Raw genomic sequence first — 72,089 nt, forward strand, 5'->3', positions numbered from 1 at the left:
CACGGTGAAATATATTCGAGTGTTGTTATAAAAAACACAAAACACTAATGGAGAGATCTCGCTCTTTCATATGTAAATGTCATAAAGCATATTCACAAAATAGTTGAACTTACCATATCTTTCTCATTTGTGCCACTTGGGTTAATTTTTGTCAACATTGGCCAACACCGCCGACCACTTTGCACAATCGGTATCGATATTGTACCAACAGGAACAAAGAGATCTATCGGTGCGCTCCGTGATTCTTATCCAATATGTATCTTTAGTTTGGTCTGTGCCGGTGGCCGAATCCATGCCCACATTGCACCATGTTCTACAAAGCAAAACATCATCTTCGGCGGTGTAGTTGCTCGACCTTCCTCTCGGCACATCGAACAAACCCTCACCATCCTCATCCACTTCATATTCACCATCAACTTGTTGAGATGTATACTCTTGCGAGTAGTTGGACCCAACATTCATTTATGACAAGTATGTGTCATCATCAACACTACATCGCAGTAAAATGATCTATCAATTGCTACTCATCTATGTCAAATGCATCTAAAAAAGATTGATTTTTGATTTATACCTTGTGGTCGTATCATTGGGCAGGTTGGACGCAGACGACTCCGCGCCATATTCCCGTGCCGAGGGCCCCTATGGCGGTGGCAGTGGTGGTGGAGGAGGCTGGAATTGGGCAGCCGTAGCCACCGCGCGGTCAACTCCGACTTTTTGGGCGTGGCCTCCTTTCCCTTCTTTTGCGTTGTCGTGGGCCGCCGGTGCAACCACGGACGACGAGCGCTTGGGGGTTACATAGAGTGCTGGTGGCTCTGCAGCGGTTCAGGTCGCCGCGTTTGGCCGAGGCACGACGAAGAGGTTCTGCACGAGACCGGCGCTAGGGTTTGCCATCGGCGCGGCAAGGAAGGATGTGGGCGGCGGAACGGCTCCATCGGCCTCGGGCGTGGCGAAATTGGGTGGGGAAGGGGTGGAGTGGTCTTCCATCGTCGGTATTCTCTCTTCATTGAATGCAAATGCAGCGCTGCCAGCTTTTCGTAAATAGGCTTTTAGGATATCTGCAAATAGAAAAATTTCTGGTCCTGACACATTGTAAGGACTCTCCTTTCAATGAGCTAGATCAGTCCTAGCTAGCATTCTTTTGAAATCCCTTCAGAATGATACGGTTCTATAGGATGAGACGAGAAACTGGTTGTATTGTCACGTGACATCAACAGAAAAACCAATTTCTACTGAAATATGAAAATAAAAACTAACCATTTCCGACTTAACAAAGAAGAGAACTGTAAGCTTGCCTACGTACTGAGGTCATTTTCTGCAATATAACTTTAGTATACCATACAGCGCATATATATAGGAGAATTTTCATTCAGCGGTGCTTCAAAGAAATATACAAGCTACCATACAGCGCATATATATAGGAGAATTTTCATTCAGCGGTGCCTCAAAGAAATAGACAAGCTGAACAGGCCCAGAAGAACAACATAACAACTGGGGTAGAACTTTGGCCATGTCTTTTATAGAAATCCAGATAGCTTTCAAACCATGATAGGCTAGGGAAAAACAACATACGACAGTGTTCACATGTGTTTACTAGATATCCAAAGATAACTGATACCCTGATAGAGAAGCTAGACATATTTTTCTGCAACTAATAAGCACGGAGGCATCCCAACGTAACAGCCTTGGAATTACCGAACATTTCCATATCTCCCTTCCTTCGTCATGCCTAACACAATCTGGCTTTCTTGTGAGAACCAGATTCCATGATGGTTGGCTTTTCATGTGGTATCTTGAACCTATCACGTGCTTCGACCAGGAGATTCGGATAGGTTTGCATCAAATGGAGGTACTCACCAGATGTCGCAACCACCTTGAAATTATCGCCACCCGCGAGGAAATCGAAGCACCTAGCTTTGAGTTTGGAGCAGGAATGGTCCTCCGCCAGCTCCAACAATGAAACTACACTGCCTAGCTTGATACCATTGGCACATAGTTTGTCCTCACAAATCTTTTTAAGCATCACCAACCCGTACCTATCAGCAGCTACAAGCAGATGCTGGTCCAGAGTAAAAGAATCAGTCTTGCCATCATTATTAGGCAATGAACCATGGTACATGTAATGGAGCATAGATCTGAAGGTTGATGCCTCCATATCTTGAATGGTTATAGATGCCATCTTGCTTTCAGCCATCGGGCCATAGAGCTCTGCTTTAAAAACCGGCGATCGGGCCGCAAGCACCAGGCGATGCGCATAAAAGCACTCCCCGTCGACGTTGAAGGAAACATCAGTGTGTTCTTGATTATCCCACATAATGGCCAGATCATGACCTAAATCCGGGAGCTCCTCCTCCGACGATGCAGTTGTCCAGTCAATGTCCACGAAGCACATCACCACGAAGTAGTTGTCCACCACACAGTTCGCAATAACAGCGTCTCTGTTTGCTATCAGCAAGCTATCTCCTTCCGTTAACCCAGGGAGAGGGAGTATGGTTGTCCTTCTCCCCATGTAATAAAAGGGTGAGTCTAACCCAGGGGCAGAAAACACGGTCATCCTCATCGAACGAGCAGGTGAGCCGGTCTTGTCTAGAAAAACCATATGCGTAGAGATCTTGGCAGCGCCATCCAGAACGGGAGGCCGGACTGTGAGACTGAGAACGACCTGAATTTTTGAACTCGGGCGTAGATGCGCGTAAGCTGCTATGCAATTGCATCCAGCAACGACAGTGCTCGCGTGTACATGCGTGGTAGCAAGCGGAGCCTCGGGCGACGAGAGCCTTAGCCGGAAACGGAAGACGCGAGAGTCGCTTGTAGGAACGATCTCGCAATCGCATGGCTTGCCTTCGGCCATGATGAAGACCCGAGATTGACAAACAGCGAGTCGGGAGGGGATGCTAATATGTCGTCTCCCCTCCTTTGTGATGAACAATATAGGGATTGGAAGACAGGAAGAGTTTCACATAGAGATTCACGGGCTGCGACTCCTACGGAATAGAGGAGGAAAAGGCGGCCGCCGGGAAGGGGAAAGAAATCCTATACGACCCAAGACATGCGACCAACGGTGGTAGACCACATCAGACACCGCACATCTTCCTCAACTTGTTCTTTCCGGTACCAGATCACGATACAGGCCGCTACGTGTAGTCTCCGTGATTGGGTCGCTCGTCGGGTCGTACCACTTTGGGTCGTATAAGATTTTTTTCCCCGGGAAGGAGGAGGAAGAGCCGGCGGACGGGACGGAGGCGGAACAGGAGTGCGATAACGAACGAGGAGAGGCGGCTAGGGCTGAGCGCCTATCCTCCGCCTTAAGCGGAAGCCAAGCGTCGCGGCTAGGGCTTAAGGCTCTTCCTTCCGGGCCGCTCCAAATGCGGCCCAATAAACGTGATGTTCCCTTTTCTTTCCGTCTTTCATTTCAGTTCAGATTGTTTTTTAAATTGAATAATGTTCAAATCTAAAAAATAAAACTTGAAAAACGTTTGTATATCAAAAAATGTTTAAATCCAAAAATGTTCAAATTTCAAAAGTTTGGATTAGAAAATCTTGCTAAAAATGTTCAGATTTAAAATATATTTGAATCTAGAAAAAATTTGTATTTGAAAAATTCAAATGTGAAAAGGTTAAAAAATTTAAATTTTTCTATTTTAAAAGAATCGGATCAGAAAATATTCATATTAAAATATGTTCGAATCTAAAAAGGTTCGAATCTGGAAAATGTTTTAATTTGAGAAAGTTCAAATATGAAAAAGTTTAGAAATTGAAAAAGTTCATATTTTTTTAAAATTTTATAAAAAACTGACCGAATATAAGAAGGAAAATCCAAAAAAAACTGAGAAAAACAAAAGAGAAATATATCAGAATAGAAGAAAACCGGACCCTAAAAAGGAAGAAAACCAACTGCCATGTTAATGGGCCTGGCCCAACCTACTCCGTCCTGAGCGCCAGATAGCGCCCGCATTGGGTTGAGAATAGGGTTTGCCGACACGAGGGAGCTGGGAGTGTCGTGAGCTTGGTTTCGGGCTGAGTGTTGGGCCAAACTTAGAAACGGGCCTAATTTGTAGGCGCAAACTTAGAAACGGGCCTTGCAAATTAGAATTGCGCCTACAAACTACTTCGGCTCTAGCATTCACCCCTCTTGAAAAATATGGTAGCTATCCCTTAAAAAAATCGAGTGACTAATAATGGTGACTTTTGGATTTAAAAAAAGAAGTACTAAGGACACATATTCAAATAAGATATAGAATCGATTCGTAATCAAGATGAGAAGAGAAAAATCCACAATTAAACACATCACACAGGGATCAGAGTATCAGAGTGTTAGACAGGGGTACCTTAGATGATTATATGATGCCTCTTGCGTCAGAAATTCGTGTCACCGACTACATTTTTTTTAATTTTGTCACCGACTAGATTTTATTGGTAATGTGTAATTTTAGAAAAAAACAAAGTTTAATTCTCATAGTGCATGCAAGTGTTCTTTCATAGGGCTGCACAAAAATCATATGTTGAGAATGTAATCTCGTCTCCGTGTACAGCGTAATTATTTCAAGCAAGTTTGGTAGTGTCGGAAGATACTCTTTCACTTTTTTTACCAAGTTACAGTTTTGCCAAGACCGTGATCATTATGCAAAAGGCACGTTTGACGGCACCCATCATGGGTGGAGGGGAGGCCCCGGCACGGAACTACGCAGTAGCAGCCGGGACAGATAACTCGCATGAAAACTACAGTTTTACGGATGGTCAAAACCAAACACATTTGCATGGAGCCTATGGTGCGAGCCGGCAGTACATGGAACTGCTATGGCCGGCCGGGACTCGCTATCAACTGATGTACTAGTCTGGTGAGCAACGCTAGTGCTGAGTCTCATGGTTAATGGAATCTTGTGTTCCATCTCAAACATAAAAAAGGTTGATGAAATTGAGAGTGTATACTTGAGCTATCTTTTGTACTGCAATCATAGCAAACTAGTATTCAAGTGGCTGCTGTGGCTCGTACATTAATGAAACATGTCTATATATAGCATCTTCTAGTCCATGCAACAGCATTTTCACTCTATTTGCTGCCATTGCTCAGAATTAATGGACAAGATTACCGGAAAGATAGAGTGATCAAATAAAATGCTAAGACACAAACAGGAACCTAATGAAAAATTAAGAGAGCACACATCCGGATACCACACGGCAGCATAAGTAATATTTCAGCAACTCCTAAGAACAGGATGATCACGATAGACATGCCTTCTAAGTGGATTTGAATTCATCGATCCCACCATATTGCCTAACACAACCGGGTCTTTTTGTGAGAATCAGGTTCCATGATGGCAGGTTTTTCATGTGCTTTCTTGATCCGACTCCGCAATTCAGCAAAGAGATTTGGAAAGCTCTGCACCAAATGGATGTACTCATCAGATAGTGCAACCATCTTAAAATTGTCAGCATCATCGAGGAACTCAAGGCACCTAGCTTTGAGTTTCGAGCAGACGTGGTCCTCCGCGAGCTCCAGCATCGAGATCACATTGTCCATGGTGATACCTTGAGCACACAGCTTGTTCTCGCAGATCTTCATTAGCCTCTCTACCCCGTACCTATCGGCAGCTATAAGCAGGTGTTGGTATTCTGCAGTGGTAAAACAAACACCCATCTTGCCAGCACTGGGGAGCGAGCCATGGTACAAGTAATGCAGCATCGACCTGAATGTAGAGACCTGCATGTCTTGGATGGTGATAGAGGTCAGCTTGCCTTCAGCCATCGGGCCATAGAGCTCTGCTTTGAAGACGGGCGATCGGGCCGCGAGCACCAGGCGATGCGCGCTGAAGGTCTCCCCTGCAACGTCAAAGGAAACGTCAATGTATTCCGACATGATGGCGAGATCATGACCTAAATCCGGGATAAGCTCCTCCTCCTCCAACGGTGAAGGACTCCAGTGTATGTTGACGGAACACAATAACTCGAAGTAGTTGTCCTTGTCCACCACGCAGTTGGCCTTGATATCGTCTCTCTTAGCTTCCAGAAAATAGCTTACCATGAGCCCACGGACAGAGACGTCCATTGTTGTTGCCCCTGTCCCGACCGAAGGCGCCGGCGAGCCAGTCTTGTCGAGGAAAACCATGGACAGCTTGTTGGCTCCCATGATGCAGTTGAGACCGAACCTGACATAGGTGCTCATCCGTACAGTATCGTAAAATGCAGTGCATTTGCGTCTGGCGACGGCGGTAGTTGAGCTCTTTCGTACCCAACCATCTGGCAATGGGAACCTTACCCGGAAACGAAAGATATGATTTTCTCTTGTCGGGACGATGTTGCAATCGAATGTCTCGCCTCCGGCCATGGTTAGCAGCTCGATCGATGGTTTCAGCTCTCTCGATTTGACCTGGGACCCCGCAGGCAGCTAGCGATTGGCGATTTGTGATAGATATGAGGCAGCGAGCGGATCTGTGGAAGGCTGCAGCGCGCCGTTATGAAGGCGGAAGATCCGGCTTGCGACGAGTAGGATTGCAGTGCGGACTTGGGTAGGTTCTTTCTGCTTTCCTTGTGAAGGCACGCGAACGTCTCTGGAATTAGAAAGGCGGGGGTTGCTGCGTACTTGATGAGTTCTATTCGGAAACGGGACGCACAAGAACAGAGTTATGTTCGTATACTACTCCCAAGCAGATCCTGATTTTGATTCCTCTTTTATACCTAAAAAAAATCATGGTGAATTAGGATCTGAACTCTAGACCTCCAGTCAGGCTACGTTTTTTTTTTTGCGAATTCATAGAAAACGGCAAAGTTACCCTCCAGTCTGACCTTTCTCTCTCCACGCCGCAAGTTACCCTCTATAGCTCGTCACAACGACCATGACACACCCTGACAGCCACTGCCCACGATCACCGCTTCCAGGTAATATGAAAATCAAGAACACGATTTTAAATTGACACTTGCTTCATACAAAGGTTGTCCCACACGAAGATTTTGGAAGATTTCAGATTCTGGGAAGATCATCAAGTCTGATGTAGTGGTTAAGCTCAAGGCCTTCGAGTTTCGGTTCCGTAGAGAGCCCGAGGACTATGTACCAGAGCCTGATTTTGTTCCTTTGATATGGATTAAGAAGGATGACGCAGATGATGATGGTGATGGAAATGACGCTGGGGATGATGATGCTATGGATACATCGGACGCCCGCGCTGGACCGTCTACTTTGGTGGAGCCTTTTGGGGAGGTGGGCGGAGGAGGGAATCAGACCTCCGTTGGTACTCGCTCTGTGCCGGCTGTGATGGCCCTCACTCCTTTCAATCCGAACCCTCAAACTCCCAAGGCTAAGGAGATAGTCGACAGGCTGCGGCGGACTAGTCCTACTCTTGAGGCTCGGGGATCGAGGATGCTGTCCATGGGAGCGACCGCTTCGCTGCTGGGGGATTCGCTTTCTCCGAGGTCCGATAGACCTGCTCGTGGACGTGTTTGTACTCTCCGTCGCACGACGCCGGCTGCCGCTAGGAGGGCGGCTTCGAGGTCGCCTTCTGTGGAGCCCGTTGGAGCTGTTTCGGGCTCAGCTACCGGAGGCGTTGCCGCCAGGTCTCCGTGCGGTGTTCGGTTGGACGCCCCTGCTCCCCTTCACCCGCAGACCGACGCCATGCCCGTTGCGGTGGCTTCACCAGCGAGTCCGGCTGGGCTGCAGCTGACTCGGACGCCGGCGGTGCAGCGCGACGCGATGTCGCATGGCGACGTGGCAGCGGCGTCCGCTGCCAAGCTGCACCCTGGTCGGCGGACTAGGGATGCTGCTGGGTCGCCCGTGGATGCTGCAGTCCAAGGCCGGGCGTCGTCGCCCACCAGCGCACGCTCGCCCAATGGGCAGGCCGACGCGCCGGGCGTGGCACGGGGGCAGTCGGGGCCGACCGCTGCTCCCGCTGCCGCGGTGCCTTCCTCGTTGGCTGCACATGCTGGGCTGGGGGGACGGCCTACTTCGACTTCCGTTCCCTCGGCATCGGCTTTGGAGGTGGGTGTTGTTTTAGAGGAGGGGCCTGCGTCGCCTTTACCCTCCTCTAAAAACGCCACTGTCTCCAACGCCGGCGTGCAGACTCCGACTCGGAGGAGTGCACGCCATGGTGTTTCTGCGGATGGCGCGGCAGCCACGGATGAGGACTCCATGACCAAGGCAATGCGGCGTAAAGCTGCGGCTAACCTCGATGCTAAGGGTATGGATACTTGTTCTACTTCTTTCTTGTCTTTTTCAACACCTCAGGTTTCCGCCAAACTCAATAGTGTTGGCGTTTCCCTGGGGTCTTCTTTACATGCTATTTCAGTTTCGACTAAAGTTCTAAAACATTTGGAGTTTGATAGATTAAAAGTCACTCCTATGTCTGGAACTAAGTCTTCTCCCTCTCCGACTACTGTTGATGATGACGAAGCGTACGCCATTACGGATGGCCAGCTTCTCACACAACTTGTTGGAGAGGTTTTAGAGGTTGGTACGGATGACGCGATGCTTGGTTCTTGTTTTGAACTACAAGCAACAAATCGCAAATCTAGAGCCTCCCAAATCAAAAGGAACGCTTGGCCTAATAAAAAGGCTAGGATGACAAAATCTACAACAGTTTCTAAATGAATGGCATGTTTAAGAATAGCAGAGGTCTTCAAGACTTGGCTAAACACTTACACATCGCGGAATCCATCAGAGACTATGTTTTAGATTTTGTGGCCATTTCCGAGACAGGTAAACGGAATTACTCAACGAATTTTCTAAATCGCCTTTCAGGCGGGGAAGATTTTGATTGGGTATCCCGTCCACCTAGGGGGCGTTCTGGCGGCTTATTGATAGGAGTCCGATCTTCAACCATGGAAATTCTCGATAATTCGGGGGGTGATTTTCACATTAAACTTCACATTCGGAATAAGTCGGATAATTTCATTTGGAGCTTGGTTTCTGTTTACGGGGCCGCACAGGATAACTTTAAGCCTGCTTTTCTTCGTGAGTTGGTTAATCTAGCGAAAGATAATCCGTATCCTATTGTTATAGGAGGGGATTTTAATTTGCTGCGATACCCTCATGAAAAGAGCAAAGGAAGATTCGACAACCATTGGCCTTTTCTGTTCAACGCTGTTATAGACAGTTTGGACTTAAGAGAAGTGGCAACGGTTGGTAGACACTTCACTTGGGCTAACAGTCTCCCTGAACCTACTTACGAGAAGTTAGATCGCGTTCTCATGGATTCGGACTGGGAACAGAAATTCCCTTTCGTCTCGGTTCGGGTTCTACCTAGAATTGCGTCTTTATCGGATCATGCTCCTATTCTTCTTTCCACTGGAATACCATCGCCTCAGCGACGTCGACCGTTCAAATTTGAACTTGGATGGTTGCTTAGGGATGGATTCTCAGACATGGTTAAGAAGGTATGGGAGCAGCCGGTCGCAGGGTCTACCCCCATCCAAAGGTGGAATAACAAACTCCGATCGGTTCGGAGGTACCTTGGTGGATGGGCGAGACACTTGGCTGGGCAGCTTAAGCAGGAGAAACTCTTTCTCTCTTCATCAATTGATGATTTAGAGGCAATAGCCGAAGTACGCCCACTCACTACGCAAGAAATTGAACTTAAAAGTCAATATAATGCGAAGTTAGCTGGACTACTGAGAGAAGAGGAACTCAAATGGTACCAAAGGTCAAAAGCCCAATTCATTCTTCAAGGAGATTCGAATACGAGATACTTCCATAGTGTGGCCAATGGTCGACACAGGAAGAAACGCATTCATTCTCTGTCGCAAGATGAGGGTCTGATTGAGGGCCATGAGCAGCTTAAGTCCTATATTACTTCATATTATAAAAGCTTATTTGGTGCACCGGAGGAATCATCTATATCCTTAGATGAATCTAGGATTGATGATATCCCTCAGGTGTCTCCGCAAGAAAACGCTCTTCTTACAAATCCTTACACCGAAGAGGAAGTGAGAAAAGCGGTCTTCCAAATGGAGCTTAATAAAGCGCCAGGTCCTGATGGATTTCCAGCCGAGTTCTACCAGAACTTCTGGGATTTCATTAAGAAAGACCTGATGGATTTATTTGTTGAGCTCCATGCGGGACAATTGGACCTTTTCCGAATCAACTTTGGGGAAATAATTTTGCTCCCTAAAGTAAATGATGCGGAAAGGATCCAACAGTACAGACCAATATGTCTTTTAAATGTATGCTTCAAAATTTTTACCAAGGTTGCTACTATTAGACTTAATTCGGTGGCTGATCATGTGGTGCGACCTACTCAGACTGCTTTTATGCAAGGACGATATATCCTCGATGGAGTCGTTACACTGCATGAAACAATCCATGAGTTACACCGCAAAAAGTTAAATGGAGTGATCCTTAAAATTGACTTTGAAAAAGCCTATGATAAAGTCAAATGGTCGTTTCTTCAACAAACACTCCGTATGAAAGGTTTTTCAGAGGAGTGGCGCGCGTTAATTAATAACTTTGTTTTTGGTGGAAGTGTCGCCATCAAAGTAAATGATGATATTGGTCGATACTTTCAAACAAAAAAAGGTTTACGACAAGGTGATCCGCTATCTCCAATGTTATTCAACATTGTGGCGGACATGTTGGCAATTTTAATTGAGCGTGCTAAAGTTGATGGTCAGATTGAAGGAGTGGTACCTCACTTAGTTGAGGGAGGTTTATCAATTCTTCAGTACGCCGATGACACAATTCTGTTTATGGATCATGACCTACAGAAGGCTACAAACCTGAAATTAATTTTGTCAGCGTTCGAGCAACTGTCAGGTCTTAAAATAAATTTCCATAAAAGCGAATTGTTTTGCTTTGGCGAAGCCCAAGACGAGGCAAACCTGTATGCCGAACTATTCGGATGTGGGTTAGGCAGCTTTCCGATTAGCTATTTGGGCATTCCGGTTCACCATCGGAGACTCACACTTGCTGAATGGAAACTCGTTGAGGAAAGACTTCAGAAACGACTTAGTAGTTGGAAAGGTAAATTACTATCTCTCGGTGGAAGATTGGTTCTCATTAACTCAGTACTCACAAATCTGGTACTGTATATGATTTCCTTCTTCCAATTGCCTAAGGGAGTCCTTCATAGATTGGACTATTTCCGATCTAGGTTCTTTTGGCAAGGAGATAGTGAGAAGAAAAAATACCGGCTGACAAAATGGAGTGTTGTTTGCCGTCCTAAGGATCAAGGTGGACTCGGCATCCATGATCTAGAGGTTAAGAACAGAGCTTTGCTAGGTAAATGGCTAGCTAGGTTGTTAACCGAGGATGGTGTATGGCAGAATTTGCTGCGGAGGAAGTATGTTGGCTCAAAGGCTATATCTCAGGTTAGTTGGAAACCAGGAGATTCGCATTTTTGGGCAGGCATAATGGCTACTAAGAAATACTTCTTCCCACATGGCTCTTTCTCCATTAGAGATGGGTCTGAGATAAGGTTCTGGGAGGATATATGGTTGGGAACAACCACCCTCCGTGAACAATATCCAGCCTTGTTCAATATTGTGAGACATAAGCATGATACTATACAGAAGGTGATGGCAACATCACCACCGTCAGTAACATTCAGACGTGATCTCGTTGGCCCTCGGTTGAACTCTTGGAATGAGCTAATACTGAGATTAGCTTCTGTCCAACTGCAACAAGGATCAGATGAGTTTCGTTGGAATCTTACAAAAAACGGGGTTTTCTCTGTTAGTTCTATGTACTCAGCTTTAATTGAACCTATTCAACCGGTTTTTAATAATAAATCCATTTGGAAGATGAAGATACCACTAAAAACTAAGGTCTTTTCTTGGTACCTTCGTCGAGGTGTAATTCTTACTAAAGATAATCTTGCAAAGCGTAACTGGCATGGGTGTACTAAGTGCGTTTTCTGTCACGAGGAGGAAACAATAAAACACTTGTTCTTCCAATGCCAGTTCGCTAGATCTATATGGTCAATCATTCAGATAGGTTCCACCTTATATCCTCCAAAAAGCGTTGCAAATATATTTGGCAATTGGCTAAACGGAGTAGATGCTAGGTTCAAAGTTCTTATCAGAGTGGGAGCGATAGCAGTTTTATGGTCGCTATGGCTATGTAGAAATGGCAAGGTTTTTGATAATAAAAATTCTTCTCTTATGCAGGTCATTTACCGATGTACGGCGTTGCTCCGTTCATGGTCGTCTCTTCAGCGTTTGGAGGACCGCGACCTATTTACGGTGGTGTCTTCACGCTTGGAGGAAACGGCGAAAGATTTTATTACCCAACATGGGTGGCTGCATAGTAGAAGGATTTTACCTCCTACGGTCTAGTTTTTTGTTTTTATCAGACATAGTACTCGTGTGTTCTCTTTCTCTGCTTCGTTTCTTCAACTGGAATTTTTAGCGGCTGTGTGCATCCTGTTATGCAGAGACCGGGTGTATTGCTTAAACATGAGTAATAATAAAGCGCCCTTTATCGAAAAAAAAAAACACGAAGATTTTGGACATATACCGAAACTCCCAATTTGAGGTCGCTGATCCAACTCTTCTAATAACTAGGCCTAGTTTTAGTTTATCCATGTCACCGTTACCTATACTAACATAAATAATTATTAAATTTGAGTTGAATCAATGCTTTTGATGGAAAGCTATGGGTATACGTCAGAAGGTCCGGTCAACGTAACAGGTTTTCGAATGAAAACCCAAGAGGAAGGGTAAAAACACATCCCTTTTAGTATATGATCCTCATAATTGTATATAATTTTGGATTATAGTGTAAATTCCAATAGATAATTTTCAAGTGGCACCTTTTCACAAACAAAAATCGGTCGCCTTTCATTTTCAGCTACCTCTAATGTCACACATCCAAGTCAATGATGCATCACGGCCATACATCCCCTCCCAGGCACCCCTCATCTCCTTCCCGTGAGCGACTGCTACACATCCATCCTTTGAAAATCGAAAAAATAGTGGGAGGGATTAGGGGCGCCAATTTTTCGAGATTTCAACGAAAACATCTATAAATATGAAGTGGGTGCAGCCAACGCGTGCGTCGCGTGTGACTTAGACTTTGCCTCTTGCCCGGAGAGGAGAGGAGAGAGTTTACTCCATCATCGATCAATCTCCGCTTCATCCTGCGTTTGGATCATGCATGGTGGCCCGGTAATTCACGATGCTTTATGTGTGCTTTGTTTGTTGAATCTATCTATCCATAAATCCACCTACATCTTCGTCCCTGTCTTTGTCTACTTAGATAAGTTTCTTTTCTGGCGCCAACAAGCGATCGAGTCCATTATACGGCGAGCTAGCTGCGCCGATCGGAGTTACTGCGCGGCGGCCGGAACGTGAGTGGAGGTTTGGATGGGCCGAAAAACCGCGGTGAGTGGTTTCTCTTTCTTGTTTTTTTTTTGACAGAAACTTGGCGCTTTATTGATTAATCAACATCATTACAAAGTTCTACCCGAATATACTCCTGAACAACATCAAAGGAAAGATTACAAACACACTCCCCACTACTCCGAGCTAGTTTATGCGCCACACCATTGATCTTGCATCTCACATGTTGGAACACACAGCTGTCGAACTCTGTAGCAAGACGTTTGATGTCGCCGACGAGACGACAGAGTCAACCTGAGAACGATCCCTCGTTTTAGACGAAACTTTCTGTATCACCGAAAGGCAGTCAGAGGCAAGAACAATGCAAAGGAAACCATTGTCTCGAGTGATCCAGCGCACTGCGTATAGCCAGTGCTTCAGCCAATTCAGGTGAAACCATACTGCTTGTCCCTTCATTGCACGTGAGCTTGACATAACCTATGAGACCACGAACCACCGCACCCCATCCATAGCGGTTCTCATCCTTGAAAATTGCAGCATCCACATTCACACAAACCTTCCCGGCCGGTGGCGGACTCCAACGAGCTGATGAAGAGGAATCAGACCTTGTAGCCTTCGGGGTTTTGAAGTAGTGTTGCTGAATATTTTCTACATAAGTTGCTATTCTGCCAGCAATTCTTTTCGGAGATAAAATCTCAACACCATGTCGCGCGCGTCATTACGTGCCTCCCAAATATGTCAACACGTGACCGTCATGGTTGTGGCTTGAAGCTTCGAAGCTCTCTCAATAAACTGGAAGAGCTAAGATTTCATGCAGGAGAAGGAACCTTTGTCCAAACAGATCGGTGTAAATTCTTTCCCCGCTGACCACACAGCAGAAGCAAAAGGACAAAAGAGGAACAAATGCTCCACCGTTTCCGATCGTCCATAGAACACACAGTTGTCCTCCACTGGAATATGATGCCTCTGAAGCTGAACGCTAGTGGGTAGACAATCGTGCGCCAATCGCCATAGGACAATCTTCATCTTGTCTAGGCAAGTGATGGCCCAATTAGATTTCCACTCCTCCTGACGCGCCATATCGGAGCTATCACCACGCCCAGCTCCTCGTTTAGACAGAAAACGTTCAGTCCGGGGCAGCCGATACGCAGACCTGACCGTATACTGTTCAAGCTTTGTGTGCTCCCAAACGGCATAATCGTCTCCTCCATGCTTGCTCACAGGTATATGTTGGATTACCTGTGCCATTGGCTCGTAGAAGCAGGTATATGTTTTCTCTTTCTTGTTGGAACCCGTATCTTGCCATGGGTATGTATTGATCCTTGTATTATCTACATAGTGGAGGCTGAATTTGGTGGGCATCAGAGTGGTGCTCCGGCGAGCGGCGCGACTCAGGTCAGGAAAAGGGTTGATCTCGCTCAAGGGCAGCGGTAGCGGCGCTGCAGGCGGGGTTCCGAGATTCGACGTGGAGATCTCTTGGTACCGATTGAACAAGGATGATACGATGTAGAGAAGAAAGTCAACATTTTGTAGGGGTAGTAAAAAAAGTTTCTGCATGTGGGGTGGGGGGGCTGCCCCCTGCCTCCGCCAGTGTGTTGCACTGTTGTGGAATATTACTACTCACTCCGATCAATAATATGTGTCAGAGGTTTAATTCAAATTGAGCTAATTTGAACTAAAATCCTAACATTTATCATGGATCTGAGGGAGTATTGTCTTTTTCAAAGACAGATATTGAACTGTGGGGTGGTCGGGCGGTTCTTGAGGTTTTAGGGTTGAGACGACGATGGTTGTAACCCCCGAAACCTGTAATGCCTGCGTGTTTTCCCTCTTTCACTTAATGCAATGATTTCTCAAAAAAAAATACATATATTATATTTTTTTTAACATGAGAAAAGGTGGAATATTGGAGGAAGAGTTGGTGCTAGATAAATTCGTCCTAGTTGCATTTGAATTTTAACTGACTTGTATCCGATAATAGGAGCTGACCAAGAAAATGTATTCCTGGTGTAGCTTCTAGTTGGTGTGCTAGAAAATACTTGACAAACACTTATGTTGCAATTAATTGTATTTTTATTTGGTGTTAATATCTAGTTGGTGTGCTAGTCACTTTTTATGGTAATCTTTTCTATTTGTTTCGAGCAGTGACAGCAGCTTAGTAAAAATCGTTTTGCATGTCTTGTATATTTCTATAACCATCAACTACACTAAATTACTGTATTAACCAGAGCATGTTGGAACAATTTGCTATGCTTGCAGTGCGAAGGATAGCTCAAGTACATACCCTCATCACCTCATGTTAATCGACCCGTAGTGACTCTCAGTGGTTATATATGCTTTCATTGCCTGCCTGAGTATCCAACAGCGTACTAGCTGGAAGTTGCAATATTTTGCTTGCTTTCAGAACAAACATACCTCAGCTGCATCATATGCATGCCCTTGTAATAGATTTCGAATTGACCGACTATACATTTCTGCTATCACTACTCTGTCAATCCATTGTTTGACTAACACAATCGGGCTTTCTTGTGAGCAGAAGTTTCCAACATACTCGGCTTTTCACGCACTATCTTGATTGCATTCCGCAGTTCATCCAAAAGATTCGGAAAGCTCTGCATCAAACTGATGTACTCACCAGATGTCGCAACCTTCATGAAATTCTCACCATCAGCAAGGAAATCAAAGCACCTAGCTTTGAGTTTGGTGCAGACATGGTCCTCCGCCAGCTCCAACATCGAGACCACATTGTCTATGGTGATACCATTACCAGACAGCTTGTGCTCACAGATCTTCTTTAGCCTCTCAATCCCGTACCTATCAGCAGCTATAAGCAGGTGCTGGTATTCTAGCATGCGGAAACAAACATTTGTCTTGCCAGCATCAGGGAGCGAGCCATGGTACAAGTAATGTAGCATAGATCTGAAGGTAGTGGGTTCCATCTCTTCAATGGTGATAGAGGCCATCTTGCTTTCAGCCATTGGGCCATAGAGCTCCGCTTTAAAGACGGGCGATCGGGCGGCGAGCACCACGCGATGCGCGCTGAAGGTCTCCCCAGCGACATCGAAGGAAACGTCGGTGTGTTCTTGGTTGTCCGACATAATGGCCAGATCATGACCTAAATCTAGGAGCTTCCCCTCCAACGGTGAAGCCGGAGGTGTCCACTCTATGTCGACGGAACACAACACGTCGAAGTTGTTGTCCTTGTCCACCATGCAGTTTGCCTTGATGTCGCCTCTCTCTGCTTTCAGAGAGTAACCTCTTACCATGAACCCACGGATAGACATGCCAAAGGTTTTCCCTATCCCCATCGAAGGTGCCGGTGAGCCAGTCTTGTCGAGCAAAACCATGTGTGTGGAGAGCTTGGCAGCGGCTTCCGGAACGGGGTATTGCGAAACATTAGTGAGGCTGAACTTGATGTGGGTGTTCATGGGTGCGGTGTGGTAGCCTGCTACGTATTTGCGTCCAGCAACCACGGTGGTTGAGCTAGATCGTAGACAATCATCTGGCGACGGGAGCCTCACCCGGAAACGGAAGATGTGACTGTCTCTTGTAGGAACGATGTGGCAATCTGATGACTCGCCTCCGGCCATGATTAACAGCTCGATGGTTTGACCTCGTTCGGTTTAACCCGGCAGCGATCGGCGATTTGTGATATGCGGCAGCCTTGCGATTTGTGATCTGTTGCAAGCTGCGGCGCGCCGTTATGAAGGCGGAAGAGCCGGCTTGCGTCGACCGTCGAGTACGATTGCAGTCCGTCTAGTCGGCTAGCTAAGGTGTGAACTCGGTAGGTTCTTTCTCGTTTCCTTCTTAAGGCACGCGCACGTCTCGGTATTTAGATAGGCAGGGGCGTTGCTGCGTGCTGAATTCTATTCGGAAACGGGACGCAAAATAACAGAGTTGTGTTCCTCTTTTACTGAAAAAAACATGGTGACTTTGAATCTGAACCCTAGTCCTGAAGTTATGAATTACATCCAGCAACAACGCAATACACTAATGACACTACAAATGGACAGAACCTGAAAAAAGGCTAAAAAAAAGTCGCTTGAGTGATCTATGCCATGTATTAGTAGGACAAACAGTACCAAAACAATACTTGAACTCTAAATTCTTCAAAACGATGCCTCCAAGAAGAAAATAGTTGCCCGATCATAGATCATATGTTTTCTCCCTGAAGAAAGTTCACACTCTCAAAATAATGCCTTCAATCATTATCAGACACAACCAATTAAGGCTAGACTTTAAATTTTCACCCTGAAAGCCATGACTTTGAATTTCTTCTATATTGTTGCCCCCACTTGCATACAACTACTACGAGTCCTAAATCGTCAAGCAAATTCCTCATCGATGCAAAGACTCGAACCATCATTATTAGTCCTCAGATCTCGGCTTCCATGACATTCTCCGCCTCCGCCTTCAGCATGAAACGTACAAGACATGTCCCAAGATGGCAACGCCGCTCCCTCCTGAAAGCAAACGGTCGGTAAAAACACGGGTGCGCACCATCGAATCACATCCGTTCCACAATCTCAAAATAATGCTTTCAATAAGGCCATTGTCAGGCACAATTAATTAAGGACAAAACTTGGATTTTCACCCTGAAGGGTCAGACTTTGAGCTTCTCCTGTGTTTTTCCCCCACTTACGTACCGCTGCTACGAGATCTAAATCACCAAGAAAACTTGAGCCATCCTTTGTTCTCGAAGCATAGCAAACTTGTTCAGGTTGCTTCTGTAGCCAAAACACTAACAAAACATATATTGTTGTACACCGTAGTTTCATATAGGAGAGAGAACTTTCAGAGCAGGTGCTCAGGTGTGCAACCGTATCTGGGTCGTCTAAACTGCATCAAGATCCGTGCTAGCTCTTTTTTTCATCCCAAACAAACTTCTCATTTTTGTATCTCTCACACCAAAAAATATTTGAAGTTAAAAATTTGCAAATCACTTAAACATAACAACTAGAACGTGGGAAACATATTTAGGATTTTTTTATATCATTAAATATATTTTTTCAAGAATTTATTTTAAATTTCAAAATAAATTGAAATTTAAATTGTAAAAAATCTGATTATTTTTATCCCGTTCTATTAGTTATTATTGACTTGCAAAAAATCAAATCGAAATATTGTACTGTATAATTTAAGAGATATAAAAAAATCAAAAAAAGAGGGTGCGCTCTCTCTTGAACTTTTCCTTTGCCGTGCGGGGCCGCCAGCTTCAGTTTCCATGGCGGAATTTGCGGTGGCGGTTCGTTCCCGTCGGTGATGTAGCCGAGGACCCACGCGAGGGTCCTCCCGGGCGCGCTCCACCACATCCGCCGTCCACTGGCGTTGTTGTTCGTCGGCGGATCAATCGCCGCTGCCGTTGTAGGAAGCGATGCGGTCTTCGCGCTCGCGCTGGAAGAACGTCGTCCATGCGTGGTCGTTGTCCGATGAGCACCGCAGGTTGTTCCGCTCCTCCGGCGTTAGGCGCTCCCAGTAGTGGTCGTATATCGCCACGGCGCTCCGTCCCCGTCGGAACCGACGGGACCGGCGGGCCACCGCGACTGAGCGCCCACCCCCCCAGAAAGCGCATGTTAGGTGGGACGGGGTACCGCGTGTTCTAGAGGGCGTACGCCTCGGTGACTTGAAGCCATCGATGGCCGAAGCCGTTGGCGGCGGTGCCTTCTCTCTCTTGGCGGTCCACGGCTAGGGCGTTGGAGAAGGTTTGGAGGAGGAGTGGTGAGGGCGCTGGCTGGAATGTACGGCGATGGAACTCGCGCGGGGGTATATATGGCGCCGAGGGAGTGTTGGCAAGCATTAACACCGCCGAAGATGAGCAGGCGCTAAAGACGAGCCGTCGACACGGAAGGCGAGCAGGCGCTGAAGGCGAGCAGACGTTGAAGCCGAGCAGCCTTTGACAGGCGCGGAAGGCGGGGAGGAAGACGACTCTGCCGACACTAGGGGGACAGGTCCACAGCCAGCAGGCGTTTCCCGTGCCTTCTTCACACATCGTTCCCGCCAATACGCGGCGCTCCGGTGCCCCTACTAGCCTCCCTTTCTGCTGGGTTTGACTTGGGAGTGCCGGATGGATAGTTGGACTGCACCGGCTGAAAATCTATTTTAGAGGCCACATCTAGGATGATTTTGGGCGCTAGCACTCCACAAAAGTCTATAGGGGGGCTTTGGGGGGCCTTATGGGTGAGGGAGGCGAGTGGAAATGGTCTAACATAGTGCACCATGTTGATTTTATACCGTTGCGCCTCCACCCACCCCATTTGTCCCTACATAAAAATGCCACTGCTTTATATAGCATTTGATGTCTGATATTGATATTCAGGTGACTCGTATCTACACGATCCGGTTGAAGGATTTTATGAAATCCAGCAGTCAGATTGCAATTCAAATTCAAAGTCACCGTCCTTTAAAAAAAAGGGAAATTCAGTGTGAAGTTCTGAATGGAAAAAACTATGCTAATATGCAACTCTATTGTTCAAAAAAAAAATGCAACTCTAAACTTTTACGGCCCGTTTCCAAAATTCTTTCCCAAAACTCTGAAGGCAGATACGCGGACCTGCTCGCGACACTCCAAAAGCCCAGCCCGACGTCGACTAAAGAAACAGGAAGTCAAAGACATCTCCTAAATGCAGTTCTCCCAAACATCTCCTAGATCCCCTTCCTATCCCTAATTTTCCACAAGCAAGGGCAGACGACAGATTCGCTCGCCGCTGCCGCCGCTGCTGCCGCCGCCGCCAATCCGAATCGGTCGAGGTCGAGGTCGAAGCATTGAGGATTCATCATGGCCGAAGGTAGGCGATCCGGTTGCGAAATCGTCCCTGGGAAAGACACTAGCCTCTTCCATTTACGAGTATGGCTCTCGTCGCCTGAGGATATTCATCCCGCCGATGACTTATTTGGAGATATGAAGATCAACGTTGGTGGACGCAACTGCACTGCGTATTACATATTTGCTGGGAGCTCGGACCCAACAATCACGCTCGCATTGACAGGGCCGCTTGACTATGCTCTGGGGGGCACCGCCGCCAAGGTGTCTATACGCATGGTTTTACTCGACAAGACCGGCTCACCGGTGACTTCGGTGGGCAGAGAAACTGCGAGCTGGGAAGGCTATTACGCAATGATTGCAGCCTGGGACGATGTCAAGGCCAACTGTTTGGTGGACAACTATTTTGTGGTGCTGTGCTCTGTGCACATCGACCGGAAACCTCAAGCTTCATCGGTAAAGGAGGAGCTCCCGGATCTAGGTCATGACCTGGCCATTATGTCAGACAAAGAAGACCTTACTGATGTTTCCTTCCATGTCGGTGGGGAGAGCTTCAGCGCACATCGCCTGGTGCTCGCGACCCGGTCACCGGTCTTTAGAGCACAGCTCTATGGCCCGATGGCTGAAAGCAAGATGACTTCTATAACCGTCCAAGACATGGAGGCCTCTACCTTCAGATGTATGCTCCATTACATTTATCATGGTTCACTGTCTGATGTTGCTGTGAAGGATGTCTGTTCCACCATGCCACAATACCAGCACCTGCTTGTAGCCGCTGACAGATACGGGGTAGAGGGGCTGAAAAAGATTTGTGAGGACAAGCTATCGGGCAATGGTATCACCGTAGACAGTGTTATCTCAATGTTGGAGCTGGCTGAGGACCACGTCTGCCCCAAACTCAAAGCTGCATGCCTTGATTTCCTCGCTGATGGTGACAATTATAAGATGGTTACGATATCTGATGAGTACATCCGTTTGATACAGAGCTTTCCGAATCTCTTGGTTGAAGTGCGGAGTAGGATCAAGAAAGCACTTGAAAAATCTACTACCATAAATCCTGGTGCTCACAAGAAAACCCGATTGCGCTAGGGACACAATAATGGGATTGATGAGCTCGAATCCTCTTGCAATGCCATGTCTATCTTTGATCATCCTGTTCTTATTAGTTGAATATATTGTGGTAGCAGGAATATGTATATTCCTCGTGTAGCTATGATGATTCTCAGTTCTGGCTAGTGTGTACTAGAAAAGACATGCTAACACTTATGCTGCAATTTTATCTGGTTGGATGCGCTCGTTATTTGTCACTGGGGGTGCATGTTTATATCTTAGCCTTATAGTTGGTCACTCTTTCTGGTTATCTTTTCTGTTGTATACTTATTTTGAGCAATGGCAGTAAATAGAGTAAAAATGGTCTTTTATGTACTATATGATGTACAACTGTATATGTTCCATTAGTGTATTGGCTACAGTAGCAACCTGAATAAGTTTACTATGCTTCCAGCACAAAGGATAGCTCAAGTATATAGTCTCGGTTTCATCAACCACTAATGACTAGTGATGGGGATTCATGCGGTCATTGTCTCACAGACCTATCATTCTTCCTTAAGATTTAAGATCAGGACAAAATATCCATTACCTTATTAGTTAGGGCAAGTTGGAACAGTTTGCGGTCAGAACCAACGATAGCCCAGTTACATAATATTGTCTACTCTATCTAGTTAGCGAGTGTTTGCTTAGCTGATTTCCTGTCTTTTTAGAAGTCAGTCTGGAAGTTGATGCAATTAGCATCAAGCTATGGAGTGCGTCGGATGAATATCACTTACATTATACCAGTGTCTCCATTCTTCTGATATTTCACTTTTATTGTGTTCTGTAAAAATACACCTGTGTTAAAAGAAAATGACAGTAATATTCCTCAGTGGCACCAGGGTGAACTGACTTGAGTGCACGCACAATGATTTTCTAAAGGGTGGCTACATAGCATTATTTATGAAGAACTTTCCTTTGTTATTCATGCGTAACTAAAATGAAATCTTGTTACATGTTGCATGCTGGCAGAGCACCAGGAGTGAATCATGTAAAGGGTCTGAAGAAATGCTTGTTTTACCCTGCAGTAGTGAAATTCCTGTTGAATCATGCTATGACGAAAGAATTTCAAAAGGAAACCAGGACTGTACTTTGCAAAATGTAATTTTGTTTTTCTATGCTCTAGACATCAAAGCAGTTTACCATGGATGGTCGGTGTTCACTATACAACTACAACGTCATAACTAATTGCTTCGTTGGAGAGGTAAATGGTATGAATCAATGGATATGACAACCTTGGTGGGCGAAAATACCAGCCGGCATAAGGTGAACATCACTCTACTAGATTCTCAGAACTATGAAATGGAGCGAGTACCAAAATCTAGCACACAACACAGCACCTCCGACAAATACAATCGTGCTCATTTATCCCAAGGACCCTGGACATGATGGAAAGTTTTCTTTGGAAGTGGATGCAAATGGTTTAGAGAAAAATAACCTCATTTGGGTTCTTGATAAACAATTTGTCTCTCTTCAAACGTCAAAAGTTCCCTCAGCGTCAGATAACATCTCAGGTTGGTCTTTGATGTTCAGTGTTACTCGTGTCTTTGTCATTTGTCTTCAAGAATTTTACATAACGCAACAGCAAAGACTACAGTTCAATTCTTTTTTCTCAGACACCAGAGTTGAAGATTTATAAGTCACCAAGTCTTTTCAGTTAAATATGAACTAGGAGGCATTGGCGCGGCGCACGCCGCGCCCGTGTCCTCTTGTTGTAGAAAATCTTATTAAGTCTGAATTAACGACACATGGTGAATAGAATATTAGTCGCGTATGCACTGTTAGCGGTGCTTGTTACAGAGGGACCGGGTCTCGCATGACAAACTACTTTCATTGTATGACATTAATATTTACAGGGCATATGTGGGGATGACTGAACAGAAAAAGTTCATAGTTTTACCTTTTATGGTGAAAATTCAAAGTCTCATCTTAATTGGTATGTCTGGCAATGTTTTTGTTCAAGGCATTGTTTTTGAGAGCGAGAATTTTTTTTCAGGGTGAGAACCTAAGATCTATGATCGGGTGAGGACAACGGTTGTGCACTATTTCCTTCTTGGCATCGCTTATGAAGAAGGTGGACTTTTAGTATTGTTTTAGTGGTGTTAGTGGTGCTGTTTCAAGAAATAGATCATTGTAGCGAGACTTTTTTTTAATTCTTCTTTCTTTTTTTGGATTTGTGCATCAGTGGCGAAGCACCACCAAAATAAAGACTGGGCCGGTAAGCAGAAAGTGGGTCGAAAATAAACTATTTGTTGTTGATGGCCCAAATTTAAGCCAAAATTTAAGGGAAAGTAGCCAGAAAAGGGTGGGCCACGGCCCAGTATAGCCCACCCGTAGCGCCGCCACTGTTCGTAATGTTATTAGGCAATATATTGTTGCATAGGCTGGATTTAATTGATAACTCCGCGATATAAATATATACTCTTTCAATCTAATTCGGCTTTCGAGTGCATATGCCCCCCTCTACCAAAAAATATATTTTGAAATGTTGAAAAATTTCGATAAAAAGTTCTACATGTACATCTCTAAATATATTTGCATTCGTCAAGTTTTGCGACGAACAAATATTTTTATTTAGTCTATGTAAACAAGAGAAAAATTATCTTCTAAAAAGCCTAATTTTTAGCATTGAACTTTATCTTTTTTACATACGATCATATGACACGTCGATTTTTCATGAAAGGATTTTGTGAGCACGTAACACGTGAAGGTGTAAATGCAAATTTTTCGTTTCAATTTTTATAATTTTAAAATATGTGTAACATGTATTATAAAATAAAGTAAGCATATATTCCCATGTGCCAAAACACCACCATTCAGACATCTTACTTGTAGACAAAAGGGGATTACACCTGGCTGCTGGCAATTTGTTCTGCAGGTCGGTGCGCACAGCTGCAGATCGAGAGCGGTGGCACCTCTATTTACCAAAATTAAGCATGCTCTGTGTGAGGCTGCGGAAGTGGAGATCTTCAGTAGGGTGTGTCGCCCTCCTCTTTGTCCGATGAGATGTCGATGATAGCGTCCGTTGCTGCTAGCTTGGTGATGCGGCCAGTGTCCGCAGCGATGATGTGTGTGGCGCTGCGGACGCGGGTGGCCTGGCTGTCTGGTTCTGCCGCTGGAAGGGGAAGGATAGTGTGAGCGTGCGGACGGTCTTGAATTTCATCTTTCTTGGAGGCTGTCTGTGGAGGATAGTACCTAAGTTTGTTGGTCCGCGGGTGTCGTTGGAGCTGGCCGGGGAAAGGTTCTTGGTACAGCTGGTTCGGTGGATCTTCTTCGGTGGCTTTTCTGGCGGGTGGCCGTGTCCTCGATCAAGTGCGGGCTGAGCTGCAACTAACGGGTATGTTATTCTCCCATGCATGCCTACTGTGAAGAAATATGTGGTAGAACTTGGAATCGAAATTATGGAGTGCGTAACACCAATTTTATATATGTTCACTGTTTGTTAGCAATTGGCCGTTTTGTACCATTTTTCTCAGATTGTTGTCTTTATCATGCCAACCCTGACCCAGTACTTCATTTGATCCTATGAATCGAGCTATAAAGGGGAGGGAAACAGCGGTGGGATGAGATTTGGAGGGTGGCAATGGCAGACGCGAGCATGGTTCTGGTGCACATAGTAGAAATCTGGGCGGAGGAGAAGGCTGGCTAAGATTCGGGCCTGGACGCACAGTCGCTAAAGATGATGGGGCTCCGCTAGATTCAGGAAGAGGAGTCTCGTGAGCGAGCTGGTGATGAGCGGGCCGGTGGTCAGAACAGGAATGCCGCACATGAGCTTGTGTTGGACCGTTACTACTCGCTATTGCATCTGCAAGGTAAGTTTACTTTGCAATGCTTTGTTTATATCAGATGAAATAGTTAGCAGTGAACCGTGTAGGAGAGCGTTGTATTATGGTAAGATAAATTCAGAAGGGACCCAATTTCTTGTCAGGCTGCAGAGTCTCTAAATGGGCATGGCGAAGTTTGCGCCACTTGTATGTGTCCACTTTAAGGAACACTACATAAGATACATCAGGGTCTTGACCAAAATTTGACAAACTGGTTGTCTGATAAGAAGGTAGGTCTGTAGCCTAGCTGCCTACTTTCCTTGTTCTGGTCATGTGTTGCGTGTGCAGCTGCAGACATGGCAACGGCTGTAATAAGAATAGTCTGTCAAAACTGTGGTTTCCTACAATGGTATATGAAGTGTGCAACGGATAAGCATGTCAGACGATCAACCTAGTAAAGCTAGCCTTATTGTTTATCTGCAAGAAATTTCTTGGCAGGTCTTCTTTCTCATGTTGTTTGCACTCCAAGTGATGGCCAGATTTGTTGATGAGTGCAACAATGTAATTTGGGTTGCAATATACTATCGATGAGGAGGTATACCTTTTTTTTGGTTCCTGATTTGTCTTTCATGGGATAAGATCAGTTAATCTCGTCACCACTCCAACAATATCTGAAACAGACAGTAAAAGAGAGAACTGAAAGAACATGACAGCAGACAATACAGTACGCAATTAGTACACAGGCCTTGCTGGAAATCTGACAGGAGAAAATTGTTTCCTCTGCATGGCAGGGCATCATCACATACAGAGGAAAGTTTTCAAGTTCCGGTAGACCCTGGGTGATTTTTGTGTTCTGGGTAATTCTGATCTATTACGGGTGATATGCTATCTTGCATTTGGGCCGGGCAGATCATGTATAAACGACCATCATATCTTCGGATAATTAGTGGCGCTATAGGCTGAAACTTACTGCTAGTTGTGCTGCCTAAATTTTTCTTTTGAGAGCATACATTCCAAGCTAAATGCATGCATTTTGCGTGCAGGAGATGGTGGCGAATTCAAGGATGTAAATATTCAGTTAGCAAGCAATGATGCCGAAATCAAGGATGTAAATATTAAGTTAGCTGTAATATATTGAAAAGTAAAGCCAGTTGAGAGTAGATCAAACACTAACAGATAATTAAATGAGCTCAGATGATATATACTATTATAGCTTTCCCTATCTAAAGGATGAGTAAGTATTGATAACTAATTAGATGATAAGGCCAGGCTAACTGCTTAGACCTCTTGTGTAGGTAATGATGGAGGGATCGGGTATCTCAATGTTCAGAAGGTAGTAGTTGGTGAACGACAATGAACTCCAGTTCATAGAGATTTTGTTGTTGATCAATGGTCTCCCAGATCTGGGAAACACGCACAACAACATTCCTCTGAGACCCTTCAGGTACGAAATCTTTCACCAACAATGCTTGCATTACTACTCTTCTAGGTTTCGTGCACCATCATATCTTCAGTCAGCCGTGAACACTGGTCGAATTTGAAGGCTGGAGAGTGCAGGTAGACACATTAGATTGACCAACCTAAACCTATGCATAAGCCACCAGACAGATTCAAATTAACAATTGAGTGCATGTAAAAGAAAACTGAAGAAATAAGTGCATGAGCTGAACACAAAGCAGCCAATAAATCCATCTCTTACCTTGCAACGGGAATGTGAAGAAACGCCCCTCCCAGGGCTGAAGATTGGATAAGAGAACAGAAGACCAAACACGGGAAAGATTAACCACCATGCTCCACCCTTTCTCTCTGCATCTAAGACATACAAACCATAATCAGGAAGATCATACTTCAGATTTTTGGTTAATGTCTCATACACAGGAAAAGCAAGTGGAAATGACCAAACCGTAACTGATAATAGTACACATAATATCAGGAAAAGCAAGAAAAAAAAAGAGTAAACTGCAACTGATCATGGTGAAGTATATGCATGCTCCGCACAATCTTAGCATAATAACAAAAAAGTTTATTTCAAGGAAAATAGCTTATAAGGTTTGAACTCTTTCGTCTATCTGTAAAATTGTAATAGTTAATTTCATCGCTCGGTCAAATTGTAACAGTTGAACATATCCAGTAAAACTATTACTTGAGTGACAGAAATGATAGTAGTAAAAGGCAAACCCAACTCACCAAATAATTATTGTACGCATGCACCCATTGGTCGGCTGTCGATGGACTAACCAAGATGGCCTCACTTTTAATCCCAATTACAGTGTAGGCCTCCAAACCAAATATATGATCATGCTACCAATCATTTACTATAAAGACACCTCCTAGGAAACAAATTAATCTAGACTTTTCTCGATATGAACATGGTAGAGGCTAGGGTTCTACCGGGTCTAGGGCGGAGGTTGTAAGGGTGGAAGTGAGGGCGGAGAGGTTGGAGAGCTCGGCACCGGCGGCTGGGCGCCGTCGCAGAGGAAGGAGGCGGCGGCTAGGGTTGGTGCGGCGGGCGCAGGGATCTCCTGTCTCCCTTCAGGAGACGAGACAGTAATGATACTGAATTATTGTCTGATTAATCTCGAAGGGATACAAGTGTTTATATAGGAGGACGGTCTCCTCGAAACCCTAATTTACTTGGGCTAAGCCCCTAATTTACTTGGGCTAAGCCCACAACTAGCCACTAGTGGGCTTCCTGCGCGTATAGGTCAAACCGACCATAACATCTCTCCCCGCCTTCTCAAACAGCTCGTCCTCGAGCTGAACTTCTGGAAACTGCTGGCGGAGATCTTCAAGCTTCTCCCAAGTCACCTCATCCTCGGGCAGGCCGGTCCAATGCACCAAGACGTGCCAAACACCACGGCGCGGCTGGGCCTTCAACACGCGAGCCACAATCACCGGGGCAGGCTCGAGACGCCCATCCGAAGTAGGTGGAAGAGCTGGTGGTGCGGAAGGAGGGTCGCCCCGGTAGGCCTTCAGGAGGTCGACGTTGAAGACGTCGTGGAGGCGCGAGCCCGCAGGCAACTCAAGGCGGTAGGCGAGCTTGCCGATGCGCTCTAGCACACGGAAAGGACCGGCGTAACGAGGTCCCAACTTGCGCCTGGAGCGCGGGTCCAAGGACTGGGTCGTCCGGTGAAGAAGACGTAGCCAGACCCAATCGCCCACCGCAAACTCCGCCTCGCGATGGTGTGCATCATAGTACTTCCTGGCCAGCTGCTGAGCCTGAAGAAGTCGCTGGCGCGCCTCAGCCAGTATCTCGTCGCGGGTACGCAGCAGGTCATCCGCCGTTTCAGTACGGGCCGTGCCAGACGCATAGGGAAGCATCGCCGGTGGTGGCCTCCCGTAGACCACCTCAAAGGGGGTAGCGTGCAGCGCGGAGTGGTAGGACGTGTTGTAGCAGTACTCCGGCCCACGCCAGCCAGTCCACCCAAGCTCGTGGACGATCCCCGGTGAGGCAGCGCAGGTACATGGCGATGATCTTGTTGACGACCTCGGACTGGCCGTCCGTCTGAGGATGTAACGCCGTGCTCATGCGGAGCTTTACGCCCGTCAACCCAAAGAGGTCCCTCCAGACGTGACCCGTGAACACAGGATCACGATCACTGACGATGGAGGACGGAAACCCGTGGAGGCGAACGATGCTGTCGAAGAAAGCGCGTGCCACGGACGCCGCCGTATAGGGATGACCGAGGGCGATGAAGTGCGCGTACTTGGAGAAGCGGTCAACCACCGTGAGGATGACGGACTTGCCGCCAACCTTCGGCAGCCCCTCGATGAAGTCCATGGAGATGTCCGCCCACACCTGGGACGGCACGTCCAGCGGGTGCAGCAAGCCCGCCGGACGGAGCGTCTCCGTCTTGTTCCGCTGGCATGTGACACACGCCCGCACCCAGTCTCGCACCAGGGCGTCATCCCCTGGGATGTAAAAATCAGCGCGGAGACGGTGCAGGGTCTTCTGGACGCCCTCGTGACCTACAGAATGCGCCAAGGACAAGGCCTGGTGGCGCAGGTCTCCATGATCCGACACGAATATGCGGCGTCCATGGAGGAGTAGTCCCTCGTCCAGGCGCCATGGCGTGGCCAGCTCGCCGTCGGCCAGGCGCTGGCGCAGCTGCTGCGCATCCGCAGCCGTGGCAGTAGCGCGGCGAACCTCGTCGATGAAGGCGAAAGATGGCCCGGAGTGGATGCAGAGGGCTGCACCGACTGTGGGCGCGTCCGCAGTGTCGTCAACGTCTCGGCGGGACAGGGCGTCGGCGACTGTGTTGAGGCGGCCGGGGTGGTACTCGACGGTGAAGTCGAAGCCGAAGATCTTGCTGATCCACTGGTGTTGCGGCACGGTGGAGAGGCGCTGATCCAGCAAGAACTTCAGGCTGTAGTGGTCCGTGCGCACACGGAATGTCCGGCCCCAAAGGTACGCCCGCCAGTGGCGCACCGCCTGGACTAGCCCGATCAGCTCGCGTTCATATGCGGCGAGCTTGTGGTGGCGCGCGGCGAAGGGGCGACTGAAGAAAGCGAGTGGACCCTCGCCCTGGTGAAGGACGGCGCCGAAGCCAATGCCGGAGGCGTCGCAGTCCACCACGAACGGCTCGTCGAAGTCCGGCATCTGAAGAACGGGACCCGTCGTTAGTGCCCGCTGCAGGGCGGCGAAGGCCGTGGCCGCCTCCTCGTCCCAGGAGAAGGCGTCGCGGCGAAGCAGGCGCGTGAGGGGCGCGGCGATGAGGCCGAAGTCCTGGATGTATCGCCGGTAGTATCCTGCGAGGCCCAAAAATCCGCGAAGAGCTCGTGGCGACTGGGGCGTTGGCCAGGCGGCGACGGCAGCGACCTTGTCCGCGTCCATAGCGACACCGTCGGCGGAGATGACGTGGCCCAAGTACGCGACGGAAGTCGTGCCAAACGAGCACTTCGAGCGCTTGAGGTGAAGACGATGCGCTCGAAGCTCGTTGAAGATGATGGCCACGTGCTGCAGGTGCTCCGCCCAAGATGCGCTGTAGATCAAAATATCATCAAAGAAAACAAGCACAAAGCGGCGTAAGTAGGGGCTGAGCACATCGTTCATCAGAGCCTGGAAGGTCGCCGGTGCGTTGGAGAGGCCGAACGGCATCACCAAAAACTCATAGTGGCCATGGTGAGTGCGGAACGCTGTCTTGGCGATGTCGTCTGGGTGCATGCGCACCTGATGATAGCCCGAGCGCAAGTCGAGCTTGGTGAAGAAGCGCGCGCCATGTAGCTCGTCCAGGAGCTCATCCACGACGGGGATGGGGAACTTGTCCTTGGACGTGACGGTGTTGAGGGCGCGGAAGTCGCTGCAGAAACGCCACGTGCCGTCGGTCTTGCGCACAAGAAGCACGGGGGCGCAGAACGGTGACGTCGAGATCCGGATGATGCCCTGTGCTAGCATGACCGCCACCTGGCGCTCGAGCTCGTCCTTCTGCAGCTGGGGGTACCGGTACGGCCGCACAGCTACGGGTGCCGTGTTTGGCAGCAGGTGGATGCGGTGGTCACAGGGTCGCGAGGGAGGGAGGCCCTGCGGCTCATCGAAGAGGTCGCCGTGCTGCTGCAGTAAGTCGGCCAGGAGCGGATGCGCCTCGTCTAGCGCGGCGGCCATCAGGTGGAGCTGCGGGGATGTGCCAGTGCTGCCCACGCCCATCCAGTGAACACGGCGGCCGCCCTCGCGCCAGAAGATGAGGGACAGCGCGTCGAGGTCCCACAGGATGGGGCCTAAAGTGCTCAGGAAGTCGAGGCCGAGGATGAAGTCGTAGCAGCCCAAGTCGATGCCGACGCAGTTGATGGCGAACGGCTCGTCGCCCACGAGCATGGGAACCTGTCGCGCCACGCCCTGGCACGTAAGACGATCCCCATTGGCGACGGTGACGCTGTACTTCTCCGATCCCACCGGCTGGAGAGCGAGGCGGCGCATGGCGGTGTTGGACAGGAAGTTGTGCGTGGAACCCGTGTCCACCAGCGCAGTGAGACGCTCCCCATTGATCGTCACCGGGAGCAGCATCGTCTTTGCCGTCTTGATGCCCGCCATAGCATGGAGAGAGACGACGAAGGCGGACGCGTCGACTGGCGCGTAGGTCGTGACACCGGCCTCAGTGACGGTGGCGGCCGCGAGCTCGGCGGCGAGGGTCTCAACGTCGGTGTCGTCGATGGTCTCCAGGTAGAAAAGGCGCGCGCACGTGTGGCCCGGTGCGTACTTCTCGTCGCAGTTGAAGCACAGCCCCTGGCGGCGGCCGCTCAAGCTGCTCCGCAGCCGTCAGCCGCTTGAAGGGGCGAGTTGGCGCAGGAGGGCCTACGGGCGCAGCGGCCGGTGCGGGGCGCGACGGGGCGGTGGGTGTCGGGGCGGGTCGGGGCGCGGGATGAGCGCTGCTACGTTGCGCGTAGACCTGCTGCATGGCGAGGGCGCGCTGCTCGTAGGCTCGTGCGTAGTACATGGCCGTCTGCAGGTCCACCGGCTCGCGCATCTCGACGTCGATGCGGATGTAGTCGGGGAGGCCTACGACGAAGAGATCGGCGCGCTGCCGTTCCGAGACGCCCGGGGCATGGCACGCGAGCGCCTGAAAGCGGTCGGCGAAGTCCTGGACCGTGGTGGTGAAGGCGAGGCGTCCCAGCTCAGCGAGGCGGCTGCCACGGAGGGTCGGCCCAAACCGCTGGAGGCACATGTCGCGGAAACGCTCCCAGGGTGGCATCCCGCCCTCGTCCTGCTCGAGGGCATAGTACCAAGTCTGCGCGGTGCCCCGTAGGTGATGGGAGGCGATCCATGTGCGGTCGGTGCTGAGCGTCCGCTGCCCCCAAAAAAACTGCTCACACTGGTTCAGCCAGTTCAGGGGGTCGGTGGCGTCGTCGTAGGTGGCGAACTCCAGCTTAGTGAAGCGGGGCGGCTGCTGTGCCAAAGGCGGAACCTCGGGGGCGCCCTCCTGGCGGCCCGGGTTGAAGGACGTGCTCGTGGCGAAGGGGCCCACAAACCCGCCAGGACTGCCAGGGCGGTGGGCGGGCGGATGAACCGTCGTCCGCGCCGCAGTATGAGTGTAGACGGGCGACGCGTCGGTCCATGTCGGAATCGGCGAGGGTGACGGCGGCCACCACGCGGGCCGGCCATTGCTGGCGGCGGAGGCGGCCGGTGGGGGCGGCGACGGAGCGGCGGCCGGTGGCGGCGACGGCGGAGCAGCGGCTGGTGGGGCGGCGGCGGAACGGCGGCTGGTGGGGCGGCGGGTGCTAGCCGGCCTTGATCTCCGCGAGCTCGAAGCGGACGGCGCGGAGGCTGACGGCGAGGTCCGCCAAGGTAGCGGGCAGGAGGTCGAGGCCCGTGAGGACGGCGGCGGCCTGGTCTCCAGTTGCGGCGGTGGCGGCCCCCTGCAGCGCGTGGGCGCCGGTCATGGCGGCGGGGGTGGTGTTGGTGGCGGCGGTGGACGTGGCGGCGATGGTGTCGACGGGGGGGGGGGGGGGGGCTGTTGGAGCCCATGAGACCTAGGCAATCTGATACCAAAGTGGTAGAGGCTAGGGTTCTACCGGATCTAGGGCGGAGGTTGTAAGGGTGTAAGTGAGGGCGGAGAGGTTGGAGAGCTCGGCGCCGGCGGCTGGGCGCCGGCGCGGAGGAAGGAGGCGGCGGCTAGGGTTGGTGCGGCGGGCGCAGGGATCTCCCGTCTCCCTTCAGGAGACGAGACAGTAATGATACTGAATTATTGTCTGATTAATCTCGAAGGGATACAAGTGTTTATATAGGAGGACGGTCTCCTCGAAACCCTAATTTACTTGGGCTAAGCCCCTAATTTACTTGGGCTAAGCCCACAACTAGCCACTAGTGGGCTTCCTGCGGGTATAGGTCAAACCGACCATAACAGAACAACTGAATATACATCATTTAACTGCTACCCTAACAGTATGTTGACAATTTCATGTTACTTTTAGTTTTTAGAAGCAAGTCTTTATAATTTAACCGGTACTTTTGCATGTCAATTATTAGTTAGTACTGCTAAATTGAAGAAAACATAGAAATCGGTAACACACTTGGGTTTACCAAATGTGATTCAAAAATTGATAAGTAGCAGACCGTGAGTAGTCCTACTGAAACAGAAATATGATAAATCACCAGAGCAAGAGAGGCCCTAGCAGAACTTTTATAAGATATCCAAGACCAACTGTCAGAAGTTCATGTTAAAAAGAATCAAGAGGTTCACTGTAATTTGAACAAAGAGTCAGGGTCTATATTAGGTGAAACCCTTTCCTGCTTCTTACTTAAATCACTGTTCCTAAAGAATAATTTAAACTCTGATATGAATTGCAGTATCATGCACATGAACATTTTAGGATAAAGATCTTATGCAAGCTATAAATTAGCCAATTCAAGCATGAGAAATCGAGCATGATGTCGAGAAGTTGTGAGAGCATGTCTAACAGGCCCCGTATTTTGTTGCCCCGTATAACGCTCGCATTTCGCCCTGTATCAAAAAATTGCTAACGGAAGAGCCATTCCGTCTAGCAGACCCCGTATTTCGCCCCGTATTTTCAAAAATAAAAACCCCGAAAAGTTCATCTTCATTGATCATACTACGGATCATACATACATTGCGATCATACTACGGATCATACTACATCTATCCTACATCTACTCGTCAAGGATGACGAAGGGGATGAACACGATGGAGGCCGCCTCCTCCCACGCCTCGAACTCCCGGACGGCGGCGATGGCCGCCGCCTCCTCCTCTGCCTCCGCCCGAGCTTTGTCGGCGGCATCCTTCTCGGATTCGGCCACCGCACGCCGGAAGGCCGCCTCCTCCTCTGCCTCCTCCTCTGCCGCCTCCTCTTCCTCCTCGCCGCCTCCGCTGGTGCTGCCGATGATCGCCGCCCATGCCGCCTTGGACGCGCGGTCGCGCGGCCACTCGGCGAGCCACTTCTTGAAGGCTCCGCCGCTCATCGGCTTGAGCGGCGGGTCTTGTCGGTACCACCGCCCACCCGCGGCGTACTCCCGGAGCGAATCCGGCACGTACAGCGCGCCGTCGTACCGGCACGCCGCACGGCGGCTCCTGGCGGCGGATCTCTTGCACTTGAGCCGCCACGCCTCCTCAACGGTGTCCGGCGAGCGGGATCGCTTCGATCCGCTCGCCGGCGAGGCAGTACTGCGGCGGCGGGAGTCCATGCCGGAGATGGGGTGGAATGCGGCGCGGGGGAGTGAGGAATTTCTCGCCGGAGCAAGATGGAGGAGGCGGCGGCGCACGACGGAGCTAGGGTTGCGAGTGAGGGGTTAACCCCTCACTCGCACCTGCGCCCAGTATAAGTAGGGGGCGACGGGGCCGATTTCCTGGACCCCGTATTCCGCCGAAACGGGCCGGCCCTAATACGGGGCCTGCTAGACGGCCCATATCGCGCCTGCCCCGTATCTCGCTGGAATTTTACGGGGTGGGCGGGTTATACGGGGCCTGTTAGACATGCTCTGAGAGAAGGCAAGGTAGTATTGAAGGAGTAACATGGCTACTTGTACTGCTATGGGGATATATTTTAAGCAGTACCATTTGTGTCAAGGGGAGTTCCTAGCTAAACCAACGGTTATGTTGAGGTGTTACCTCTGTTCTGAAATTTTCATAAGACAAAAGTAGCGGGCAGCAGTACTTTACGACCATATCTATTATTTATCTTTAAAGAGCGAATCTCGGAATCTGCGAGAACTAAGTAATTATTGGTTATTACCTTGCAGTAGACATTGGATGTGTCTTGCAGTGCATGACCAGAAGGTAGGCTCCGACACTTCAAATTTACAGTCGTGGATGTTGTAGCAAAAAAATTGATCTCTCACCAATCCAGGGTGGACACATGCACTACTCTCCATTTACCCTAGCTGACTGCTTGCAAAATCCTGAACAATGTAACCTCCCGCGCCTAGATTCAACATTTATATGTAGAGTGAAACACATGCAAAATTGACAACTCACAGATAACACGTTATAATGTATGGACACAATAAAACTATACTGGAAGTTTAGCCCAGTTCTACCAGTGGAACAACTTCAGTAAATAGTCACTATATGAGCAAAGGGTATAATATGGGCTACCTGGATTATTCACCCAAGATATAGAGTGGCCATCAGGTTGTCCTTCATCAGCCTGCTCCATGTCACAGCAAGGCTCGACCTCCACCGGAGGGGACCGCGACGGATGCACCTAGTGATGCCATCCTTGATGCAGGAAACAGGATGTTGGCATTCCACGAACCCTCACACACTATCTGCAGCTACCTCCTTGTTGGCAGGCACAGTGAAAATAAGCTCTTCGTCGTCCATTCCTAGATGATGCCACAGGTGTAGCATAAATTCTAGTCTTTTGTTTCCGCTGCCACTGCTCGCTATGCATGCCCCGTTGGTGCTTCTTTATTTCCGATCTGAATTGGGGAGAGGGATACACGGGGGAGAAGCACCTAAATTCTGCTTCTTTATTTCCGATCTGAATTAAGGGAAGATGGATACACAGGGGATAAGCAGCTTACTGCATCTGCTCTGAGATGCGAAGTCTCCATACTGTCATCTGCGACTGTGAGGCAGGTGCACATAACGCGCACACGAAAGACCAGAGCCGCCGTGAAGCACGCATTTGTGTTGATAAGCCCGAGCGCCTGAACGACGACCGCCGAGGAAGGAACGACCGCCGCCATGAACCCGACCAGGTCGGACCTCCTCCCCATGCCCCAACACCACGACGGTCTCCTCCACTGATTCCCCTATGATGCCGCCACCATCAGAACGCCTCCGGAAAGCTCTGAATTTCTCCCACGCCGCTGGCACATCACCATGTCGGTCTCCTCCGCCGATTTGGCACCGCCGCGACGTCGTTCCGCTCTAGTTCGTGACTGCCGGAGAGATCACGCGCGCCTGTGATCCTCCGCATCCCTACTTACCCTTCGTGTCCGATCTCCTTGAGCGGCTCCCAGGTGTGGTTACGGTGGGTGACAATCAGAGGTGTGTTGTTGAGGTGGCTATGGTGAAGGGTGCCGGCAAGGGAGAAGCTCCAGGGGTGGCCGGTGGAGATGGAGGTCTAGAGGAGGTCGTGGGGGAAGAATCCAGAGAGAGATGACGTGTGTGGTAGGGGTGGGGTCTTCACACCACTTTGACCAATGTGAACCAAACTGTGAAGGAGGAAAATGTCACCGGGAGCTAATCTTAACAATATGTAGAGGCAAAGCCTATTAACCGGTATCTGGTTGCCCTCTATGCCAAATTTTTTTTACTGAAAACAGCGATGGGGTGAGTCAATGTACCAAACAGAAAAGCAACGATGTGTCACACAACCATTGAATGAATGAAAGGATAAATAGACCATGAACAGTGGCTGTGGCATTAGGATTCCTCTAAATCAGCCACCCTTTATATAATGTATAATGTATAATTCATACCAGGATCTGCATGGGAGAAGTATGCAAACACAACTCTGCTATATTGCGGCCCGTTTCCAAATACTAGTAGAACTCAGCCCTAGCCTTCTATAATTCTCGAGTCGTTTGTGTACCTCAAAACAAAAAGACAAAAAGACTATGGAGTCCCAACTCCCAACGTTAGCCGCACTGCAATCGTCCTTCAATACTAGTAGAGGCAGCCTGCAACGACAGATCCGCTCGCTGGAGGTCCTGCATGTGATGGTTTCAAGTTCTCGATGGAGTACGCTAGCGGCAAAAACATGCCGAGACATGTTCAGGAATTGTATTTCCTTCTTCCATTTGCCCATTGAGATCTGCAGTTTTTAGCCAGACACTGTTTCTAGTGATCATGTCTATTTGCTTTTAGCAGTAGCACCAAACCGAATAATCTTTTTTTCTTATTTGTATAGTTTTATAATATTACTGTCTTAACTGAAGCAAGTTGGAACAATTTGATATACATTCAGTCTTGATACAAGTAATAATCCTCTAATTCGCAAAACCCTACAGTTAGCAGTAGTTAACTACGGAGTAGTTATATTTCGGCTGTTGATGCTTCACCACTACTAGGATCGAGCAGTGGTGCGAGGATCGCCACAGCTAACACATTAGCCCCGCTCCATTTTGGGCTTCTTAACAAGCAATATATACACACATTGCCTTTTAATTTATGCAGCTTACAAATGAAGATATTTATTCATGAAATTTATATACATGAAGAGCATCATGTGAAAATAAATTAAGAATTTTATTGACACCTCAAAACATGTTCATCGGTTAGTGATGAGGGTCCTTATGGAGTCTTCCGCTAAAACAAACCACTATACAAATTCTCTAGTTAATCCTACAAAAAGATAATGCTATGGTACTAATATTTGTCTCATAAGGCACACAACTAACATCAATATGTGTCCACACTAAATAACTACCGTACGCGCTGCATACATGTGAACATTTTGTAGAGTCCAGCTGTCAAACTTATACTCATTCCATCCTTAATCTAGAGCAAAGTAAGTTTCATTGGTATAATCATTTGACCAATAATTACTCTATACATGCGCATTTTATGTGAGTACTTACCAATTAATTTAATTTTGTAGTATAGAAACTCAAATATTTCTCTTAACAAAGCTTAATAAACCCTAGCTTCAGAAATAAATGAGCAGTAAAATGAAAGATGGTTGATCTTTACTCGAAACATTAGCATCCAAGAGAATATACCACTCTAATTTGTGGTTTAATTTATATTCTCAGGCTGTTAAATCTGGTTGAATTACTCCATGGTGGTATTAAAGGTTTTTATTGACACATTTCCCTCGGTGGGTAGGTTTACATACATAGAATGCAGATTCACCATGTTGATAAGTTGCCGACTTATCTGGAACCGGAAGCAACTATTTGAAGTAAGCTAACCGAAGGTAACTAGACCGGTTGATCTAGCTGCTGCTCTTTTTCACTAGTTGCTATAGCTTCTCTCTTAGGTCTACATGTTCTTTCGATGGACTGGAGTAGGGTGTCAATCTTTTCTCATGCAATATGTTGTTTTGTTGAATACTTCCTCCATTCCAGTCAATAAGACGTTCTCGTTTTTCGTGTTTTTCTTTGGCCAAGAATTACTATATATATACGATTATTGTTATAAAATTGGCAACATTAGATAGTGTTTTTGAAGACGAATCCAGCAACACTAAGATTTTGTTGCTCAATTTTTCGGTCAAAGTTTACCTTAGAATACGTGCGCGTCTTATTCATCGAAATGAAGCAACCCTGACGATGAAGATGCCTATGAGAGCAACCCCGAAAATAAAGATGATGAAGAAAGCGAGGATAAGGAAGACGATGACGAGGAGTAATTCCATGGGACGCTTAGCATGCTCTTCTCCCTTTTTAGTGTCTCGATGCCAAATATGGAGAGGAAGTTCTATTGGCTTCCGTGGGAATTTGCATGGGGCGGGTACCGTGACTTGGAGCTCTGACCTTGTTGACCGCATCATGACCGGGGTCCTTGTTGACTAGTCTCAGGTTGACATTTCTTGACTTTCATCCGCGTATGCGATTATTAGGATTGGGGATCCAACTAGGAGGAGGGTAATACATATTCCTGCGACACTAGATTTACGTGCATTTATGAATTTTCTCGATACTTTCAAATTTTCGAACACTTGACAAACTCATGAATATTTTGAAAAATCACAACTATTTTAAAAATTTGTAAAAACTTTCTGAAATTCTTGAATATAAAGTACCTATTTATTTTTTAGAAAATGAAAAATATTTATGGTTTCCTATTTTTCTTTTTTCTTTTAGTCTCCTATTTTAGTTTTTTTTAACTCACGAGCTTTTTATAATTTTGCGACCATTTTTTTAATGTGTGGCCATTTTTTAATTCGTAGCGTACTTTGAAATTCATAAATAATTTTAAATTCAATATAATTTTTAAAATTATTGAACATTTATAAGTGTTTGAATTTTTCAAATCCGTCAACATTTTTTGAAAGGCAAGAAGATTTTAAAATTCATGAACATTTTTTCAGATTTACGAAGAAAATTTAATCCATCAACTCTTTTTCTAATTCTTGAATAATTTTATATTTATGAACATTTTGTTTTTCAGGAGTTCTCTAAATACAGAAAAATGGAATGTTTGTTCCTGAGGAGAACATGCGTCCAAAGGCGGCCACGGCGATGAGAGTGTGTGTGTTAGCGAGAAATAATAAAAAATGAAGCGGGCCGGAGCATATCGTGACCCATCGAGTTATTTAGAGTCGCCTCTCCTAAATCAGGCCAGATCAAGCGTTTGGGAACGTTGCTGCTTGGTTCTGTGTTTAAGGTGCGTCTCTACCGGGCTGCCCTAGCTAGCGTTCGAGCGCTAGGGAGGGAATGAGCGCTCAGTTTTCAACCAATTTTTTTTCTATTTTTGGAAAAATTTGGACTATAGTGGAGGTTATTAAGGGAAAGTTTTGCATGCATGTAAAAACAGCCGAATTTGATGACGTAAGCGAGAATCTTTCCGAATGTGAAAATTTAAAACGTTTTATCTCACAAACGACAACTCCGATTTAAGATCTGTTTTCACCTATGAGTCGGTCTCGTCGAGATCTTCAAAACTAGCACCCATGTTAATATGTTTCGACGACTTTTTTTCGGGCTAAAAGTTATCAACCCTTTCAATTTGAATAATCAACCACCCGTAATTGAGTGATCAACGGTAAATGTATAAAATTATCAACCTGATGTAGGCTATTTAGAAAAAGTTCTGCATGCATGCACAAAAATAGACGAATTTGCTGATGTCAGCGGAATCTTTTCCAAATTTGAAAATTCAAAACGTTTTAACTTTCAAACGATAACTCCAAATTAAGATCCGCTTTCACCAATAAATTCATCTCGACGAGATCTTCAAAACTAGCACCCATGTTAATATGTTTCGACAAAACTTTTTTTCTTGCTAAAAGTTATCAACCCTTTCTATTTGAATAATCAACCCCTCCGTATTTGAGTGATCAACGGTAAATGTATAAAATTATCAACCTGGTGTAGACTATTGAAAAAAAGTTCTGCATGCATGCACAAAATAGACGAATTTGTTGATGTCAGCGGAATCTTTTCCAAATTTGTAAATTTAAAACGTTTTAACTTTCAAACGAGAACTCCAAATTAAGATCCGCTTTCACCAATAAATTTGTCTCGACGAGATCTTCAAAACTAGCACACATGTTAATATGTTTCGATAAAACTTTTTTTCTTGCTAAAAGTTATCAACCCTTTCTATTTCAATAATCAATCCCTCTGTATTTGAGTGATCAACGGTAAATGTATAAAATTATCAACCTGGTGTAGACTATTGAGAAAAAGTACTGCATGCATGCACAAAATAGACGAATTTACTGATGTCAGCGGAATCTTTTCCAAATTTGTAAATTCAAAACGTTTTAACTTTCAAACGACAACTCCAATTTAAGATCCGCTTTCACCGATAAATCTGTCTCGACGAGATCTTCAAAACTAGCACCCATGTTGATATGGTTCGAGAAACTTTTTTTCGGGCTAAAAGTTATCAAGCATCTCTATTTGAATAATCAACCCCTTCGTACTTGAGTGATCAACGGTAAATGTATAAAATTATCAACCTGGTGCAGGGTATTGAGGAAAAGTTCTACATGCATGCACAAATAGACGAATCTGCTGATGTCAGCGAAATTTTTTCCAAATTTGAAAATTCAAAACGTTTTAACTTTCAAACAACAACTCCAAATTAAGATTCGCTTTCACCAATAAATCCGTCTCGACGAGATCTTCAAAACTAGCACCCATGTTGATATGTTTCGAGAATTTTTTTTTGGGCTAAAAGTTATCAAGCCTATCTGTTTTGAATAATCAAACCCTCCGTACTTGAGTGATCAACGGTTAATGTATATAAAATTATCGACCCCAAAGTTAATTTTATTTTAAACATTTTAGCGAATTTTTTTTTAGTTTAGAAGCTATCAACCCGGTGTCCTGTTATTTATCAACAGTAAATATAAATAACTACCAATCCTAAAATCTAGCTTCATTTCGAATATTTTGGCGACTCTTTTTAGTTTACAAGTTATCAACCCGGTGCTCCGTTATTTATCAATGGTAATTATAAAAAAACTACCAACCCTAAAAAGTATTTTATTTAGAATATTTTAGCGAACATTTTTTTTATTTTACAAGCTATCAACCTGGTACCTCGTTATTTATCAACTGTAAATATAAAATAAATAATAACCCTAAAAAGTATTTCATTTAGAATATTTTAGCGACTCTCTTTTAGTTTACAAGCTATCAACCTGGTGGCCCGCAATTTATCAATGGTAAATATAAATAAATGTCAACCCTAAAAAATTAATTTAATTTAAAATATGTAGCGACTCTTTTTTTGTTGGGATCTCTATTTTCGTGCCCCTGGTTCCTTAGTTGTGCTCAGTTTTCCCCAGCCTCTTAACTTTTTCTCAGTTTTCTCCTCCCTCTAGTTTGAAACCCCTCGGACGAGAGGGTTGCCGTCAGGTCAGAGGCCTTACCGTTACCATTAATCTGACGGGTGGGGCTGCACAGATCGAGGTGGGGCTGCACAGAGGGCAGTTCCTCTCTGACCGTCTCGTGCTGACGGGTAGCCATCCATTTGTCGCTGACGCGTGGGCCATTTTATTTCCTGATTGTATACGCGGTGCTGCCAATGACAAATGGGGCCGCTCTATAGGGCTGCCGCAGCCAATGACCAGTGGGGTCGTCTATTTTTCAAGAAAATACATATATAACCGCTCTGTGTGGCTGTCGCAGCCAATGACCAGTGGGGTCGTCTATTTTTCAGGAAAAGACATATATTACCGCTATGTGGGGCTGCCGCAGCCAATGACCAGTGGGGTCTTCTATTTATTTAGAGAAAATTATATATTCCCGCTCTGTGGGGCCTCCGTAGCCAATGACCGCTGCGGTCATCTATTTATTTAGAGAATATCATATAGAGCCGCTCTGTGGGGCCGCCTCAGCCAATGGCAGGTGAGTATTTTCGCAGCTTAATCTAAAGTGAATCTTATGCTAAACATGGTGCTTCCCGACGGTGACCTAGCAGTGGCGGCGAGCATAGCCGTTCTGACCATGCCGATATCGGCATCGTTTGGATGCTGTGGTGCTCGAATCATGGTGGAAATTGCGATATAATTTTTTAAATGCATAATATATAGCTAGATCTCTAAATCGATGCATATGAAGCTACATATATATTCTTGGTCATAATTCCCTTATCTAAAGGGGATGGATGCATGGCTTCACGTCGTCGTCGCTTTCATCGTCAGTATCTTCGTCGTCCGAGTAGTAGTACATGTAATATTAATAGAGTCCATTTATTGCCTAATTCTTTCATGGAAAAATTTAGGTGGAATTTTCATGCAAGATATTAGTTATTAGCTCCGCCACTGATATTATGCAATAGTAACATAGTCTGGAAACGAAACGGAGGGCGAAATACATGTAGCCCCCATAATTAATGACATGCATCATATATGTGGGAACGCGGACGTACCTTCTTGACCAAAGGATCTTCATAGACGACGATGAAGAACTCCTCTATGATCAATGGCAGTGTTGACGGTGGTGGTGGCAATGATGATAATCCACGTGGAAGCCATGGCAATGGATCAAGTGTATGTGAACGAAGAAGAAAGAGGCAGAACCTATTGACACAAGGGATGGCCGTTGTGGGTGTTTATAAGGGAGAGATGACCGTTGTAGGGGTTTACACAATAAATTAAGGAGGAGGTGACCGTTGTGGCCTTGTGGGGGTTTACACAATAAATTAAGGCTAGTCATAGTGCATAGTATCATATTGTTGTATCATGCATATGGTATTTGCCTATGATACTATCACTATAGTGGGTGGTATTATAGGGTAATATCATAATCTTCTAAATTTATTATTTTGTAGAATCTCAATACAAAATGTGTGTACAAGATCTATTTAGATACTAGCACTATGGCCAGCCTAAGGAGGACATGATCGTTGTGGGGGTAGTCATCTAGGTTTTGTGTTTAGTCAAACTTCCCTTTAAACTTTGACCACATATATAGGAAAAAGTAGTAGCATTTATGACACTAATTTAGTATCCCGAGATCCCTTCAAATAGTAATTCATGATAGTTTATCATTTTACCATAATGGCTACAAGAAATGGGTGATTGTTCATCATTTTACCGTGAAAAGTAATGCCTAAAAGAAATGGTAATTCATGATAGTTTATCATTTTACCGTAATGGCTACAAGAAATGGGTGATTGTTCATCATTTTACCGTGAAAAGTAATGGCTAAAAGAAATGGTAATTCATGATAGTTTATCATTTTACCGTAATGGCTACAAGAAATCGGTGATTGTTCATCATTTTTTGTGTGGAAAGTAATGGCTACAAGAAATGGGTGATGGTGTATCATTTTTTGCGTGGAAAGTAATGGCTACAATAAATTGGTGATGGTGTATCATTTTTTGCGTGAAAAGTAATGGCTACAAGAAATGGGTGATGGTGTATCATTTTTTGCGTGGAAAGTAATGGCTACAATAAATTGGTGATGGTGTATCATTTTTTGCGTGAAAAGTAATGGCTACAACAAATGGGTGATGGTGTATCATTTTTTGCGTGAAAAGTACAAATCGGTGATGGTTTATCATTTTTTGCGTGAAAAATAATACCTAAAAGAGTTTATAATTTATCTCGTGAAAAATAATATAGAAAACCAAACTTTAGCGTACTGGGTAACCGCCCTTTAGCATATATAGAGGGTGGAAGCTAACCGCCGACAGAGAGAGAGAGGATGGTGGCCCCGACTAGAGAGAGATAGGGGTTATCCTGCCCGTTAAATCATACGATCAACGGTCGGCGGGCACGATCCGCGTGACATGGGCTAGACCAATTAGGGTAATGTTGGGCGTCTGTGAGAATTTGTGAAGGGAGAGGGCAAAACTGAGTAGTATCAAGAAACCAAGGGCAAGTGAGTAGTAAACAGACTAAGGAATTCAAATATGAGATTTAAAAAATGAAAAATGCGTGTTTTGTACAATGAAACCCATCTTGGCCTACCTCAAACTATTTGCAATACAAATATACATGAGTGTGAAAATTATGGCCTCATTCAGACAAAGTATGTTTTGGGGAAAGCTGTTTTGGGTAGGGCTTATTGTGGAAAACCATGCACCTTCATAGCTACTAGGTGATTTGAGAAGTGGCAATTTGTGGTAAAACTTGATTTATCTATGATTTATCTATGATTTGAGAAGTGGCAACTTGTGGTAAAGACTCCATGAGTAAGTGCCACTCTTTTTCGTAATTTTTTGCACATTAAATAACTCATTTAACTGGTTAATCCCATTTGTTGACTCTCTGTTGACCAGCCACTTGAGGGTAAAACTGAGTATATTGCACTAGCCAGTATTAGCACCCAAGGGGAAAACTGAGCACACAAAAAATGCTAGTATATGACTCGAGGGTATACCTGAGTATATCTAAATTTTCAAGGTTAGACTCGAGGACGTGTTGCGGTGCAGAAGTGGAAGATGTGCCATTGTTGACGTGTGTCGCGGTGCAAACGTGCACTAGTGGACGCGGGTCGCATTTAGGACGCGTAAGCCCCTCTCTCCCTCTCTCGCACACGATCGTCTCATTCTCGCTCACGCACGAAACCACGCCTCTCACGTCCCATCAACTTCTCCAAATCGAAGGAAAAAACCCCAACCGCCGTACGAGCCCTGCCGGCGATGGAGAAGAAGAATGCGCCGGCGGCCATCGCCCCCGAGCCCGTCGCCTCCGAGCCCGTCGCATCCGAGCCCGTCGCCGCCGAGCCCGTCGCATCTGAGCCCGTCGCATCCGAGCCCGTCGCCGCCGAGCCCGTCGCCTCCGAGCCCGTCGCCGCCGAGCCCGTCGCCTCCAAGCCCGTCGCCGCCGAGCCCGTCGCCGCCGAGCCCGTCGCCGCCGAGCCCGGCGCCTCAGAGCCCGTCGCCGCCGAGCCCGTCGCCTCCGAGGGCGGCGCATCCAAGCGTGGCGCCTCCGTGAGCTGGGCCTCTCTCGTGGGTGACGGACCACTTCACAAGATCGGCGAATGCTTACTGGCGAATGAGGAGTACGTGGACGCCTACTCTGCTATGAGGCAAGTCTGAAGAAATTGGCGCTCAGGTTTACCTGAGCCCGACGTGCACCTGCACGAATGGATCATGGTAGACCACGCCCTTCCACGCGCCGCTGAGTTCACCTTCCTCCAACTCGGCACATCCCGCTACGTCACCATAGATCTATCGGAAGTTCGTGCAAGGTTCAAATTCCTCCATATCTATAGGGTTAATGTATTCTTATTTTCAATCTTAGTGTTGAATGTTATCTTCATCAATATATTTTAGATACTACTTCGTCGGCTTTTGCCGTGGTGTCATCGTGCTTGCCCAGAAGAACCTGCCGCACAAGATACGGCTTCTGAACCCACTCACAAAGGCATCGAACACTATGTTTGAGGCGCAGATGCCATCTGTTTTTGTGAATTCAGTCGCTGTGATCAAATCCCCGACTATGGTCTTAGTTTGCTCACATTACCCGAACGAAATTAGTTGGGTCGATGAGAGCACTCCAACTAAGGATATATATGAAGATTGGGGAGATGGTAGTTTTTCGATGGAGAACCATAGTTTGCGTTGCATTACCCCGTTCAATGGTGAACTGTATGCAATAGCTGTGGATAATTTTGAGTCCGGAAGAATAGTGTGCACCAATGTACAGTTGCAAAGCGGCGAAACCTGTCAAGATGGAGACACTAATTTCATTTCCACAACTTGGAAATGACAAGTTCTATCTTGTGAAGTCGGATGGTGATCTGCTGCTTATGTTGTTGGACAACATGCTTTTGGAGGACCAACCATTGGTGTACCGTGTGGACACTCAGAGCCTCTCTCTCCATCCGGTCAGTAACATTGGCAGTCATGTCTTCTTCGTGCATTATATCCGGTGTATTTCCATCGACACCACAGTGCACCCGACACTTCTACATGGCTGCATCTACTACGCCGATTTGGGTTATATCAGAGAGTACATTCATGATACAAAGGCCTGAGATGAGTGGCCACGATATGTGAATAGAATGGGAAACTACGGTCTGAGAAATGAACACAGGCCATACCGTCTGGAGGATGTATTGGCCGCATCTTTATGACGGAAGGAGTTCAATGAATATTTCCTTGGGATAATGCACGGATGGGACGACGAAGAAATATATGAGCAATGAGGAATCTTCTAGCTGGCCATACATTGCGTGCGTCTTGTATTTTTTTCATCTTAGTTTGTCGTGAACATTAACAATGTTATTGGCTGCTTTTGGCTGCTGTATGCAGTTTATGTATTATACGTTTTCTGATTATGCTGCTGTGAATTTATCATATACTAGCTTCTAGATTTGCTGCCATATTGGGCAAAAAACGAGGGTCAAAAGGCAGAAATAGAGAAGCTTCTCTAGATTTGATACTAATTTGGTGAAAAAGACAGAGAGAGAAAGAGGCGAAAAGGTGCTCTTAAAAGGGAAAATGCCAATTTGGGCCGAGAGAGACAAAACTGAGCTCCTGCTCACGTGCAACCAAACGCTATCTCATCCAGTCCCACGCGGTCCCTTTCTACCAGCTCCACGCGACGAGGGCCCACACGACGCGGCCCCACACGTCAGCACAGCACGGAACGGTCAACTTAACGGGAATCCTGTCGTCTGAGCTGCTTCTGCGGGTTTCAAACAAGGACTTGGGGAAAACTGAGGAAAAACTAAGGGGCTGGGGAAAACTGAGCACAACTAAGGAACCGAGGGCACGAAAATAGAAATCCCTTTTTTGTTTACAAGTTATCAACCCGGTGCCCCGTTATTTATCAACGGTAAATATTAATACCTAGCAACCCTAAAAAGTAAATTTCATTTATAATATTTTAGCAACTTTTGTTAGCTTACAACTTAAAACAATACTTAATTTGAGTAGCAAGTGGTAGTTCATTTGAGTTGCAAGTGGATCTCCCCACCCGTTATTTTTCCCCTTAAAAATCACTGGCCCGAAAAAGGGAACTATAAAAATTAATCCAGAAAAACATGAATTACCGTACGAAATAACAACATAAAGGAAATTGCAAAAAAAGAGAATTGTCAAAAGGGAATTGCAAATAAAGAGAATTGAAAGTATGCGTCGTGCTGAAAAAAAAGAGCGAGATGCTCTGTGCATAAATGCAGCAACTTGTGAGAGCTAGCCTCATGCTGAAAAGTTGGCTCATTAAATGCAAACCCATGAGATACTTTATGCATGAATGCAGTGTGGACGCTCTTGGCTGTATGCAACTTGCAAGTGGGAACGTGAGCTATTAGTGTGAACACAAAGCTACATGTGAACGTAATTAAACACTACAAGACAAAAAGGGAATTGATTTCGCGCATGGCGCGAGCACTGCCGCGCCAAGGAAAGTGATCGCTCCAGGGAGCGTTTTCCGTCTCTACCTAGTCGTGCCCCTCAAACTAGGCCATAAACTTTTTTTGGGTTTACAGTATTCGAAAAACACAACACAAATAAATATGTTTGCTAAATTTATTTCCAAATTAAAATACAACAAATAACAACAAAACTAACAAATATAATAAGTTGGGTTTGATCAAGGCGCCGCCGCATTTGCTGATAATCCTTTGACCCTCCATAGATGTTTAACGAGATCATGTTGAAGTTGCTCGTGAATATTGTTGTCGCGGATCTTTGCGTGCATGGCGAGAAAACCAACAAAATCTCCATGCACCTCGTGATCAACCTTCGCAATAGGACCCTCCCACTCATAGGGACCAACATGTGTCCTGGCCTGATTCTTGCCGTCATCCTCGATAATCTTGTTGTGCATGATCACATAAGCCTGCATCACCTCCCATTTGATCGTGCGACCAATTTAGAGCAGGGTACCGAACAATAGCAAATTGAGCTTGGAACACACCAAATGCCGACTCGACGTTATACTTCCGGCAAGCCTCCTGTCGCGAAGCAAAGTGGCAATTCTTCTGACATGATGGCACCGGGATTGTTTTGACAGATGTCACCTATTTTGGATATATACCATCGGCGGGATAATAGCTTTTTGTATATTGGTAGCAATTGATCTCATAGTTGCATGATGGAGCATGACCTTCCACTAGTTTGCTTAAGATCGGTGATCGCTGCAACACGTTGATGTCATTGTGTGATCCTGTCATGCCAAAAAAAGAATGCCAAATTCATAGGTCATAATTTGCCGTAGCTTCAAGCACCACACTTCAATATCCATGACGCCCTTTGTATATACATTGCCAAGCAAACGGGCAGTTCTTCCATGATCAGTACATACAATCAATACTTCCAAACATCTCAGGGAATCATCTCGCTGCATTTTGGACCATGATCCTTGCACTCTTTTCTTCAGTTGGCCCTCTCAAGTAGTACTTGCCAAACTTTATCACCGCAGCTCGACAAAACTTATATATGCACTCATGCAAAGGTAGTCATTCTATGTATCGGCAAGTGCTCCGTATACAAGCATCCTTATGGCGGCAGTGCACTTCTGAATCGACGAGAACCCAGATGTGCCAACAACGTCGTGCTTCAGCTTGAAGTAGGGGTCAAAATCTTGAATGCCGTGGAAGATTTTCATGAACAAACCCTTGCTCATCCTATACCAGCACCAAAAATTGTCAGCATGTGTTGGATCTTCTACGAAGTAGTCGTTTTGCAGCATGGTATGCCCTCCATCCTCTATCGGGGCTTCAACTTCTTTCTTCTCGGCTTTGAACCTCCGCGGCACGGCCTCTTGTTCTTCTCCACGTTGGCGTCTAGAATGTTTTGGAGGGATGCGATGATCGACAAATGCTCCCGAAGGTCGTCGTTGAAGGCTTGCTCTTCCTCCATCATTTCCACTATCCAAGTCTGAAGCAAAACAAATGATTAAAATTCATCCGCGATAGAGGAGGCAATGAACAACGACTTTTCGCACCTACTCGACAAACCGCTTGATGACCCACAAGTATAGGGGGTGTATCATAGTATTTTCAATAAGTAAGAGTGTCGAACCCAACGAGGAGCAGAAGGTGTTGACAAGCAGTTTCGATGAAGGATTCACTGTAAATGCTCACAGACAAGTATTCAGGGGGTTTTGATGCAGCAGTTGAATAAAGTACGAGTAAGTAAAGTGCGAGAGAAATAATTGCAGCGAGTGGCCCAATCCTTTTTAGCACAAAGGACAAGCTGGTTTGTTTACTTATAATGACCAAACGTTCTTGAGGACACACGGGAATTTAGTCTAGTGCTTTCGCTTCATATAGCTAATTAATCTTCATTGTTTTGATAAGTGTTGTGTGGGTGAACCGATGCTAATGCACCGCCCTTCCTAGAACTAATACATACTTGTGATTATACCCCTTGCAAGCATCCGCAACTACAAGAAAGTAATTAAGATAAATCTAACCACAGCCTTAAACTCTGAGATCCTGCTATCCCTCCTGCATCGATATACCAACGGGGGTTCAGGTTTCTGTCACTCCGGCAACCCCGCAATTGGCAAACGAATACAAGATGTATTCCCCTAGGCCCATAAAGGTGAAGTATCATGTAGTCGACGTTCACATGACACCACTAGAAGAATAACACCACAACTTAAATATCATAACATTGAATATTACTCAACCATAATTCACTACTAACATTTAGAGTTCACCCATGTCCTCAAGAACCAAACGAACTACTCACGAGACATCATATGGAACATGATCAGAGGTGATATGATGATGAATAACAATCTGAATATAAACCTTGGTTCAATGGTTTCACTCAATAGCATCAATAACAAGTAGAAATCAATACCGGGAGAGTTTCCCCTATCAAACAATCAAGATCCAACCCAAATTGTTACAGCGGTGACGATGTGCAGCGGTGGAGACGGCGGTGATGATGATGAAGATGATGGTGATGGTGATGGAGATGATGTCCAGCTCGATGACGGTGACGATGGCGTCGATTTCCCCCTCCGGGAGGGAATTTCCCCGGCAGATTTCAGCCTGCCGGAGAGCTCTTTTCTCTCTGGTGTTTTCCGCCCCGCAGAGGCGGCTGTGACTCTTCGCGACTATCCTCTGGAGCTTAGGTTTTCGGGACGAAGATGTACACGAAGGAGAGGAGGCCAGAGGGGGCTGTGGGCCCCCTCCTCACATGGCGGCGCGGCCAGGCCTTGGCCCGCGCCGGCCTATGAGGTGGGCCCATGGCGGCCCTCCTCGGCTACCCCTTCTGGCTCCCTTCGTCTTCTGGAAAAATAGGATTTTTCATATAATTTCCGTCAATTGTTGATCTTCCGAAATATTGCATTCTGACGGTGCTTTTTCCAGCAGAATCCTGACTCCGGTACGCGATCCTCCAATAATCATGAAACATGCAAAATAGATGAAATAACATAAGTATCATCTCCAAATATGAAATATATCAATGAATAACAGCAAATTATGATATAAAATAGTGATGCAAAATGGACGTATCAACTCCCCCCAAGCTTAGACTTCGCTTGTCCCCAAGCGAAACTGAACTCGGTAAACAGGACCACATGTTTATGGAGTGAAGAGTCGATAAATAAAATACGGACAAGAAGCATCATATCAATTCACACAAGACATTCTAGTAAACAACTTCCTCATATAATTCAACTTGAAACAAGTAAAAGGTAATCACAAATAAAAGTGCATAAGAAATCATAATTGGTGATGGCAAACTTCGTTCTTGGTCAGAGAATAATTAACATATTATGTTAAAACTTATATGGCACAACTTGCATACTCAATCATAATGGTCTCCTCATAATCATTGATAACTTTCAAAGCTATATTCATTCAGATAAAATTTGTACTAAACAAGGAGAGTAAAGGACATGATGAAGTAAATCACAATATAGATGGTTTGATCACAACAACTCAAATGCTTGCTCAAGACGGAGGGAAATAGGTTTACTGACTCAACACAAAGTAAAAGACAGGCCCTTCGTAGAGGGAAGCAGGGATTAAATCATGTGCTAGAGCTTTTTCAGTTTTGAAATCATATAAAGAGAATAAAAGTAACATTTTGAGAGGTGTTTGTTGTTGTCAACGACTGGTAGCGGGTACTCTAACCCCCTTGCCAGACAAACTCTCGAAGAGCGGCTCCCATAAAGTTTTATTTTTGGTTGACACTCCTTCCAACCTTTGCTTTCACAAACCACGGCTAACCGAGTCCTCGGGTGCCTGCCAACAATCTCATACCATGAAGGAGTGTCTATTTATTTTAGTTTTATTTAGATGACACTCCTCCCCTCCTTTGCTTTCTCAAGCCATGGCTAACCGAATCCTCGGGTGCCTTCCAACAATCACATACCATGGAGGAGTGTCTATTTGTAAAATTATGAAAGTTAATTAATTTGGGACTGGGAACCCTATTGCCAGCTCTTTTTGCAAAGTTATTGGATAAGTGGATGAAGCCACTAGTCTGTTGGTGAAAGTTGCCCAACAAGATTGAAAGATAAAACACCACATACTTCCTCATGAGCTATAAAACATTGACACAAATAAGAGATAGTAAATTTTGAATTGTTTAAAGGTAGCACACGAAGTATTTACTTGGAATGGCAGGAAATACCATGTAGTAGGTAGTTATGGTGGACACAAATGGCATAGGTTTGGGTTAAAGTTTGGATGCATGAGAAGCATTCCCTCTCAGTACAGGTCTTTGGCTAGCAAGGTTAATTAGCAAGCATAAGAGTTGAGGGAAACAAACAAATATACATGTGATAGAAACAATCATGCATCTTCCTTGTAAGCACAAATAATTTTAACTTCAGAATAATAAGCTATGAGCTAACAATAAAGGAAGACAAAGAAACAACTACATGTATTTCTCTTTTCTACTTAAACCTCAAAGTGTTGTTGCTATTGACCAATGCTAAGTTTGCCAAAACCAAATAGATTAACTCAATGCTCCCAAAGTGATACCAATACTAATAACAAGATCAATCATATAATAGAGATTGCAAACTAAAATAAGATGTGCAATATGTAAATGATAAGACTTCTCATTAATATTCCATAACGATAACTCACACCAAGGGATACATAGACAACCAACTAAAGGAGAGATACTTCCACACCGCAACCCATCTTATATGATAACTTCCCTACTCATGATATGACACTACTTGATAGTAAAAGTAAAAGATAGTGATGATGTGATACCGCGGCACTCCCCCAAGCTTGGAACGAACCAAGGGGATGCCAATACCGATGATGAATTACTCCTTCGGTGGTGGTGGTGTTGAGTTCCCATCATCAGACTTCCAAGGAAGAGGCTCTCCATCAACAAACAACATCTTGGTCTCGGGAATCCTGAAACTAGCAGCATAGCTTATGTGTTTAAACCTGTTTTCATACTCACAGTTCTGATTCTGAACGTCATAGAGTTGAGCTTGGAGTTTGTTGATGGTGTCGTGAAGCGAGAGGATGTCGTCCCACAGCTTTGCAGTCTCCTTCTTGTGTACATCAATAAGTTCAGACACAATCTTGTGGAAGATGTCCACTTCATGCTCAGCCATCTTCTTGTAGTTGAAGACCTCTTGTTCTAGCTTCTCCATCATGTCTTCCAAGCTTCCTTCTCCCTTAGGACCCTGGACATCTTTGATCTGCAACTCTCCATCAACGAGCAGCAACTCCTTGGGGTGCATCTTCAGCTCGTTCATGTTCGGGTTGGCGACGTCCTCGCAGAAGCTGTCCTTCGGAGTTACCGACGAAGACATGATGGCTCTAGATCCGAAGTAGATCCTGGCAGAAAACAGATCGAAACAAAACACGTCGAGAAAACGATATACGGACCTCCAGGGGTCCGGGGGATTATATAGCAGGAATTTTTACGATATAAGGAAAGTACCAGGTCGAACCAGAGTCGGAGAGGGGCCTGATGTCTACGTTCCCCCTCCTTTCCTGTAGACAGTGTTGGGCCTCCAAGAGCAGAGGTTTGTAGAACAGCAGCAAGTTTTCCCTTAAGTGGATACCCAAGGTTTATCGAACTCAGGGAGGAAGAGGTCAAAGATATCCCTCTCATGCAACCCTGCAACCACAAAGCAAGAAGTCTCTTGTGTCCCCAACACACCTAATAGGTGCACTAGTTCGGCGAAGAGATAGTGAAATACAGGTGGTATAAATATATATGAGCAGTAGCAACGGTGCCTGAAAATAGCTTGCTGGCGTGTAGTTGATGGTGGTAGTATTGCAGCAGTAGTAACGCAGTAAAACAATAAACAAGCAGTAGTAACGCAGCAGTATTTAGGAACAAGGCCTAGGGATTAGACTTTCACTAGTGGACACTCTCAACATTGATCACATAACAGAATAGATAAATGCATACTCTACACTTTTGTTGGATGATGAACACATTGCGTAGGATTACACGAACCCTCAATGCCGGAGTTAACAAGCTCCACAATAATGCTCATGTTTAAGTAACCTTATAGTGTAAGATAGATCAAAAGACTAAACCAAGTACTAGCATGCACACTGTCACCTTCATGCATATGTAGGAGGAATAGATCACATCAATATTATCATAGCAATAGTTAACTTCGCAATCTACAAGAGATCATGATCATAGCATAAACCAAGTACTAACACGGTGCACACACTGTCACCTTTACACACGTGCAGGAGGAATAAAACTACTTTAATAACATTGCTAGAGTAGCACATAGATAAATTGTGATACAAAACTCATATGAATCTCAATCATGTAAAGCAGCTCATGAGATTATTGTATTGGGGTACATAGGAGAGAGATGAACCACATAGCTACCGGTACAGCCCCGAGCCTCGATGGAGAACTACTCCTTCCTCATGGGAGCAGCAGCGGTGATGAAGATGGTGGTGGAGATGGCAGCGGTGTCGATGGAGAAGCCTTCCGGGGGCACTTCCCCGCTCCGGCAGCGTGCCGGAACAGAGACTCCTGTCCCCCAGATCTTGGCCTCGCGATGGCGGCGGCTCTGGAAGGTTTCTGTGGTTTTCGTCGAACGTGATAGGGTTTTCGATCCAGGGGCTTTATACAGGCGAAGAGGCGGCGCAGGAGGGCTTCTGGGGGGCCCACACTATAGGGGGGCACGGCCCCCCCCTGGCCGCGCCGGGGTGTGGTGTGGGGCCCCCAGGGCTCCCCTCTGGTCCTTCCCGGGTGTTCTGGATGCTTCCGGTGAAAATAGGAACTTGGGCGTTGATTTCGCCCAATTCCGAGAATATTTCGTTACTAGGATTTCTGAAACCAAAAACAGCAGAAAACAGGAACTGGCACTTCGGCATCTTGTTAATAGGTTAGTTCCAGAAAATGCACGAATATGACATAAAGTGTGCATAAAACATGTAGATAACATCAATAATGTGGCATGGAACATAAGAAATTATCGATACGTCGGAGACGTATCAGCATCCCCAAGCTTAGTTCTGCTCGTCCCGAGCAGGTAAAACGATAACACAGATAATTTCTGGAGTGACATGCCATCATAACCTTGATCATACTATTTGTAAAGCATATGTAGTGAATGCAGCAATCCAAGACAATGGTAATGACATGAGTAAACAACTGAATCATAAAGCAAAGACTTTTCATGAATAGTACTTCAAGACAAGCATAAATAAGTCTTGCATAAAAGTTAACTCATAAAGCAATAATTCATAGTAAAAGCATTGAAGCAACACAAAGGAAGATTAAGTTTCAGCGGTTGCTTTCAACTTATAACATGTATATCTCATGGATAATTGTCAACATAGAGTAATATAATAAGTGCAATATGCAAGTATGTAGGAATCAATGCACAGTTCACACAATTGTTTGCTTCTTGAGGTGGAGAGAAATAGGTGAACTGACTCAACATTGAAAGTAAAAGAATTGTCCTCCATAGAGGAAAAGCATCGATTGCTATATTTGTGCTAGAGCTTTGATTTTGAAAACATGAAACAATTTTGTCAACGGTAGTAATAAAGCATATGTATCATGTAAATTATATCTTACAAGTTGCAAGCCTCATGCATAGTATACTAATAGTGCCCGCACCTTGTCCTAATTAGCTTGGACTACCGGATCATCACAATGCACATGTTTTAACCAAGTGTCACAAAGGGGTACCTCTATGCCGCCTGTACAAAGGTCTAAGGAGAAAGCTCGCATTGGATTTCTCGCTATTGATTATTCTCAACTTAGACATCCATACCGGGACAACATAGACAACAGATAATGGACTCCTCTTTTATGCATAAGCATGTAACAACAATTAATAATTTTCTCATATGAGATTGAGGATATTTGTCCAAAACTGAAACTTCCACCATGGATCATGGCTTTAGTTAGCGGCCCAATGCTCTTCTCTAACAATATGCATGCTTAACCATAAGGTGGTAGATCGCTCTTACTTCAGACAAGACGAACATGCATAGCAACTCACATGAAATTCAACAAAGAGTAGTTGATGGCGTCCCCAGTGAACATGGTTATCGCACAACAAGCAACTTAATAAGAGATAAAGTACATAATTACATATTCAATACCACAATAGTTTTTAAGCTATTTGTCCCATGAGCTATATATTGCAAAGGTGAATGATGGAATTTTAAAGGTAGCACTCAAGCAATTTACTTTGGAATGGCGGAGAAATACCATGTAGTAGGTAGGTATGGTGGACACAAATGGCATAGTGTTGTTTGGCTCAAGGATTTGGATGCATGAGAAGTATTCCCTCTCGATACAAGGTTTAGGCTAGCAAGGTTGTTTGAAGCAAACACAAGCACGAACTAGTACAGCAAAACTCACATAAAAGACATATTACAAGCATTATAAAACTATACATCGTCTTCCTTGTTGTTCAAACATCTTACTAGAAAATATCTAGACTCTAGAGAAACCACTCATGCAAACCAAATTTTAACAAGCTCTATGTATTTCTTCACTAATAGGTGCAAAGTATATGATGCAAGAGCTTAAACAAGAGCACAACAATTGCCAAGTATCACATTACCCAAGACATTATAGCAATTACTACATGTAGCATTTTCCAATTCCAACCATATAACAATTAACGAAGCAGTTTCAACCTTCGCCATGAATATTATGAGCTAAGAACACATGTGTTCATACGAACCAGCGGAGCGTGTCTCTCTCCCACACAAGCATTTATTCAAACAAAAACAAAAACAAGAAACATACAGACGCTCCAAGTAAAGCACATAAGATGTGACCGAATAAAAATATAGTTTCAAGAGAAGGAACCTGATAATTTGTCGATGAAGAAGGGGATGCCTTGGGCATCCCCAAGCTTAGACGCTTGAGTCTTCTTGATATATGCAGGGGTGAACCACCGGGGCATCCCCAAGCTTAGAGCTTTCACTCTTCTTGATCATAGTATATCATCCTCCTCTCTTGACCCTTGAAAACTTCCTTCACACCAAACTTCTCATAAACTTCATTAGAGGGGTTAGTACATAATCAAAAACTCACATGTTCAGAGGTGACACAATCATTCTTAACACTTCTGGACATTACTCAAAGCTACTGGAAGGTAATGGAACAAAGAAATCCACCCAACACAGCGAAAGAAGCAATGCGAAATAAAAGGCAGAATCTGTCAAAACAGAACAGTCCGTAAAGACGAATTTTTAATAAATACTTCCGTTGCTTAGATCAGAAAACTCAAAACTAATGAAAGTTGCGTACATATCTGCGGAACACGCATGTAAATTGGCATATTTTTCTGATTTTTCTACAGATAAAACAGCCCAGATTCGTGACAGATAGAAATCTGTTTCTGCGCAGAAATCCAAATCTAGTATCAATCTTCGATTAGAGGCTTTACTTGGCACAACAAAACACAAAACTAAGATAAGGAGAGGTTGCTACAGTAGTAAACAACTTCCAAGATACAAAATAAAAACAAATTACTGTAGCAAAATGACACATGGGTTATCTCCCAAGAAGTTCTTTTCTTTATAGCCATTAAGATGGGCTCAGCAGTTTTAATGATGCACTCGCAAGAAATAGTATTTGAAGCAAAAGAGAGCATCAAGAGGCAAATTCAAAACACATTTAAGTCTAACATGCTTCCTATGCAAAGGAATCTTATAAATAAACAAGTTCATGAAGAGCAAAGTAACAAGCATAGGAAAATAAAACAAGTGTAGCTTCAAAAATTTTAGCACATAGAGAGGTATTTTAGTAACATGAAAATTTCTACAACCATATTTTCCTCTCTCATAATAATGTCCAGTGGCATCATGAGCAAACTCAACAATATAACTATCAAATGAAACATTCTTATCATGAGTCTCATGCATAAAATTATTACTCTCCACATAAGCATAATCAATTTTATTAGTTGTAGTGGGAGCAAATTCAACAAAGTAGATATCATTATTATTCTCATCAAGTGTAGGAGGCATAGTATAATCACAACAAAATTTACTCTCCATAGTAGGTGGCACCAAAAGACCACTATCATTATAATCATCATATATGGGAGGCAAAGTATCATCAAAGAAAATTTTCTCCTCAATGCTTGGGGGACTAAAAAGATCATGAAAACCAGCTTCCCCAAGCTTAGAACTTTCTATATTATTATCAACAATGGTGTTCAAAGCGTTCATATCAATATTACTACCAGCATGCAAATAAGATTCCATAGGTTTTTTAATTTTCGCATCAAACAATCCATGTTTTAATTCAGGAAATAGAATAAGAAGATCATTCTTGTCCATTACGCCAAACTAGTGTAAACAAGAAACAAAAAGATGCAATTGCAGGATCTAAAGGAAATAGCTTTGAGTACTTACAACGACGGAAAATAGCTTGGTAGCCGAGGTCCGGAGTGTGAGTACCTTTTACCTTTCCTCCCCGGCAACGGCGCCAGAAAATAGCTTGATGTCTACGTTCCCCCTCCTTTCCTGTAGACAGTGTTGGGCCTCCAAGAGCAGAGGTTTGTAGAACAGCAGCAAGTTTTCCCTTAAGTGGATACCCAAGGTTTATCGAACTCAGGGAGGAAGAGGTCAAAGATATCCCTCTCATGCAACCCTGCAACCACAAAGCAAGAAGTCTCTTGTGTCCCCAACACACCTAATAGGTGCACTAGTTCGGCGAAGAGATAGTGAAATACAGGTGGTATAAATATATATGAGCAGTAGCAACGGTGCCAGAAAATAGCTTGCTGGCGTGTAGTTGATGGTGGTAGTATTGCAGCAGTAGTAACGCAGTAAAACAGTAAACAAGCAGTAGTAACGCAGCAGTATTTAGGAACAAGGCCTAGGGATTAGACTTTCACTAGTGGACACTCTCAACATTGATCACATAACAGAATAGATAAATGCATACTCTACACTTTTGTTGGATGATGAACACATTGCGTAGGATTACACAAACCCTCAATGCCGGAGTTAACAAGCTCCACAATAATGCTCATGTTTAAGTAACCTTATAGTGTAAGATAGATCAAAAGACTAAACCAAGTACTAACATAGCATGCACACTGTCACCTTCATGCATATGTAGGAGGAATAGATCACATCAATATTATCATAGCAATAGTTAACTTCGCAATCTACAAGAGATCATGATCATAGCATAAACCAAGTACTAACACGGTGCACACACTGTCACCTTTACACACGTGCAGGAGGAATAAAACTACTTTAATAACATTGCTAGAGTAGCACATAGATAAATTGTGATACAAAACTCATATGAATCTCAATCATGTAAAGCAGCTCATGAGATTATTGTATTGGGGTACATAGGAGAGAGATGAACCACATAGCTACCGGTACAGCCCCGAGCCTCGATGGAGAACTACTCCCTCCTCATGGGAGCAGCAGCGGTGATGAAGATGGCGGTGGAGATGGCAGCGGTGTCGATGGAGAAGCCTTCCGGGGGCACTTCCCTGCTCCAGAAGCGTGCCGGAACAGAGACTCCTGTCCCCCAGATCTTGGCCTCGCGATGGCGGCGGCTCTGGAAGGTTTCTGTGGTTTTCGTCGAACGTGATAGGGTTTTCGATCCAGGGGCTTTATATAGGCGAAGAGGCGGCGCAGGAGGGCTTCTGGGGGGCCCACACTATAGGGGGGCGCCCCCCCTGGCCACGCCGGGGTGTGGTGTGGGGCCCCCAGGGCTCCCCTCTGGTCCTTCCCGGGTGTTCTGGATGCTTCCGGTGAAAATAGGAACTTGGGCGTTGATTTCGTCCGATTCCGAGAATATTTCGTTACTAGGATTTCTGAAACCAAAAACAGCAGAAAATAGGAACTGGCACTTCGGCATCTTGTTAATAGGTTAGTTCCAGAAAATGCACGAATATGACATAAAGTGTGCATAAAACATGTAGATAACATCAATAATGTGGCATGGAACATAAGAAATTATCGATACGTCGGAGACGTATCAGGGCCACGAAGGGCTCACCTCATAGGGCGGCGCGGCCAGGCTGGGGCCCGCGCCGGCCTATGGGGGCACGCCCTCGTGCGTCCCCTCCACTCCGTTTCGATCTCGTAATTTTTCATATTTTCCAAAAACAACAAAAACATTGTTCGGAAAGTAAAATGCGAACTTTTTATTACCAGTATTGTTACCTATTCAAAGTCGAACTCTGCCGGACTGTCAATTTGACCTTTGATGAAAGCCTCCGGTGTTTCCACTCGAATAACATCAACACCTTCATTATAAGAATCACCTGAGATATAATGCTTGAGTCTTTGTCCATTCACCACTTGTGTGGCATCGCCTTGGAGAGAACTAATTTTAATTGCTCCTGAACGATACACCTCCTCAATGACATATGGTCCTTCCCATTTCGAGAGTAATTTTCCTGCAAAGAATCTGAGACGAGACCGATACAATAGGACTTTATCCCCAATATTAAATTCTCTTTTGATAATTCTTCTATCATGTCATTTCTTAACTTTCTCTTTAATGAGTTTAGCATTTTCATAAGCTTCACTTCTCCATTCATGTAGAGAACTCAATTGCAGCAATCTCTTCTTACCGGCAAGTTTAGGATCTTTATTTAGTTCTCTTACAACCCAATAAGCTTTGTGCTCTAGTTCTAAAGGTAAATGACAAGCTTTTCCATAAACCATTTTATAAGGCGACAAACCCATGGGATTTTTATAAGCAGTTCTATAAGCCCATAGTGCTTCCTTCAATTTACTAGCCCAATTCTTTCTAGATTTATTAACAGTCTTTTGCAAGATAGATTTAATCTCTCTATTTGATAATTCTACTTGCCCACTAGTTTGAGGATGATAAGTGATACGTCTCCGACGTATCGATAATTTCTTATGTTCCATGCCACATTATTGATGTTATCTACATGTTTTATGCACACTTTATGTCATATTCGTGCATTTTCTGGAACTAACCTATTAACAAGATGCCGAAGTGCCGATTCTTTGTTTTCTGCTGTTTTTGGTTTCAGAAATCCTAGTAAGGAAATATTCTCGGAATTGGACGAAATCAAAGCCCAGGGGCCTATTTTCTCACGAAGCTTCCAGAAGTCCGAAGGAGAGACGAAGAGGGGCCACGAAGGGACCACACCCTAGGGCGGCGCGGCCCCCCCCCTTGGCCGCGCGGCCCTGTGGTGTGGGGCCCCCGTGCCGCCTCTTGACCTGCCCTTCCGCCTACAAATAGCCTCCGTGACGAAACCCCCAGTACCGAGAGCCACGATACGGAAAACCTTCCAGAGACGCCGCCAACGCCGATCCCATCTCGGGGGATCCAGAGATCGCCTCCGGCACCTGCGGAGAGGGGAATCATCTCCCGGAGGACTCTACGCCGCCATGGTCGCCTCCGGTGTGATGTGTGAGTAGTCTACCCCTGGACTATGGGTCCATAGCAGTAGCTAGATGGTTGTCTTCTCCCCATTGTGCTATCATTGTCGGATCTTGTGAGCTGCCTAACATGATCAAGATCATCTATCTGTAATTCTATATGTTGCGTTTGTTGGGATCCGATGAATAGAGAATACTTGTTATGTTGATTATCAAAGTTATGCTATGTGTTGTTTATGATCTTGCATGCTCTCCGTTACTAGTAGATACTATGGCCAAGTTTTTGCTATTAACTCCAAGAGGGAGTACTTATGCTCGATAGTGGGTTCATGCCTGCATTGACACCTGGGACATTGACAGTAAGTTCTAAGGTTGTGTTGTGCTGTTGCCACTAGGGATAAAACATTAGTGCTATGTTCAAGGATGTAGTCACTAGTTACATTACGCACCATACTTAATGCAATTGTCTGTTGTTAGCAACTTAATACTGGAAGGGGTTCGGATGATAACCTGAAGGTGGACTTTTTAGGCATAGATGTAGTTGGATGACGGTCTATGTACTTTGTCGTAATGCCCAATTAAATCTCACTATACTCATCATGATATGTATGTGCATGGTCATGCTCTCTTTATTTGTCAATTGCCCAACTGTAATTTGTTCACCCAACATGCTGTTCGTCTTATGGGAGAGACACCTCTAGTGAACTGTGGACCCCGGTCCAATTCTCTTTACTGAAATACAATCTACTGCAATACTTGTTCTACTGTTTTCTGCAAACAATCATCTTCCACACAATACGGTTAACTCTTTGTTACAGCAAGCCGGTGAGATTGACAACCTCACTGTTTCGTTGGGGCAAAGTACTTTGGTTGTGTTTTGCAGGTTCCACGTTGGCGCCGGAATCACTGGTGTTGCGCCGCACTACATCTCGCCGCCATCAACCTTCAACGTGCTTCTTGACTCCTACTGGTCCGATTAAACCTTGGTTTCTTACTGAGGGAAACTTGCCGCTGTGCGCATCACACCTTCCTCTTGGGGTTCCCAACGGACGTGCCAACCACACGCATCAATAAGCAGAAGCAATTCTATGATTAATACCATATTTAGCAAGAGTTTTTCTAAAACCACCATGAATAAAATGAGAACCTCCATCAGTCATAAGATATCTAGGAACTCCAAATCTAGGAAAAATAATATCTAAAAGCATTCTTAAAGAAGTCTCACCATCAGCACTTTTTGTAGGTATGGCTTCCACCCATTTAGTAACATAATCAACAGCAACAAGTATATGAGTGTTACCTTCTGAAGAGGGGAAAGGTCCCATGAAGTAAAATCCCCAACAATCAAATGGTTCAATAACAAGAGTATAATTCATAGGCATTTCATTGTGTCTGGAGATATTACCAACCCTTTGACATTCATCACAAGACAAAATAAACTTCCTTGCATCTTTGAAGAGAGTTGGCCAATAAAAACCTGATTGTAGAACCTTTTGCGCGGTTCTATCTCCAGCGTGATGTCCTCCATAAGCACTACCATGACATTTACTCAATATCTCTTGTTGTTCATATTCGGGAACACATCTTCGCAGAATACCATCCACTCCTTCTTTGTATAAGTGTGGGTCATCCCAAAAATAATGGCTCAATTCATAAAAGAATTTCCTCCTTTGCTGAGCTGAAAAGGTTGGAGGCAAGTACTTGGAAACAATAAAGTTAGCATAATCAGCATACCAAGGGCTATCTCGCGAGCTCACCTTTATTACAGCCAATTGTTCATTTGGAAAACTATCATTAACAGGAACAGGATCATAAGCAATATTTTCCAATCTAGATAAATTATCAGCAACAGGATTATCAGCACCTTTCCTATCTATAATATGCAAATCAAATTCTTGGAACAGAAGCACCCATCTAATAAGCCTTGGCTTAGCATCTTTCTTTTGCATAAGGTATCTAATTGCAGCATGATCAGTATGAATTGTAACTTTAGAATCAACAATGTAAGATCTAAACGTATCACAAGCAAAGACTACAACCAACAATTCTTTCTCAGAAGTAGCATAATTTCTTTGAGCAGCATCAAGGGTTTTACTAGCATAACGAATAACATTCAATTTTTTATCTACTCGCTGTCCAAGAATAGCGCTGATGTCTACGGGAGCTTCTATTCTTGTAGACAGTGTTGGGCCTCCAAGAGCAGAGGTTTGTAGAACAGCAGCAAGTTTCCCTTAAGTGGATCACCCAAGGTTTATCGATCTCAGGGAGGAAGAGGTCAAAGATATCCCTCTCAAGCAACCCTGCAACCACAAAGCAAGAAGTCTCTTGTGTCCCCAACATACCTAATAGGTGCACTAGTTCGGCGAAGAGATAGTGAAATACATGTGGTATGAATATATATGAGCAGTAGTAACAGCGCCAGAAAAGTGCTTGCTGGCGTGTGGTTGATGGTGGTAATATTGCGGACAGTACAAATGCAGTAGAACAGTAAACAAGCAACGATAGCAGTATTTGCGAACAAGGCCTAGGGATTATACTTTCACTAGTGGACACTCTCAACATTGATCACATAACAGAATAAATAGATAGATGCTAGACTCTACACCCTCTTGTTGGATGATGAACACCACTTGTGTAGGATTACACGAACCCTCAATGCCGGAGTTAACAAGCTCCACAATATTCAATGTTCATATTTAAATAACCTTAGAGTGCAAGATAGATCAACATAACCAAATAGATCACATCAATACCATCATAGTAATAGTTAACTTCACAATCCACAAGAGATCACGATCATAAACTACGCCAAGTACTACATGATGCACACACTGTCCACTTTACATCATGCAGGAGGAATAGAATACTTTAATAACATCACTAGAGTAGCACATAGATGAATTGTGATACAAAACTCATATGAATCTCAATCATGTAAGGCAGCTCATGAGATCATTGTATTGAAGTACATAGGAGAGAGATTAACCACATAGCTACCGGTACAGCCCCGAGCCTCGATGGAGAACTACTCCTTCCTCATGGGAGACAGCAGCGTTGATGAAGATGACGGTGGTGTCGATGGAGGAGCCTTCCGGGGGCACTTCCCCGTCCCGGCGGCGTGCCGGAACAGAGACTCCTGTCCCCCAGATCTTGGCTTCGCGATGGCGGCGGCTCTGGATGGTTTCTTGTACCGTGGCTTTTCCGTATCGAGGTTTTAGGTCGAGGGGGCTTAAATAGGCGAAGAGGCGGCGTCAGAGGGTCGAAGAGGCGGCGAGGAGATAGGGGGGTGCGGGCCACCCCCAGGCCACGCCGGCCACCCTCCTGGTGGGCCTGTGGCCCCCCTCTGGCGACTCTTGGGTGTTCTGGATGCTTCCGGAGATTCTAAGATGCTGGGCGTTGATTTCGTCCGATTCCGAGAATATTTCCTTACTAGGATTTCTGAAACCGAAAACAACAGAAAACAGCAACTGGCCTTTCGGCATCTCGTCAATAGGTTAGTTCCGGAAAACGCATAAATATGACATAAAGTGTGCATAAAACATGTAGATATCATCAATAATGTGGCATGGAACATAAGAAATTATCGATACGTCAGAGACGTATCAGCATCCCCAAGCTTAGTTTCTTCTCGTCCCGAGCAGGTAAACGATAACAAAGATAATTTCTGGAGTGACATGCCATCATAACCTTGATCATACTATTGTAAGCATATGTAATGAATGCAGCGATCAAAGCAATGGTAAATGACATGAGTAAACAAATGAATCATATAGCAAAGACTTTTCATGAATAGTACTTCAAGACAAGCATCAATAAGTCTTGCATAAGAGTTAACTCATAAAGCAATAATTCAAAGTAAAGGTATTGAAGCAACACAAAGGAAGATTAAGTTTCAGCGGTTGCTTTCAACTTGTAACATGTATATCTCATAGATAGTTGTCAATGCAAAGTAATATAACAAGTGCAATATGCAAGTATGTAAGAATCAATGCACAGTTCACACAAGTGTTTGCTTCTTGAGATGGAGAGAAATAGGTGAACTGACTCAACATAAAAGTAAAAGAAAGGCCCTTCGACGAGGGAAGCATCGATTGCTATATTTGTGCTAGAGCTTTGGTTTTGAAAACATAAAGAGAGCATAAAAGTAAAATTTTGAGAGGTGTTTGTTGTTGTCAACGAATGGTAGTGGGCACTCTAACCCGCTTGCCAGCAAACCTTCAAAGAGCGGCTCCCATTTTATTTTATTTTTGTGTGGCACTCCTTCCAACCTTTCTTTCACAAACCATGGCTAACCGAATCCTCGGGTGCCTGCCAACAATCTCATACCATGAAGGAGTGCCTTTTTATTTTAATTTTATTATGATGACACTCCTCCCCACCTTTGCTTTCTCAAGCCATGGCTAACCGAATCCTTCGGGTGCCATCCAACAATCACATACCATGGAGGAGTGTCTATTTTTGTTAATTAATTTGGGACTGGGAATCCCATTGCCAGCTCTTTTTGCAAAATTATTGGATAAGCGGATGAAGCCACTAGTCCATTGGTGAAAGTTGCCCAACAAGATTGAAAGATAAACACCACATACTTCCTCGTGAGCTATAAAACATTGACACAAATCAGAGGTGATAAATTTTGAATTGTTTAAAGGTAGCACTCAAGCAATTTACTTTGGAATGGCAGAGAAATACCATGTAGTAGGTAGGTATGGTGGACACAAATGGCATAGTGGTTGGCTCAAGGATTTTGGATGCATGAGAAGTATTCCCTCTCGATACAAGGCTTAGGCTAGCAAGGTTATTTGAAACAAACACAAGGATGAAGCGGTGCAGCAAAACTCACATAAAAGACATATTGTAAACATTATAAGACTCTACACCGCCTTCCTTGTTGTTCAAACTCAATACTAGAAATTATCTAGACCTTAGAGAGACCAATTATGCAAACCAAATTTTAGCAAGCTCTATGTATTTCTTCATTAATAGGTGCAAAGTATATGATGCAAGAGCTTAAACATGAGCACAACAATTGCCAAGTATCAAATTATTCAAGACATCATACCAATTACTACATGTAGCATTTCCCGTTTCCAACCATATAACAATTAACGAAGCAGTTTCAACCTTCACCATGAACATTAAAAGCTAAGAACACATGTGTTCATATGAACCAGCAGAGCGTGTCTCTCTCCCACACAAGCATTTATTCAAAAACAAAAACAAAAACAAACAGACGCTCCAAGCAAAGTACATAAAATATGATGGAATAAAAATATAGTTTCAGGGGAGGAACCTGATAATGTTGTCGATGAAGAAGGGGATGCCTTGGGCATCCCCAAGCTTAGACGCTTGAGTCTTCTTGATATATGCAGGGGTGAACCACCGGGGAATCCCCAAGCTTAGAGCTTTCACTCTCCTTGATCATGTTGTATCATCTCCCTCTCTTGATCCTTGAAAACTTCCTCCACACCAAACTCAAAACAACTCATTAGAGAGTTAGTGCACAATCAAAATATACATGTTCAGAGGTGACATAATCATTCTTAACACTTCTGGACATTGCACAAAGCTACTGAAAGTCAATGGAATTGAAAAATCCATCGATCATATCAAAACAGGCAATGCGAGATAAAAGGCAGAATCTGTCAAAACAGAACAGTTCGTAAATACGAATTTTATTGAGGCACCAGACTTGCTCAAATGAAAATGCTCAAATTTAATGAAAGTTGCGTACATATCTTAGGATCACTCACGTAAATTGGCATAATTTGCTGAGTTACCTACAGAGAATTTTTCCCAGATTCGTGACAAACAGAAATCTGTTTCTACGCAGTAATCCAAATCTAGTATGAACCTTACTATCAACGACTTTACTTGGCACAACAAAACACAAAACTAAGATAAGGAGAGGTTGCTACAGTAGTAAACAACTTCCAAGACACAAATATAAAACAAAGTACTGTAGCAAAATAACACATGGGTTATCTCCCAAGAAGTTCTTTCTTTATAGCCATTAAGATGGGCTCAGCAGTTTTAATGATGCACTCGCAAGAAATAGTATTTGAAGCAAAATAGAGTATCAAGAGGCAAATTCAAGACACATTTAAGTCTAACATGCTTTCTATGCATAGGAATCTTGTAAATAAACAAGTTCATGAAGAGCAAAGTGACAAGCATAGGAAGATAAAACAAGTGTAACTTCAAAATTTTAAGCACATAGAGAGGTGTTTTAGTAACATGAAAATTTCTACAACCATATTTTCCTCTCTCATAATAACTTTCAGTAGCAACATGAGCAAACTCAACAATATAACTATCACATAAAGCATTTTTATCATGAGTCTCATGCATAAAATTATTACTCTCACATAAGCATAATCAATTTTATTAGTTGTAGTGGGAGAAAATTCAACAAAGTAGCTATCATTATTATTCTCATCATCAAATATAGGAGGCATATTATAATCATAATCAAATTTATCCTCCATAACAGGTGGCACCAGAAGACTACTATCATTATAATCATCATAAATAGGAGGCAAAGTATCATCAAAGAAAATATCCTCCTCAATGCTTGGGGGACTAAAAAGATCATGCTCATCAAAGCCAGCTTCCCCAAGCTTAGAATTTTCCATAGCATTAGCAACAATAGTGTTCAAAGCATTCATATTAATAACATTCCCATTAGCATGCATATAAAGTTCCATAGGTTTTTTAATTCTCTCTTCAAACACATCATGTCCTAATTCAAGATAAAGTTCATAAAGATCTCTCATATTTTTGTTGTTTTCCATTATGCCTAACTAGTGTAAACAAGAAACAAAAAGATGCAATTGCAGGATCTAAAGGAAATAGTTTCGAGCACAAACACAATGGCGCCAGAAAAGTATTGTTACCTGGAACCGGAGTATGAGTGCCTTTTACCTTTCCTCCCCGGCAACTGCGCCAGAAAAGTGCTTGATGTCTACGGGAGCTTCTATTCTTGTAGACAGTGTTGGGCCTCCAAGAGCAGAGGTTTGTAGAACAGCAGCAAGTTTCCCTTAAGTGGATCACCCAAGGTTTATCGATCTCAGGGAGGAAGAGGTCAAAGATATCCCTCTCAAGCAACCCTGCAACCACAAAGCAAGAAGTCTCTTGTGTCCCCAACACACCTAATAGGTGCACTAGTTCGGCGAAGAGATAGTGAAATACAGGTGGTATGAATATATATGAGCAGTAGTAACAGCGCCAGAAAAGTGCTTGCTGGCGTGTGGTTGATGGTGGTAATATTGCGGACAGTACAAATGCAGTAGAACAGTAAACAAGCAACGATAGCACTATTTGCGAACAAGGCCTAGGGATTATACTTTCACTAGTGGACACTCTCAACATTGATCACATAACAGAATAAATAGATAGATGCTAGACTCTACACCCTCTTGTTGGATGATGAACACCACTTGTGTAGGATTACACGAACCCTCAATGCCGGAGTTAACAAGCTCCACAATATTCAATGTTCATATTTAAATAACCTTAGAGTGCAAGATAGATCAACATAACCAAATAGATCACATCAATACCATCATAGTAATAGTTAACTTCACAATCCACAAGAGATCACGATCATAAACTACGCCAAGTACTACATGATGCACACACTATCCACTTTACATCATGCAGGAGGAATAGAATACTTTAATAACATCACTAGAGTAGCACATAGATGAATTGTGATACAAAACTCATATGAATCTCAATCATGTAAGGAAGCTCATGAGATCATTGTATTGAAGTACATAGGAGAGAGATTAACCACATAGCTACCGGTACAGCCCCGAGCCTCGATGGAGAACTACTCCTTCCTCATGGGAGACAGCAGCGTTGATGAAGATGGCGGTGGTGTCGATGGAGGAGCCTTCCGGGGGCACTTCCCCGTCCCGGCAGCGTGCCGGAACAGAGACTCCTGTCCCCCAGATCTTGGCTTCGCGATGGCGGCGGCTCTGGATGGTTTCTCGTACCGTGGCTTTTCCGTATCGAGGTTTTAGGTTGAGGGGGCTTAAATAGGCGAAGAGGCGGCGTCAGAGGGTCGAAGAGGCGGCGAGGAGATAGGGGGCGCGGGCCACCCCCAGGCCGCGCAGGCCACCCTCCTGGTGGGCCTGTGGCCCCCCTCTGGCGACTTTCGGGTGTTCTGGATGCTTCCGGAGATTCTAAGATGCTGGGCGTTGATTTCGTCCGATTCTGAGAATATTTCCTTACTAGGATTTCTGAAACCAAAAACAGCAGAAAACAGCAACTGGCCTTTTGGCATCTCGTCAATAGGTTAGTTCCGGAAAACGCATAAATATGACATAAAGTTTGCATAAAACATGTAGATATCATCAATAATGTGGCATGGAACATAAGAAATTATCGATACGTCAGAGATGTATCAAGCGCCTACAGCAAAATCACTAGCATCACACATAATTTCAAATGGTAAGTTCCAATCAGGAGGTTCAACTATAGGAGCAGTTGTTAAGGCTTTCTTTAGAGTCTCAAAAGCTTCCTTACAATCATCATCAAAAACAAAAGGTACATCTTTTTGAAGAAGATTAGTAAGAGGTTTTGAAATCTTGGAGAAGTCTTTAATAAATCTCCTATAAAACCCAGCATGACCAAGAACACTACGAATACCTTTAACATCCCTGGGATAGGGCATCTTCTCAATTGCTTCAACTTTATCTCTATCAACTTCAATACCTCTCTCGGAAATTTTATGTCCCAATACAATTCCTTCATTAACCATAAAGTGGCATTTCTCCCAATTAAGAACAAGGTTAGTTTCTTCACATCTCTGCAAAACTTTATCGAGGTTCCGCAAGCAATTATCAAAAGAATTTCCATAGACAGAAAAATCATCCATGAATACCTCTACAATATTCTCGCAAAAGCCATGAAAGATAGCAGACATGCATCTTTGAAAAGTAGCAGGGGCATTACATAAACCAAAAGGAATGCGTCTATAAGCATAAGTTCCATAGGGACAAGTGAAAGTGGTTTTCTCTTGATCCTTAGTTTTAACAGCAATTTGTGAAAACCCAGAATATCCATCAAGAAAGCAAAAATGAGTATTTTTAGACAACCTTTCTAACATTTGATCAATAAAAGGCAAAGGGTAATGATCTTTCTTAGTAACCTTATTAACTTTTCGGTAATCAATGCACATTCTATACCCTACAACTACTCTTTGAGGGATGAGCTCATCATTATCATTAGGCACAACAGTCATTCCTCCTTTCTTAGGAACACAATGCACATGACTAACCCATCTACTATCAGAAATAGGATATATAATACCAGCTTCAAGAAGTTTTAATACCTCATTTCTTACCACATCCTTCATCTTAGGAATTAGACGACGTTGATGTTCAACAACAGGCTTTGCATCATCTTCCATATTAATGGCATGTTGGCAAATAGAGGGAGAAATCCCCTTCAAGTCATCAAGAGTGTAGCCAATAGCTCCTCGGTGTTTCTTCAATATTTCCAATAACCTTTCTTCCTCAATCTCTGAAAGCTTAGAACTAATAATAACAGGATATATTTTCTTATCATCAATATGAGCATATTTAATATTATCAGGCAATGGTTTTAAATCAAAAACAGGATCTTCCTTTGGTGGTAATGTTGTACCTAGATCTTCTACCGGTAAATCATGCTTAAGAATAGGTTGACGAAGGAAAATTTCATCAAGCTCATTTCTTTCTTCCCTAAAAACTTCACTCTCACTATTCTCCAAATGTTGCTCCAAAGAGCAATAGATGCACACTGTTCAACTCTAAAATCATTATTAGGCGAATCAGCTTTATAAGGAGTTTTGGCAAATTTAGAGAAATTAAACTCATAAGATTCACCAGCAAATTTAGTCAAATTTTTCTCTTTCTTGCAATCTATAACAGCTCCACAAGTATTTAGAAAAGGTCTACACAAAATGATAGGACAATACTTACTAGCAGCAGAACCAAGTACTAAAAATTCAGCAGGATTTTTAATCTTACCACATAGAACTTCCACATCTCGAACAATACCAATTGGAGAGATAGTTTTTCTATTAGCTAGCCGAATAACCACATCAATATCTTCAAGTTCACAAGAACCAATTTCGTGCATAATCTCCGCGTAAAGCTCATAAGGAATAACACTAATACTTGCACCAATATCACATAAATCATAATAACAATGATCACCAATTCTAACAGATAGCATAGGAACACTAGTTTTCCTAGACTTATTAGGATGTGAAACAATATTAGAAGCATCTTCACAGAAAATAATATGACCATCTTCCACATTTTCAGTCACAAGATCTTTAACTATTGCAATAGCAGGTTCAACTTTTATTTGCTCTTCAGGTTCTATAGGTTTCTTTTCACTTTTATTAACTGCACTATTTATAACAGAATACTCCTTCATTTTAGCAGGAAAAGGAGTTTTTTCAATATAAGCTTCAGGAATAACATGATCAACAGTTTCAACTACAACACATTTATTTATAGATGAATCAATTTTATCTTTATACGGTTCATGATACTTATCAAAGTTCTTCTTAGGCAATTCATAATGAGAGGCAAAAGCTTTATAAAGATTTGCAGCAACTTGAGAATCAAGACCATAAGTAGCACTAATATTACGAAATTTATCAGTATCCATAAAAGCTTCAATGCATTTATAATCATATTTTATACCTGACTCTCTATCTTTGTCGTTCTCCCATCCTTCAGTATTCTCCTGGATCCGATTAAGAAGGTCCCTTTTAAACTCTTCTTTGTTGCATGTAAATGATCTAGAACAAGAAGTATCCAGCAAGGTCTTGTCTTGAAAAGAAAGTCTTGCATAGAAATTATCAATAATAATATTACCAGGAAGCTCATGAATGGGGCATTTGAGCATTAAAGACTTCAATCTCCCCCATGCTTGGGCAATACTCTCTCCATCATGAGGCCAAAAATTATATATGCGGTTCCGGTCTTTGTGACTTTCACTTGGAGGATAGAACTTAGAATAAAATCGGGGCACAATATCATTCCATTCAAGAGAATCCCCATCATCCAGTAATTTATACCAATGTGCCGCTTGACCAGACAGCGATATAGAGAATAGCTTCTTCCTCACTTCATCCATAGCAATACCAATAGCGCTTCACTCCCCGGAAACGGCGCCAGAAAATAGTCTTGATGACCCACAAGTATAGGGGGTGTATCGTAGTATTTTCAGTAAGTAAGAGTGTCGAACCCAACGAGGAGCAGAAGGTGTTGACAAGCAGTTTCGATGAAGGATTCACTGTAAATGCTCACAGACAAGTATTCAGGGGGTTTTGATGCAGCAGTTGAATAAAGTACGAGTAAGTAAAGTGCGAGAGAAATAATTGCAGCGAGTGGCCCAATCCTTTTTAGCACAAAGGACAAGCTGGTTTGTTTACTTATAATGACCAAAC

General features: G+C 44.7%; 4 protein-coding genes across 5 annotated transcripts; 1 reads left to right on the plus strand and 3 right to left on the minus strand.

Moving 5' to 3' along the window:
* Positions 1-1,726: 1,726 nt before the first annotated feature.
* On the minus strand, positions 1,727-2,848 carry LOC127303790 (BTB/POZ and MATH domain-containing protein 3-like). Its single transcript, XM_071820978.1, has one exon. The coding sequence runs from the start codon at positions 2,846-2,848 to the stop codon at positions 1,727-1,729; it is 1,122 nt and encodes a 373-aa protein (XP_071677079.1).
* Positions 2,849-5,272: 2,424 nt separating this feature from the next.
* On the minus strand, positions 5,273-6,160 carry LOC127303791 (BTB/POZ and MATH domain-containing protein 1-like). The gene has a single exon (XM_051334491.1). The coding sequence runs from the start codon at positions 6,158-6,160 to the stop codon at positions 5,273-5,275; it is 888 nt and encodes a 295-aa protein (XP_051190451.1).
* Positions 6,161-15,767: 9,607 nt separating this feature from the next.
* Positions 15,768-16,850, minus strand: LOC127303792 (BTB/POZ and MATH domain-containing protein 1-like). Its single transcript, XM_051334492.1, has one exon. The coding sequence runs from the start codon at positions 16,848-16,850 to the stop codon at positions 15,768-15,770; it is 1,083 nt and encodes a 360-aa protein (XP_051190452.1).
* A 3,044-nt stretch (positions 16,851-19,894) lies between these two features.
* Positions 19,895-21,327, plus strand: LOC127300754 (BTB/POZ and MATH domain-containing protein 1-like). 2 transcript variants are annotated; one of them, XM_051330919.1, is made up of 2 exons: positions 19,895-20,045; positions 20,247-21,327. In XM_051330919.1, the coding sequence occupies exons 1-2, from the start codon at positions 20,036-20,038 to the stop codon at positions 21,107-21,109; spliced, it is 873 nt and encodes a 290-aa protein (XP_051186879.1). In that variant the 5' UTR covers positions 19,895-20,035; the 3' UTR covers positions 21,110-21,327. The 2 variants fall into 2 exon arrangements, with proteins under 2 accessions (XP_051186879.1, XP_051186878.1); XM_051330918.1 differs by having other exon boundaries at positions 19,895-21,327.
* Positions 21,328-72,089: the final 50,762 nt, after the last annotated feature.

The sequence above is a fragment of the Lolium perenne genome, chromosome 5 (assembly GCF_019359855.2).
Source record: "Lolium perenne isolate Kyuss_39 chromosome 5, Kyuss_2.0, whole genome shotgun sequence".
Lineage (NCBI taxonomy): Eukaryota > Viridiplantae > Streptophyta > Magnoliopsida > Poales > Poaceae > Lolium > Lolium perenne.

Bases quoted from the DNA above. Each gene is read 5' to 3' on its own strand.
- LOC127303790 (XM_071820978.1), bottom strand. From the start codon at position 2,848: ATGGCCGAAGGCAAGCCATGCGATTGCGAGATCGTTCCTACAAGCGAC.
- LOC127303791 (XM_051334491.1), bottom strand. From the start codon at position 6,160: ATGAGCACCTATGTCAGGTTCGGTCTCAACTGCATCATGGGAGCCAAC.
- LOC127303792 (XM_051334492.1), bottom strand. From the start codon at position 16,850: ATGGCCGGAGGCGAGTCATCAGATTGCCACATCGTTCCTACAAGAGAC.
- LOC127300754 (XM_051330918.1), top strand. From the start codon at position 20,036: ATGGCCGAAGGTAGGCGATCCGGTTGCGAAATCGTCCCTGGGAAAGAC.